This window comes from Callospermophilus lateralis, unplaced genomic scaffold, assembly GCF_048772815.1.
Source record: "Callospermophilus lateralis isolate mCalLat2 unplaced genomic scaffold, mCalLat2.hap1 Scaffold_237, whole genome shotgun sequence".
Classification (NCBI taxonomy): domain Eukaryota; kingdom Metazoa; phylum Chordata; class Mammalia; order Rodentia; family Sciuridae; genus Callospermophilus; species Callospermophilus lateralis.
In genome coordinates this window covers 13,994-86,082 of record NW_027513245.1, presented here as the reverse complement: position 1 = coordinate 86,082, position 72,089 = coordinate 13,994, and the positions used below count along the sequence as shown (strand labels likewise).

General features: G+C 40.5%; 1 pseudogene; it reads left to right on the top strand.

Moving 5' to 3' along the window:
• Positions 1-23,289: 23,289 nt before the first annotated feature.
• Positions 23,290-58,301, top strand: LOC143640419 (E3 ubiquitin-protein ligase Mdm2-like; annotated as a pseudogene).
• Positions 58,302-72,089: the final 13,788 nt, after the last annotated feature.

Here is a 72,089-nt window from a genome sequence, read left to right as displayed (position 1 = left end):
ATCACACCACAACACACCCATGTCTATATATACACAGCCTTCGTGAATGTCACTCCTGCCACAGGGATGAACATTTGTTTTCCAAGATGGCAACGTGCATACATACCTGTCTACATACACACCACACACACCTCTGCCTGCACACCTAGGTACACACATGCACAGGCCTACCTGAGCTCACACCTATGCACTTCATATAAACCTGTGTATAGCTCATGCACACACACACGTGCACACCTTTGTTACAGTACATGCAGAGGTACACGACACACACACCTGTTCTGTGCACACACAGCTGCATGTGCATATGCGGGTGCACACAAATGCACGCCAAGCTACACATCCACATGTGCTGCCTATATGCGAGTCCTCATGCACACATAAAAGCACATGCACTGCGTCCTGAACCTGCTTCAGGCATTTAGCCTAAGAGCAGCTGCACACAAGTCCTCGCACATTTCCAGACCCCATGGCTCCTTCAACGTGGGTGTCACAGGACAATAGTACTCCTGGACACAGGCTCCCACCAGGGGGCCGCATCATGCCCCCATTGACTCATCATCTTGGAAAACCAGTGTTCTTCCCCGAGGCGGGGGTGACATTCAAAGAGGCTGTGTGGACTGCCTGTCACATCAGGAATGCTTCCAGCCTCCTTTGGGTGGACAAGTGTGTACCAACATTTGTCACCAACCACGGCACAAGAAGAACTACAGGAATGTCATGTTCGGCTAGCTTAACTTTCCTGATTCTTGTTCACCCTCAGGTACCAAAGCTTTGCAAACAGCATTGGACCAAATTCTGGACTCAATGAAAGACCTAAAAGTCTGTGATATTCTCCAATGCCATCTTCAAACCAATGTGTCTCCACGCAGCACTGGCCAGCCAGCCGTTGCCCCAGGACAGATGCTGCTCTGCCCCAGATGGCAGGTCCTGCTTCTGTCTGCAAGCCCTGGCCCTCTCCCCCCACCTGTTCCGTGGCCTCTGCAGGCACAGGCAATGTCACCCATCCCTTCTGTCTCAGAGCCCTGCTTCTCAGTATCCGTCATGGTGGCTGCTGGCCACACAAGGAGGACCAATGCTTCTGCCCTCAGTCCTCCTGGTTCTGCTCAGGGGACCACAAACCCCCCTGATGTCCACCAGAAGAACAGCAGTGAGAAAACACTGAACTAACCTGGGGACCGTGCCCCCCGTCCCTGCCCAGCGGCCAGGTAAACTGGAGTATAGCAGGTGCCCTGAGGAGGGCGTGTCCTGGCAGGAACCTTGCCCAGCACCTGGCACAGCAGCCCAGGGATGCTCTCGGAAACTGTCCTGAAGCTGCTGTCCCACAAACAGCTTTCTCCTCACCACAGCTGTGCCAGGTTCTGCATGGGACCCCGAGAACCCCCAGAAGCAGCCGCCTTTACAGCTCTCCCTCTCTGTTCTCTGCAGGCCTGAGAGATGCACAGCCAAGGTTCAGGCAGCAGAACATGACACTCAGTCTGCTCCCCTCACTCTGCATACTCGTGTTGTTTCAGGTGATCTGAACTCAAGACATCAAAGTGCTACTGTACACTTCCTGTGTAAACAGGTTTACGCACACCAGCAAAAAGCACACTGCACAAAATAAACAAGTGAGGGCCAGTGGCCCAGCTGGTCATCTCAGAAGTCACAGGCTGGGCCCTGGGTGGACCACACACAGGGCCCTCACACAGGAGCCACGCACCTGCTGCCCACAGGCTCTGGGATGGTGGGATCTGCTAGACTGGTGTCTACTAGCTGTGCAGGCAACCAGGCCCTCCTCTTGCACCCTGGACCCTAGTCTGGGTTTCCCTGAGCAACCATTTCCCTGGAGATGTGGAGGTAGAGGGTCGGCTGTCTCCAGGCATGGGCTGGAGCCATAAGGACACAGAAGGGGCCTCACAAAGCCATGCAGGCGCAGGGGCCATACCCAGATCCATTCCAGGGAGCCACGCTATGCCCCATTGTGCCCCCGACACTGTTGGGCTAGCCGTGGAGAGGGATGCGGGACCTTCCTGCAGCATTTCCTGTAGCCCAACATAAGTGCACAGATAAGATCTGACCTGCACACTCCATGGGACCCTCAGGACCAGACAGCAGACATGTCCTTCACCCCAAAGTGCCCTGCAGCCCTGGCGGGCACCTGCAATCAGTCTGAGGGGAGGCATGGGCTGGGTTCCTGGTCTGTGCTCTTTCTCATCCTGGTACCAGTGGCATGCCCTGCTGTTACCATGCCAACAGCCTGCTCCCTCTTGCTGCTGTGGCGTCCACTGCATGGATGTGCTGTCCTCCCCTCAGTGGCCAGGGACTCTCTGGCCGGGTTGGCACACTGGAGCTCGGCACACACTGGCTTAGGTGCTCACTGCTCCTGGATGAGCACCTCACAGACTTGCTGGGCATGCCCCCGCTGCCTACTTCCAAGTCCTTCCCATTCTGGAGTGGCCACCAGTGCTGACCATTCTTACCTCACCTGTGTGCATCCCTCTCCTCAGGACTACAATGACTGGCCCAGGGTGTAAATGCAATGGGGGCTGAATAAATGCTCGCTGAACCTCCACACAGCCACCTGACCAACTTTGTGCATGATGAAGCCCACAGGAGGCCCAGGAAAGAGTAAAGGACCATTCCATCCATACACGGAATTTAGTAAATCCCCAACTGGAATAAACTAAGATGCAAGAAGAGAGCTACAGATGGCCACACCATCACAGAAGTACTCTGAAGTTCTAGAAAAGTCTGACAATTAATCTTCCCAGATGTCTCAGGTGTGCCGTGACCATAACTCAAGCTGTTACCCAACACACAGGAGGCCTGACCCCAGGACAGGGCCACAAGCCAAGCACCAAGCACAGTGCCGAGGGCCAGGAGCTGCCTGTCCACAAGACGTGGCCTCGGGGCTGCAGCTGCAGCTGTGGAACCATGCTGGAGGCAGAGTCTGCACCTGGGAGGTCGCAGGGTGGCACTTCCTTGGGACACTCGGGGGAAGGTCCTTCCTCATTCTTCCAGCTCTGGGCCATGCAGCCCTTTGCTCAGTCCAGCTTCAGGCCTCTTTCTCCTCCTTTACAGCCTCCCTCTGCCTCCCTCTGGGGAGGACACTGTCCTTGGGTTTAGGGCCCACCCTGATAATTCAGGATGACCTCATCTCCAGGTCCTTTATTACATGTGCAAAGAGCCTCTTTCCAAACCTGGTCACACACTCAGGCTCCAGGTGCCACACCTCTGGGGGGTTGACGCCTGTGCAGCAGCTGACAGGCCCTGGGGATCTACAGAGCCTCAGGCTTGAAGGCGGCAGAGTCCCCTGAGCACCCTCTGCTCATGGGCTCGACCTCTCTGGGCAGCAACACAGCTGTCCTGTCTGTGCTGCCTGTCACCAGCCTCACACACTCCTGACTCTTCCCATCTGCTCCCTGCCTTTCAAACTCCCCATCCCACCCCAGGATCTACAAGGCCAGTGTGTCCTGAGCCATCTGTGGCACACCTTGAAAAGGCAGCAGCAAGGCCAAGGACACTGTCCTCCCAACACATGGTGCCTCCAAGTGCCCATCAGGAGCAGTACCACGGTCAGTGCCAGGGACACTGTGGAGGACCCAGCCAGCCCACCTACTGGTGGGGTCACAGAGGGGTGCCTTCCCCCACCCCAGGAAGAGCAGAGTTAAAGGTAAGGAGAGAAGTGGGCAGGGGCTGCAGCCAACTCACCCCTCTTTTGGATCCTCCCAGGGAGAGGCCCTTCTCGGCTATACTGTGGGGAAAATGATTTAAACCAAAATTGAGTGACTGGAATCTGTCTAAGGTATTCAGGAACATGAATCAGTGTGATCTGGATCATGTCTCCAGGCTCTGCTGTGATGTATAAAACACAAGCAGACCAGAGCCCTCAGCCTTCAGAGCAAGTGAAGACACTGTCAGGTTGATGAAAGTGACTTAGGAACAAAGCACCAAGCAGCAAAAGAAACATCAATCAGGCCCACGGAACCACCTGTCAATCAGCAGGGTCTCCTGGCCAATCCTGGATCTCAGCCAGTTCCCCCGACCAACTTCATTGGGACAAATGACTCTAAAAATCTCCTTTCCTGTCCCAAGTCCTTCCCTTCCTGCCGTAAGCCCCATAAAATGCCAGTCTGGTCAAGCCCCCTCACGGTTTCTCCTCAGACCTCTTCCTATCTGCTCTGTCGGTCTGAGAGTTCCACCCAGGGTGGGGGGAATCTCAATAAAGCCTTGCTCAGTGGCCTTTTAAAACCTGCCTCCTTTTGGTTGCTGCTGTTGCCTGACCTTACAGACACTACCACCTCCTGCGCTCAGGACACAGGGCTTGGGCACAGGGGCTTGGCATGAAGGAGGTCAGAGGGCCTCAGAAGCCTTGGTGGACCCAACTGATCTGCTCCTAGGCAGGTTGGGCTTGGGTGACCACAGCTCAGGAGGGGAAGAGGCCCAGCAGGGTGGGGAGGTAAAGACCTCCAGTCAGCACCTGGACCAGAGAAGACCCCCATCAAGAACCAGCAGCTCTGACAGACATTTTGAGGTCACCAGGGACTCTGACCCCTTAGTAAAACACCGGTCATCCCCATAGAGCAGGAGAATGTAGAAGAGGTGCGCTCCCTACGGGGACTCTCAGCAGGACACTGTGTGGGGACAGAGGAGAGGCCTCCAGGGCCGAGTGCCACTTCTCACACTGAGTCTAAACACTGACTGGACATCAAAGCTTTCTTCAAGTTCTTTAAAAGCACCACTGCCTCCGAGCAGGCGATTCCAAGAGGGATAGGCTCTGGGGAGATGAAGCCTGGCAATATGAGAGCAGACCCGGAAACAAGATCTGGGGACCTTCCCCAAAGCAGGGGGAACAGTCTCCAGGCAGGATGGCCTTGGGCTCACTGGACAGCTGTGGACAAGCTGCCCTGAAGGGTAGGCTATGCCTCTGGAATGTTCTGTCAGAAAGGACAGCAGGGTAATGGCCTTCACTTGTGGGAAGCAAGTAACTTGTAGTCTCCCCTTGAAAGCACTTGGGAAATGATGACCGTACTGACCTGTCTGAAGTTTGCCACCTCCCACCCATGGCTCAACCCTGACCAGGTGCCTAGACAGAGCACTGCAGCACGGGGTACCTGCAAATCCGCTGTGCTTCCTCCTGGGTGACGACAATGTCGGTGACACCCCGGCCACACTTCCTGGGGGTACAGCCTAGAGGGAAATAGGCAGGGTGAGGAGATGGCTGCTAAAGCCACTGTCCCGGGACAATGGCTGGCAAGGCCCCTCTAGAGACCCAGGGTGGCCCGTGTGGCCAACGTACCGCTTAAAGGGGAACTTCTGATGAGCAACATGCGGCTCAGTGAAGCACACCCTGCCCACAGCCTCAGCTCTGTCCATGCACGTCCTGGGCTTCCAGTGACCCTGTGATGGACAGGTTGACCAGCCCCAGGAGGCCATTTGTGTTCCCAGACTCACACCACCTGCGTTCCTCAGCTACGCTGACCACATGGCTGAGCACTCAGGCTCCCTCAGGAGGCCCTCCAAGACACCAGGCAGAACTCCTAATTCTAGCCATGCCCTTCCTCAGGGCCCTGACAATTCCCACCAAGTCCCTCTGCCTCTCCCTGTCCTGGTGACCTGTAGAGCTGAGAGGGAGGCGATTGAGAACTCAGGGGAGCCAGGGTGAACAGAGGTCAGGTGGTGGATGGGACCAGGGCAGACAGGGGCCAGGGAGGTAGGTAGGGCCCAGGTAGATGGCAACCAGAAAGGTAGATGGGGACAGGGTTGTGGTGGACAGGGCTGGGGTGAACAGGGACAGGGCAGTGGTAGATGGGGCCAGGATGCAGAAGTGCGTCAGATGTGAGCCCAACAGGTAATCAGTCCTGTGTTCTGGCACCAAAAGGCAGGGCCACGCCCTGGACCAAGGTGAGCAACCTAAGGATACATCAGGCTGGCTACAATTTGCTTTTTATCCCTTTTTCCTTCTTCCTACTCAGAAAGTGAACCTAGAACCTGGAAATGGAGCCATCATCCAGGAACCACATAAATAAGTAAAGGCCATACACCCAGCACCAGCACCAGGCTCGGGCCCGTGGGGCCTTCCTCTGCCCTTCATGTAAGAAGAGCAGATTCTTATTTCAACCTGTAAGGGGTGTCTGAACCCAGGGGCACTGGGTGGACAGACCCACATCCCCAGCCCTTTTTATTTTGAGACAGGATCTTGTTAAGTTGCCGAGGGTTTCACTAAATTGCTGAAGCTGGCCTCAAACTTGCAATCTTCCTGTCTCAGCTTCCTGAGATTATAGATGTGCCATTTCTGGCCCCATGAACTTTTAAAATTTAAAAGTATGGCTAGGTGCAGTGGTACCAGGTACTTGGGAGGCTGAGGTGGGAGGATCACGAGTTCAAGGCCAGCCTTAGCAACTTAGCGAGACCCTGTCAGAAAATACAGATAACAAGGGTGGGCGTGTGGCTCAGTGGTAGAGCACCCCTGGTTCAACCCCTAGTGCTGGGAGCGGGGTGCCATATACACACACAGTGCTGGGGCACTTGCCTGGCTTGTGACCTGGGTTCAATCCCCAGCACACAAAACAAAATCATTGTTGAAACTGGGATGTCAGAGGGAGGAGTGCTAAGATTCAGAGCAACAGTGACGGGGGACCGTAACTCTACTGACCTCAGTGGTCATTTCACTGACCTTCTTCCACGGCCACACCTGCCTCCTCTCATCCCATTGGGTGGCAGGAGCTCGGGTTCATGTGCATTTCAATGGACCCCTTTGTAGGAGAACTTGGCAATCTTTTCTTGGTCCTAGTCCAAGGCATTGAATTAAAAAAACAAAGCAAAAAAAGCTAGTTTTTCCAGGCACAGTGGCACTGCCTATAACCCCAGTGACTCAGGAGGCTGAGGCAGGGGGTTGTCGGGAGCTGCCATGGATGCAGCCATCTTTAAGCCCTGAAGTCCCAGGGCACTGACCAATTATTGTTTCAGTCTGGCAATAATTAATAGAGCCTGGTAGATAACTCGGGTGTCACCCCAGCGTGGACAGCAAGGTTTGGCTCCAGGAGTAGGCGTCACCCACAGGGGACGAGCTACACTCACCTGTTCCTTTTTAATCCTACCCCTTTGCCCTTTTTGGGATAGAATGTTCCATGGAACCTCCCCTTATGTGTCCCCTATATAGGAATAAAGAATTCTGGCGGCTCACTCTTTCCACAGAGCCTCAAGGTCGCAGAGCCGTCTCTGGATTATTGAAAAAGGAATTTCTGTGTGTTTGTGTGCTTTCTTTGCCATTTTCTTGAGTTATTGGAATATTCAGATTTTGTGAACCCAGCATTAGGTCCCCAGCTATGGCAGATGGCGACAGAGGATCACAGGTTGGAGGCCAGCCTCAGTAACTCAGTGAGACTTTGTCTCCAAACAGAAAATGAAAAGGGCTGGGATGTGGCTCAGTGGGGGAGTGTGTCTGAGTTCAAAGTGTCCCTGAGTTCAATCTCCAGTACTGCAAAAATATTGTAATAAAAATATCTAATTCTGTCCTAAAAAACTAGTCTCGAGTGCTAGGTTTTAAAAACTGAGAACACATCTGGGTGGCAGAGAATGTTCAGGAACATGCAACAGTCAGAGAAGTGGCAGGCCCTGGTGTGGGCCAGCCCTGTAAGACGTGTGCTCTCCAGGGTGCTGACTGGCCCACAGCAGTAGGCCTGGATATGCCGGGGTTCCTCTGGGCCTCGCGCCTCTCCAGCCTCTCACCTGTGCTGGCTGCCCTTTCAGTGCTGGGTTGGGGCTGGGTGGTGTGCTGGGAGGGCCCTCTGCCAGTGGCCTTCTTGTTACCACAGCTTCTGTGTATTTTCTGGCTCAACTTTCTCTTCCCCACCTTGCCATGTCTGTGACTTCACCACAGGCACCACTGGAACAACCAGGCCAGGGACACTGCCTCTGCTCCCAGGCCAGGCAGTTCCAGCTGAACAAGAGGGACAGTCATCTGCTGCCTGGCAGCTTGTAGCTTGAGCCACTATTGTCCAGCAATGGCCATGAAACAATTTGCACAGAGGCCTATGGCTCTCAGAACTGCCGTTGGGCTGGGGACACCATACCTTCAAACCTCCTGTGGCCATCATAGTCTTCAGAGCAGGGCACCTCAATGAACATGCCTGCCAGGACCTCACCACGATGGGCCAGGACCTCGGTGACACCATCCTCGGTCCCCAGGCTGCTCCAGAGCAGGAAGGCAGCCAGCACGAGGCCAGCCCCCAGGCCCATGATCCTTAGCCACGTGTCCCTTGGCGTCTCCTGCGGAGATCCTTTTTGTTCCTGGGAACAGAAAACACAATCACTATCACCGGACCACAGTTGCATATGCTGGGAGTGCAGACAGGGGCAGAGAACATGTCATATGGCTGTGTCCAGGCTGGCCTCTGGTCAAAAAGGGCCCATCCCAACAAACAGATGGAAACATGTTCAACAGCTCTTGCAATCAGGGAAATGCAAACCAAAACCAAACTGAGATTCCATCTCACTCCAGTCAGAATGACAAAAACCAAGAATAAAATAATAAATTCTGAACAACAATAAATGCTGGTGAGGTTGGGGGGAGAAGGAACACTCGTGTACTGCCAGTGGGACTGCAAACTAGTACAACCACTCTGGGGTGGTTGGGACACTCCTCAAAACACTAGGGACAGAGCCACCACATGATCCAGTAACCCACTCCTTGGTATCTTTCTAAAAGATCTAAAACTGGCATACTATAGCGACAGACCCACCCCAATGTTTATAGAAGCACAATTCACAATAGCTAAATTATGGTATCAACCCAGAGGCCCATCAATAGATGAATGGATTACAAAACTGTGGTATGTATACACAATAGCATTCTATTTGTCATTAAAAAAGGTCAATGTTTTCACTCGTGTGCAGAAGCAAGAGTAAAATAAAAGGAAAGGGAGAGGGAGGGATAGACTATCATAAATATAAAAGGAAGATCAGTACTGAAGAAGGAAATCAAGAGGTAGAGAGGAGGGATGGGGTAGGGGAGGCAATGCAGAATGAGTTCTTAAAAACTCATGACATAGGCTGGGGCTGGGGCTCACTGGTAGAGAGCTTGCCTAGCATCTGTGACTCACTGGGTTAGATTCTTAGCACCACATATAAATAAAATAAAAGTCCACTGACAACTAAATTTTTTTTTAAAAAATACTGTCATGTGCATATGTAAATACATCACAGGAAATTTACCTTTATGCACAGGTGGAAAGCACAGAACAAATATAAATTAGCTGGGCACAGTGGCACATGCATGTAATCCCAGTAGCTCAGGAGGCTGAGGCAGGAGGATCTCAAGTTGAAAGCCAGCCTCAGCAACTTAGAGAGGCCCTAAGCAACTTGGTGAGACCCTGTCTCAAAAATAAATAAATAAAAAAGGGCTGTGGATGTGGCTTAGTGGTTAAGTGACCCTGTGTTTAAACTCTGGTACCTTATATATATATAACTTAACCCTAACCCTATACCCTATGTACACACACACACACACACACACACACACACACACACACATAAATAGATGAGAGAAAGGAAGTCTAGTAGAGCAGAGGAAGGAGAAGAGGGGAGGGAGGAAGAATAGGAAAGAAAAGGGGAATCATGAACTAAAATCAAATTCCATGCATGTATTACTTTGTGGGGATGAACACAATTACTATGTAAAACTATAAAGCTCTAAAAATTAAAAATAGAAAGATGGCCCATCAATCCTGAGCTGCTCTGGGCACTTGCCCAGGGTCAGGGAAGCCGGAGATGGGAATGGGAGGAAGCCCACCACGCCCCACCCCTAAAGAAGCAGCTGGGGCTGTGTATGGCCCCTGACCATCTGACCAGGCAGGACTGACCCTGTTTGGTGATGGGAGAGAAGATGGAGTGACCCCAAGTGGCACCCCTGGCCCACCCACAGAGCCCAGTGGGAGGGAGCACCCTGGAATGGGAGTCTCCAGTCTCCACAGCTGGCCAGGAGCACAGGGCACAGCACAAAGATCTGCCAAAAAGAAGCCATCCAACAGTCCAGGGCTGACCATGGGGTTCAAGCAGTGCCAAGGTTGTATGCCAAGGTTGTGTGCGTGTGTGACAGCCTTCATGGGCCAAGGCCTGGACAGACAGTGGGCAGGAGGGACAGCACTTGCTGCTACAGGTACACCTGTTCCTGAAGAGGAGGGGCCTTCCATGTTCCCTCTTCCGGCTCTTCACAGTGTCACGTGAATGACTCGTGGATTCCAGTGAGAAGAGTTCCAAGGTGGAACAGCAAAGTGAGTTGTGGGTACACAGGGTCATTTTAGAAAGGGCCACAGGTTCCTCCAGGGGTGTCTTCGGGGCTCATGAAGATTCCCCCATCCATGAGAACTGCCTCTGGATACCTGGCCTCTGCTGATTAGACCAGGATGGACAGCTGACCCCAGCCAGGCCCATATGTCTCTGCCCCTGGAACTCTGTGCCTGGGAGGGCGACAGCCAGGCCATCCAACAGCAGGCAGCTGGATGCTTAGGCTGCAGACTCAGCAGAAGGGACCAAGTCACCCCAGGTGCAAGACAGACAGCTAGGAAGGAAGGGAGAGGCAAGGAAGCTAGGTCTGAACGCACCACCACCCTGGGGTCTCCTGCTTGGGGTGAGGTGACTCAAGGTGCACCCCAGGGACCCTGCACAACATAGGAGTTTTCAGTCTAGGTGTCCGTGTGGTGCTGGGTCAACACCGCAGGGCTGGTATTCAGAATGTTCTTAATAATTTAAGCAAGATATTAACAAGACTGTATGATTTGAGTTTATGAAAGTACAGGTACAACAGCATCCATGACCCTAGAAATTTTGCCCCTATAGGAATGTAACAGTGGTCCACGGTATGCTTTGAATATAACCCTTACTGCTGTGCTCTCCCTGTGCCTCTCTAATAATCTCAGGAGAAACAGGATTACCTTTCTTCCCCAACCTAGAAAAAATTATCTGTCCCTGAGTACACAGCCACCATAAGGAACAAGTTATCCAGACTTTGGGGATGGTACCAGAAGATCTCAGAAATGACTATCTCCCAAATTAACAAGTGAATTACAGCTCCAACACAGAACAGCTGGAATGTAGCCTTTGAACCACCTCTTTAATTCTCCCCCTCCGGTTCAAGATAATGGGCAGAATTACAGCTTCTGGGAGAGGAGTCCCCAGAAACAAATCAATAAACCTTCATTTTCCTTTTTCTCAAAACTATGTCATCATTATTGAATTGGCATCAGGAACAAGGAGCAAGATTTCAGCAACAGGCACATTATAAGAAAATGTGTATTGCTGGGGCATCCGTTGCTTCTTGAAAATGGCAAGGTAGAGAAAAGTGTATTGTATTCTATATTTGTAAAAGGACATGTAAAAGCCAGGCATTCCTGCAGCCCAGCTACTTTGGTGACTGAGGCAGGAGGGTGGCTCCATTCTAGGGGTAACAACCCTGTCTCAAAAAAAAGGACATGAAAAGATTGCAAATATGATCCAGGCATGGTGGCACACACCTGTAATCTCAGAAGCTCCAGAGCCTGCAGGAGGATCACAAGTATAAAGCCAGCCTCAGCAACAGAGAGGTGCTAAGCAACTCAGTGAGACCCTGTCTCTAAATAAAAAGTACAAAATAGGGCTGAGGATGTGGCTCAGTGCCCCTGAGAGAAATCCCCTGTACCAAAAAAAAAGGGGGGGGGGATAGTATTCTACCATAGGGTTTCTTGTCATTGAAGGAATTAAAATATGCTCTTCTGTCTGTCAGGTACTTAGGCCAAAGTAACTCCATTTTGAAAATCAGCACCTGCCACCCATGCAGGCATGACCTTCCCGTTAAGGCCCACCCTGAAAGAGTCCCTAACTACCAAAACCACAGCAAAGATGCCACATAATAATCACAGGACGAGATAGGTTATTTTTAAACTACTCTTTTATACTTGACTATGTAGTTGAGAAGTTTTTTCTGGCAGGCTGCTGCACCTTGCAGAAGGGTGGCCTAGCAGATATTCCCTGTCAACAAACCTTTGCTTGAACTCAGAGATGTGTCCTTCGTGGATATTTGTGCCAGCTACCCTAACACTGGCATGTTGACCATTTGAATTAAAGGCTCTTGAAAAATGACAAAATCCAAATGCATTGTAGCTCAGTCTGTTTCTGTTTTTTTTTTTCACCTGTGATTTCCCAGCCACGGAGGCTCTGGAAAATAGGAGGAAGTAAACAGGAGGACATGATAGACACTGAAGGTAGACACAAACAGAAAAGTGCCCACTCCCAAGGTAACTCAAGGCCTGTGCCACTTGGTTCAAACCAGGATGAGAGTTCTTCCTTTCCATTGCTGTGTGTTCAAGCCCAAATGCTGAACTCTAATGATCTAGAAATCACTTTTCTTAGAAAAAGTGGCTTGTTATTTTTAAATGCTGAATATGAAGAGAAGACCTGTAACACTGAAAAAGTTCTTCTTGTCCAGAGCCGTTCCTGATGGGGCTGCTAGCAAAGACCCATGCTCCCACAAGTGCTGTTGGTGGTAGCAGAGCTGCCTTGCCTCTGCCATGTCCTGTCCCTGTGTAAAGAACCTGGCCCTGAAGCCACATTCCCACTGTGCTTCCGTGTTCCTCCCGGGTCACTGCCTTGGCGGTGGGTGCTGGTGGGTGAGGGAGCTGTGAACCTGCAAGGCACTTGCAAGGCTTCTCCTGTGCACAGGTCTTATCCAGAATGCTTGGGGCCAGGGAGTTTCATATTTTAGGCTTTTTCAGTTTGGGGACATGTGAATACACACCACAAGATCTCCTGGGGAAAGGAGATCACAGTTCATCCTATCCCTACACACCTGCACACAGCCCCAAAGCGAAGCTGTGTAGTACTTGGGGAGCTTCTGTTTGGCCACGGCGGAGCCCCTGGCCCAGAGTGGGGTCTTGTCATGCTGATGCTCAACAGTCTCACATTCTTATGCATTTTGGGTTCTGGATTTTTGTACTGGGGTGTCTGAGCCTGGGCTAGCTGTGGCTTTTGCTGGTGTTGTTTCTCTTGATCCACAGTCTTGGAATGTCTGTCTCCTGCCGGTGTAAGAGGGTTAACGTGGTGGGCAGACATTGGCTTCTCTGTCTTTGGATGTTGAGAACAGATGTTTGACTTTCAGAGGAGTTGAGAGGAAGATTGGTTATCAGCTACACCTGGTGACAAACACCATTGCAAGTTTTCTTTGGTTGTTAAAATATACTAAGTTAGCGGGGCACCATGGCCCACGTCTGTGATCCCAGCAGTTCCAGAGTGTGAGGCAGGTGGATCGTGAGTTCAAAGCCAGCCTCAGCAACTCAGCAAGTCCCTGTCTCAAAAAATAAAAAGGGCTGGGGATGTGGCTTAGTGGTTGAGTGCCCCTAGGTTCAGTCCCTTCTACCCTGTCCCCCAAATAAATGTACTAATTCTCAACAAATACATGTATTTATACACAATCACACCAAACACAGCTTGCCCCTTTGTGCTTCCCATGAGAAAACTCAGGTCCACAGGGGCCAGAGGCCTTAATTCCATCCTGTGACCAGTTAAAATTTTGAATGGTCTCTGAGATTGTTTGTGCAGTAATATTTGATATGTGTTTGCTTTCCTAGCTGTCTTTGACAAATCAGAATTTTAGGCCATGGGTAGCAGTTCTAAGTGTAAGATTAATTGGGGGGGGGGCAGTTAGGAATGATCTTTGAATAGCCCCCAATTTTATTTTGAGTTATTATCACTTTGAAAATTTGTAGAAGTTTAAAAGTGTAAATGCATGGAATGTTTATTGATCAGTGACTTTGATCCCATTTGGCTTCTGGTATTCCTGGGTCAGGCCACAGTGGGGAGCTTCCCTTGGAGTCTCCTCTGGTAGGCCTATAGCTGGGATCTTCTGAAGTAGAAGGATGGACTCAAGTTGAGGGGGGTTTTTCCTGTGCGTCTGTGTCATGACTGTGCTTGTGGACGTACTTTACAAACAACGCAAGTGTCTGTTACTAGAAAAGTGACAGTAGTGATGGTGCCAAGCTTTTGCCGGTTTGTTGAATACTCTGTATCAGATCAGTGCACTTCAGATGGCATGGCAGATTCTATAAGCTAACTCTGGCAACATGGTATTGTGAAGGGGTGACTCAGGTCTGTTTCTCTGAACAGGGAAAACTATCAGTGAGGTCTTGGCTCTGCCTGGGAGAGGCTGGGTGGTGGCAGAAGTGGGCCTCGGTTTTCTACCCTGGGAGTTGGAGGTGGGGAATGGCATCTCTCTGTGCTGCAGGCCTCACCCTGACCCAGTGCCAGCCTGCCTGCCTGCCTGCAGCTCAGGAGCTTCATGAGCTGTGCCCCCCACTCCATCTGAGAGGTCGAACCCAGGGCCAAGTCTGCGCTGAGCCGTGCTTACAGGGAGGGCTGCTCCCCCAGCACAGGACTCTTGCTCTGCAGGAGCTGCTCCCCCAGGTTTCTGCTTCGCAGGGCCAAAAACTAGGGCACATTTTTATTTCTCAGCAAAGAATTATATGAATTCTACGTATTTTTTTTTTATGTTTCATAGAATTCAATTTGCCACAGTCTCTCTCTGAACCATTATTTCATCAAAGACCCGCTTTCCCAGGAAGAACCACGCAAAGGCTCCTTCTGGAGGATAGACCCAGCCTCTGAGAGCAAACTGATAGAGCAGGCTTTTAGGAAAAGACAGCCTAGGGGTGTGCCTTGCTTTAGAACCCCTCTGGGACCACTCTCGTCTAGGTAAGGAAAAGGCACCTCAGACCTCACCTGTGGTCCTAAACTCCTTCAGTGGACTGGGAACGTCCTCTTCTGAACACGAAGGAACTTCCAGGTGCATTTTGATTGAATGCTGGGATGGGGATTTGGAAAAGTGTTGGATGCTCTGCCCTGCCGTTCCTCAGGCTCCTGCACCTCAGCAACGAGGCAGCCGGCTTGTGAGGCCTTGCTTTCCTTTGGCATGTGGACGGTTCTCTAAAACTACCCTTTAGCTGCTTAAACTCAAGATTGTTTATTTGCCTGATTTTAAACCACCGATTTTTAGCTTCATTAATAATCTTGTTTTTAAGCCCCCCCCACCAAGAAAAACACACATGAAGTGTAAGTCTTAAAGCCCCCAGCTTGCCCACTGTCTGACTGCACAGGAGCTGCTTCAGAGGCAGCAGCCCCAGGCCCAGGGTGATGCTGCCCCAGGTGCCTGAGCCTCCCTGAGCACACAGCTCAGCTCACCAGAGTCAGACTCATGGAACTGCAGTTAGTGGGCAGAAGACAAAGGATACTGTTTTGCAAAGTGAACTCATTAAGAAAACAGTCCCTTTCCATGAGGGATCACTGTAAAGGATGCTATCTTGTTTTGGTGACTCAGGAGTGCCCCAGCCTCTCCCAACCATGCAGGATTGCTATCTGCTCACTCAAGTGGTGCCCAGACCCCTGAGAGCCTGTCACGTGAAGGTTCGCCAGCCCCCCTGGAGCTTGAGCTCAGCACCTCAGCCCAAACTCGCCGTCATCCAGGAGGCCCAGTTTGCCCAGAGCGCACCAGGTGAGTGCACTTCGGGGGAAGGGTAGTCAAATGCCCAGGCCAGCAGAGAGGATGCTGCCAAACTCACCATTGAGGCCACTCTGCCTCATGCTTTCTGCTAGGTACCTGAGTGTTAGGTTGTAGGCTTTGAAAATTCTAATAACAGTGGGAGTGTTTAAGAAAGCCAGCAGAGGTTCTTTAAATGGTACTGTATATAGGTTCATGAACTAATTTAGAATTCACCTGTTTCTCAGAGAGTTGCTTTGTCATTCAGAACTCCATAAAATGATTCCACCCCCACCAAAAGCGCCATGTAGGTTGAACATACTAGAGGCTGATTGGAATCTGAAACATGTCCACTTAGTAGGTGAGCACAGCTTTAGTACAGGGATAAAAAGTAGTGGATTTAACTTAAGAGATTTGAGAGCAAATATGTGTAATAAACTGATTTAGAAAGTAAAAATGATATAGTCTATATTTGGTAAACTTAGAATCACTTTTCTTCCTTAATGAAAATGTTTTTAGAAACATCAAAGAACTTCTTAAAATATGTCTAGTTGTGTCATTAAAATGCCCAAGTGCGTTTCTGTCCCTGTTGCTTTGCTCTTCTTCAGTTAGAACTAAAAATGGTGTTAGACTAACTTGTCCTCACTCCCACCAGGGTGAAGATTTGCTGAAGTGGCAGGCGGTATTCGAGGAAGTCCCTGAGTTACTAACTGAGGCAGAGAAGAAAGAGTGGGTGGACAAACTAAGTGAGGCTTTGCTCAGCTCCGATGCCTTCTTCCCTTTCAGGGATAATGTTGACAGAGCTAAAAGGGTAAGTAGGAATTGTGCATTTGCATAGGATTGAGCATCATGTAGATATGATTTCCAAAGTCGTGCTTCTGATTTTTAAATTTCTTGGAGTTACATATCCAAGCTGTGGCTATATGATATAAACCAGTACTACCTAGAGGATTATTTGACTTCTTCATTTGGTGTGTGGATCATCCAAATGCTGTTCTTTGGCCTGTATGAATGAGGTTTCATTGGCTTACGCTCTGTGGAGGGGGATTTTGATTTTTGCATAAACTGGTTTTGAAAATCAATACCAATTTTATCTTCAGAGTGGTGTGGCATACATTGCAGCCCCTTCTGGTTCCGCTGCTGACAAGGTTGTGATTGAGGCTTGCGATGAACTGGGAATCCTCTTGGCTCATACGGATCTTCGACTTTTCCATCACTGATTGTGTCACACCTCGGTGGTGTGCTCGTGTGTAAGGGAATAATTTTCAAAGTGTGAAACTTTGAAAATACCTTTTTAGAAAATAAAACATTTTAATGATTAGATCTGTGGTTTTAGAGGGTTGGGTTTTATTTACCTGAAATCTACTCTAACACTGGCACTTTACGCATGGGGGTTTTTGTGCAGAGCACAGGAGCATCCCTACCTGTTGGAGCTTGGCTCATCCACAGCGTTCCCTAAATGAAACAAATCTGCCAGTGAGCCACAGAGGCTGAGCATGTGAGCAGATGACACCATCCTTGCTCCTCAAGCTACCCTGGGGGGTTCCTCTCAGGCACAGGTTTTTTGTTGTTGTTGTTGTTTTAGTGTTTATTTTTTAGTTGTAGTCAGACACAGTACCTTTATTTTTTTATTATGTGGTGCTGAGGATGGAACCCAGGGCCTCACACATACTAGATGAGCATTCTCCCACTGAGCCACAACCCCAGTCCTCAGACATGGGTTTTTATCATATCACATCCTAGGAATTGTGCAAAAATCAAATGAGATAATTTAACAAGACCTTACAAAGTCAAATGTTCAAAGTACTAGGATGAATCATATGGAATTGATGAAATTTCATTTGCAAAAATACTGGTTTCATATACTATAACCAAACTAAAAAATATTTAATTCAAGATAATTGTGTAAATAACCGATCATATATTCAAAAATATTTACATTTTACTTTCCAGGTACTAACATATTCTAAGGGTCAATTTATATGATTATTATATAGTAAAATTGAAAGCAGACTTAAGATACCCTAGAGATAAGAGTGCAGAAATATACACTAGGTCCATTTTTGCCTGGATAACTGTACTCCCACCTGTCCTTGACCCTTGTCCCCCCATCCATGCCAATTTGCACAAATGCCTTTTATCCAATATGAGAGTTTTGATCTTTTATCATGGCCCAGTTACATTTATTGTTGCTACCAATATGTCTGACCTGTGAATTTATTTCTGCTATTACAGTTGTTTTTTCTATTTAATGTGTTCTGTCTTTGCTGAAATTCATTTGGACCTATGAAGATGTTGTGATTTATTACAGAGAATTTCCAAGATAAAAGAGCTGATATTATCACCACTTCTTCAAAGTAGTTATTTCTGCTTCTTTTCCCTTCCCCAAGCACCTTTTTGGTGTCCTCTGGACTGAGATTTCCTGCCCCAGTGAGCACTCAGGGATGCAAGGCATGAGAGCAAACCCTGGGTTGAGTCTTTGGTCAATCCTGGACTGCAATTTGGAGGTGCTCTTCTTCTGTCCTCCTCAAAATAAAGACTCAGTCTTGTCATTAATGTTGACATTTACAGTTTACAATGTACTCCTTACAACATCCGTCCTGTTTAATACTCAGAAAATCCTTGGGAAGTAGTACTTATTACCTTTTCAATTTCACAAAAGAAGATTGAAAGTGAGTTGTTAAATGGCTTTCCCAAGATCAAATAGCTAGGTGATGACCAAGGCTGGGGAATGAGCTAAAGAAAGTGTAGTTCCTGAATCCTCCTCAGTCCTTAGAATTATGGAAGTAAAGCTATCAGGAAATGCTGACCCAATTAAATTATATATTTCCACTTAAGGGCAATTCAATCAGATGAGTGTTGTTAATTCTTATTCCTTCCTTCACCCCACTATCCAGTTTACCCTCACTCAGGAACTGGCTTCATATGTCACTCACATGTGGAAGCCAGAATCCAGTAAGTGACCCAAAATACCTCCCTTTTTCTCACCCACTATATCTAGCTAGTTACCAAATCTCCTTGACTTACCCTCCTGAATCTCTCTTAAATCTATGTACCCCTTGCCACGCACAGTGGTACATGCCTGTTATCCCAGATTCTCAGGAGGATGAGGCACAAGGATGATTAATTCAAAGCCAGCCTCTAGCAATTTAGTGAGGTGTCCTGTCTCTAAATAAAATATAAGAAAGGGCTAGAGATATGGCTCAGTTGTTAAGTGCTTCTGGGTTCAACTCCCAGTACCATCCCCTCTCTCCATTCATCAACCTGGTCCTACCCACCACTGCCTCACATCTCTGGCCTTCAGTGGCTCCTGACTAGGTATCCCATAGTCAACCTTGCTTTTTCCACATTTTTGATTCAGCAGCAGCCATAATGATCTTAATTAAATCAAAATCTGACCACCGAATTTCTCTCAAAACCTTCCTTGACTTGCCATTGCACAAGGAATAAAGTCCAAAATCTTTCACTGCTGCTTGGAAGGCTAGGGGGCGGGGTCCAGATCCCTCTAGCCACCCTCCAGCTTTATATCAAGGTGCTGGCTTTCTTCCCTCACCTCATGATGACTGTGTCTCATGCCTCAGGATTCCTGCTCCCTCTCACCTATGCTATCTCACAAGCTCAGCTCTTCCCCACCTGTCTCCTCCACCCTCCTCCTCTATATCCAGGCAGCTCTGTATCCTTACTCTTTCCACCAGGAAGACACTTTCTGACTACCAGCATCCACCAGTAAATGGACATCATATAAAAATGCTGCTAGTGCCATTCCCCCAGTTTCAGAAATAAATTAGGCCCAGGGTGGGCAATGGCATGCTCAGAGCCATAGAGCAAGGAGGTAACATCACACACTGGCCTATTTGGGCTCTGCCTTCCCACTGCCATGTAACCTCATAGTTAGCCTCTCATTTCTTTGTAGTAAGATAAATGAAATAAACATACCCCAAACCACTGAAGTACTCAAATGAGGCTTGAGGCCAAGTATTGTTTCCATAGTATGTACTCTGGTGTACATATAGGATTTATTGAAAATCCCAGCTCCAAAGGCAGAGACTGGGCTGGCAGGCTGTTCCAGCCAGCTTTGTTGCTCCATGAATGGTAACCCCCACTGTGACTAAGGTGACATTCCTCCATGTGACTTCCAGGGACAGACCCCTTCAAGATGATACAGAAAGACCCTTTGAAAAGGTCAGGTGGAACAGAAAGTATACTGAATTAAAATCCATGAAGCCCAAATCATTACATCTTACATAACAATAAGAGGCAAGCAATTTTTGTGAGCACTTACTCTGTGGTGTTGCTAAGTGCCTTGTGTCCTCTCTTTCATTGAGTCCTCCCAGTTACCCAGATGGTTGGTTACTACTAATGGCCCCATTTTACAGACAAGGAAACTGATGAATGGAGCAAACAAATAATTCACCCCCAAAGACACTGAACCAGAAAGGACCTTAAGAAAGTTTCTGGTGGCTGGACAGTGGCCTGAGAAGGTTCATGGGTTCTAGACATTCACAAACTGGGAAACTTGGGTTTCCTATAGCAGCTTGATTGATTGATTTGTACAATGGACACTGCCAAACCCAATCCTGGTCAGGATGATATTGAAATGGATTGTAAATAAGTATGTTCTTCTGGTGGAAAAAGAAAAGAGACAGAGTATTGTGGAATTGTTATTAAGAAATGGTGACTGCTAAGAATTCATAGATCAAATTGTGTACTATGTGTCTTTGTGTGTGTGTGTGTGTGTGTGTGTGTGTGTGTGTTGTGCACCTGCACACATGCTGAATATCTCTTACTCTCACTACTCTAGCATCATTCCAATTCCTCACAGGATCATCTTACTTTCTTAATGCTAAGGCCTGAGAGATCAACAGCCCCTCTGTTTCCTAAGCACCAGCCCAGTCTTATTCTAGAAGTTTGGGGAGAGAGAGAGAGAGAGAGAGAGAGAGAGAGAGAGAGAGAGAGAGAGAGAGAACAAACCCAGAGTAGCTCTAAAATGCTGAGCATGGCTGGGTGCAGGGTGGGGTATGTGGTTGCATTATATCTGTTTTCTTCATAAGGAAAGAACACAAAATGCCAAATCCAATCTCTGTTCTCTGTCGAAATCTGACCTAATTCCGCAAGTGAAATAAATATATTTAGGTGTCTTGTTGCTGCCACCCACCCCCCAAAAAAACCTTACCTTCAAGTTTCTTTTTTCCTTAAAGAATAAAGCCCAGAATTGAATATGGACACCTGAGCATTCTGGAGTTCCCAGCTGTAGAGACAGCTGTTTCAACTAAGCAGCAAGCATCCTGCCTGGATTTGGTTCCCAGAAAAATAAAACAGGCTTCTGGAGAACTCAAGAAGTGAGAGAGGGTGAGGGACCCTCCTGATGAGGAAGTTCACAGAGGGCACAGAGACTCTGGTGGTCTTTCCTGAAAACCACAACTTCTGGCAGCAAGAGGCTGAAAGACACTCAACTGGTTAACAGGCCACACACAGCAAATAAATGACACAGCATGAGGACAATGCATGAACATAGAGAAGCACATGCAGAGTGACACCAGATGGAGGAGGCAGCCTGGGTCGGGCTGGGTATTCATTACTTCTCACTCATACTGGGGTTATCAGATATGCTAGTACCTCAAGGGGCCCCATTGGAGGGCATCTCCTTTGAGTGTTGAGGGTCTCTGAATCCACCTCCTGCTCTCAGAAGCTATAAAAGATCATTACCTTAGCCCTGGTGTGACCCTGGGAAGTCATTAAAAGGGAACCAAGGGAGTGTCAGTTTGTTAGATGTGGCAGATGGGAGCTCCCTCTATACTAAATTGTGGTGAGGAAACTGGCAGAAAGAAGTGCTGACATGGAAATGGAGATGGAACTTGAAAAGAGAGTAAAGAGATGAAAAAAGTTCTCTGATTCCCCCACACTTCCCTTTACCACCTTCCACCCACAGATCACCTGCCCCAGCCCAGACCTGTCAGAAACACTATTTTGAGCTTTTTCCACCACTGTGACAAAAAGACCTGGCAAGAGCAACTTTAGAGGAGGAAAAGTTTATTTGGTATTCAGGGTTTCATAGTTTCAGTCCATAGATGGCCAATTCCATTATTCTGGGCCCAAAATTGGGCAAAACATCATGGTGGAAGGATTGCCAGAGGAAAAACAGCTCAGGACATGGCACTAGGAAGCAAAGACAGCTAAAATGACCAAGAACAAAATATAAACCCCAAAAGCATGCTACCCATGACTCACCTTCTCTAACTAAACCCTTCCTATCTACAGTTACCTCCCAGTTAATACCCAGCAGAGGATTAAGGCACCAATTTGGTTAAGGATTTCATAACCCAATCAGTACACTTCTGAATCTTCTTGCATTGTCTCACGCATGAGGTTTTGGGGGACACCTCAACTCTAAACCATAACACACATGGACACAGTTACCCACAGACACATCCCACTGTGTACACAATTGCATATGCCTCAACTGAACCACAGCATCTCCAGCCCTTGGTACCCTAGCCACACCTGAGATTGCTGAGCAAGGGGAATCCATAACTTGGAAATTTCCAGTGTTTTAAAGAGAAAAAGTGGGACCTGAGAATAATTAGAGGCTAAATCTAAAATGATTAACATGCAAGTTTCAAAACTTAGACTCCAGAGTGGGGCTGATCCAATTTCAAATCCTCCCTCCACCACTCTTGCCTGAGTAGTCTTGAACAAAGATCTGAATTTCTCTCTGGCTTTGGTTTACCTGTCTATTGAGGAGTTTTTATGAGGATCAAAAGAGAAAAATATGCATGTTAAGAGCATAAATGCAATAAGTATTGTCATATTTACTCTTTGGGGCTTTTCTTCTTCAATCAGCAAGCATTCATTGATCAAAGACCATTCTTATGTTTTTCCATCTGGATTTCAAAGGCCATACTTATGTTTTTTTTTCATCCGAGTTTCAGATGGTCTGTGGGGCACAAACACCTTCCAAAGTTTTGAGTGGACCTGTGTCTTGGTGTTAATCATATTTTTAATATGGCCAAGTCTATATTTTTTAACTTGAAACAAACTAATAATTATAAAAATGGTCATACATGTTGGTTGGCATCTGTTCTTCCTGGATCCATGGAAAGGTGGCCTTCTTCTTCTGGCGGGCTTGTGGTAGGAGTTTGTGGAATGGCTGGAATGAGGAGTTCAAGGAGCCATGCCAACTGAGGTCCTGAGCTGTGCATGGAAAGTTTTCAAAACATACACACCTGAAAGCCAGATGACAAGTTGAAATGACAGCTTCTGTGGTGGGACAAAGATAAGAAAGATCCTGTGATTCTTCACATTTGCTTTCTGATTGTTCCTGATTTCCCCAAGGAGACCCTTGGATTGCTTAGAATGTCTATTTTTAGGTGAAACTGGAAAGCTTAAAGCTAACCAGGGAGCTCTCCCCTTGAGGACGAAGGCTGCATTTCTAGGTTGACTTCAAAGCTCCAAGTGTCTTGAGCTAGATTTGACAATTTATCTGCATTTCCACTTTCATTTAGAAGATAGTGTGGGATGGTCCCCTTCAATCTTTTATCTTTCTCTTCTGCATTCTGTGCCCTTGTTTCTTCTCTTCAGCTCTGAAAATCCCAGATCCTGTCTGCTGGTGGTCAAGATGCCCAGAAAAGAGCCCACATTGATTACACATCATCTCTAGACACATGTCCCAGACTCTTCTCCCTGGCCTGCCTGACCTGTGGCTCAGGGACATGTCCCACTGCTCTTCTGATGTCTGCTATCAGCTCTTGCTTACTCAGAGAACAAATAGGGAGACAGACACATGAAATCATTCCACTGATGGCCACATGGCAATGAAAAGGTGAGGCAGACTTGACCTCAGACACAGTAATAGCTGAAACCTCTCTATTCAGGTCTTTCCAGCTCCTCTCTCAGTAAAGCTGAATTCTGGCCCCTCCTTGGCTCAATAAGTTTTGAGATCTTCAGGAAGGACCTTTGAATGCTAGACACATTGGAAGATTGTATGTTCAGGGTTCAGTAGGTCCACCGTAATGTCAGCTCTGTTCACGTTTTCAAACATAAAGCTATGAGTCTGGGGCTTCTGATGAATGAGCAGGTCTTCAAGTCACCTGTTATCATTTTGGACCTGATTCAAGGGGGAACTGAAGAATAGAGACATAATTCTCTAGGTCAATGGATGGTCCTTGGTGGACCTAAGCTATGACAGTTCCCTGAAAGTGTTCAGGGGAATTGCCTATTCCGAGAGGTCCTAAGAGGCTTTCCATGTACCTGAATACCATTTTCACTGGAGATGCAACCCCCAAGACTATCCAGATGACAACCCCTGGGTATTCCCACCAAAGCTGTTGATCTGTCCTAGCAGTCAACACTCAGCAAAGAGCAGCTGCTGGCAGTGGGTGAGGCTACAGGTCCCAGGTTTGTGCCTTAACATGCCCAAGATAATGGGCAGGAAGCTAACTCTGTATCCCAAGCCTATGGCCTGGCCCCCATGCCCCCAAGCTGAGACCCTGCCATGAAAAGTAGAAAGTTTGGCACTCAGGATAGCCAGAATCAAAATGAACTGCTCAGAGAGATAGAACCCATGCTGAACTTTCTTATCAGCAGAAGCAAATGGGTCAAAAAAAAGGCACCTGCCAAGGTGGAGACAAAAGACACAGGGATCCACGTAGACAGTTAAGCCCCCAGGTGCACATGAGTATGTTTGCATGTATTTGTGTGTGTGCACTCCCTGAGACTCACCATTGCAACTGAGAACCAGCCTGAGCTATCCCACACACCTAAATATACACTCCCATGTGACAACCCTTCAACCCTGAAAAGGATAATTTTAAAATGTGCATGGACCTAGGCTGTATCTCTCTCCACAAGACCCAAGCCCATCAATTATCACTGCATGGTAACCCCTGTTTTCCCACTTCAATCCCATGTAATCCTCGAGGACCCCTGTAAGGTGGTATTTTTTTGTGTTCCACACTTCACATGTGCCAAGACTAAGGCTAGAGGAGAACCACCCTTCCTGAGTTCATCCAGCAAGTTAAAGGTACATGTGCATCTTGCATTCAGGCCTGTGGCCCATGCCAAGGCCAAGGGAAGAGAGAAATGGTCTGAGCCCTTGACCAAGCTTGACTGCCTTTGACCTTGACCCAGCCAAAGACCAGGAAGAATTGTAGGAGGAGAGAGGAGTCAAATGAAAGAACTGATCCAAATTCCCACAAGCTGCTGTCTTGATTAGATTAAGTGAGAGTTGAGGTGAGAACTTAAAGGACAGGGACCAGCACCTCTGTGTTGACCATACTGGCACTTTCTGGTTCTCTTGAGGGGAGAGTTATCAACATAATGGGAGAAGCTGTCCTCTTCTCCAGGAGAAATCAGCTGGATGAGGTGGTTCTAGAAGGGTCAGAAGATGATGAATAGAAGTTTCTGTCTGTTCTTCTATTCTTAGAGTATGTCAGCCACTAGCCCTACAGACACTATGCTGCCATACTTTCCATCTGTATTATCTTCTGTTTGCTCTCTGCAGATGTTTTCTGCTCAATGCTACTGATGATCCTCCAGAAGGAATGGCATGTTCAATAGCATACTTGTAAGCCACAGAGAGAAAATATTGTTCTTCATTGGACAGTGGCTCATTGAGCTCTGTCTCATTCTTTGTGGCCAGGGCAACATCTTTGGAGGGCTCCCCCTGATCAGCCAGTTGGGCTCTCTGCACCAGTTGCTCAGAGTCCTCCATCTTCACTGTATGGTTCCAACTGGAGGAAAAATACCAAGGTGTTCTGCATGTTTTGTAGGGAGGCTATGGTGTTTCTGGAGCCCAGGTGCAGAGGGACCTACCCACAAAGCAAGCAACTGAGACAGTGGTGGCAGGGGTATGGGGCCCTTTATTTTAGCAACATCTTTCATGTCATAGGAAACATTCAACCCTTTTGTTCTGTTCCTGGCTTATTTCTTAGAATGCTCTTCCAGGGTGGTTCTCATTGTACTGGATTGGAAAGGGTGGGGGTAGGCAATGTAGCCAACAATATCATGAAGGTGCAGGCCAGGGTCAAGGGAGTAAGGGCATACTGACCTGTCACTGCTGCCATGCCTCCTGCAGGGAAAATGGAAATAAGGGCAAAGCTAAAGTTTCAGACTCAAGTGCTATCCGATAATGTGTGTATATTTGTAAACTACCATTAGCATAAATTTGGAACAATAACATTGGTGCTTTCTCCAAACTCTTATTAAATGTGGACCAATATTGTTGACCAAGAGGTATATATCACTAGCTAAGCACACTTAAGTGGCAAGATGCTGTGGTGTTTTCAGAGCTGCATGTAGCTATTTGGATTCAGAACATACTGAACCCTGCAAGAGAAAATAGACTCAGCTTCTGCACTCTGCTGGAATACCAGTGGGCAGAGCCTGGTGTTAAGAGCTGCTTGACTGCAGAGGCCTTCTGCTTACATGGACCTCAACAACCAGTAAAAGTGGGAAACTCTCCTGACCCTGTGAGTACCTTTTAGTGATATATGGGCACTTTTCATATGTATCAATATAAAAGAGATTTGTTGATATGGGAGGTTAAATAAGTTTTAAAAGTGATGCCAGAATCCACTTATTATTAAATACCAAATAATCTTATAGTAGAATTTAGGATAGGTTGCATGCTTGAAACTAGAATATGGATCCCTTGGTTTGGTATTTTCTTTTCTCTGAAAAAAAAAAAAACATATTTGAAAGGGCCACATCATTAACACAATCTAAGAAAGCTAAGAAATTCAGAATTTAGACATTTATCTCACTCTTAGAACAAAGTATTGATCAATAAGGGGGAGAGTTTGCTGTAGTACCTATTATGGGTTTGGGGGAGGAAATACTTTGGAGTCAGATTTGGTTTTGAAGTAGGGAGATAACCCAGAGGAAATTGCAGTTACCCAAAGAAGAATATGGGTACAAATACTAAAACAAAAATAGTTGATATATGTTCTAGAAATCTTATTTCTGTAACTGGCTAGTAGACTGGTTGAGCATATGGACACAAAGGATGAATTAGGAATAATTGAATTTATTAATCAATTGAGTAAGATTTCAGAGAAGCAGTTTGGTAATTACTTCAGAGAAAACTTTGAGATTTTTATTTTGATGTTTCTTGTTTGAGGGGACTAAATAGGCAGTCTAATGTTTGTGAAAAAAAATCAAGTAGTGTTGGATCAAATGGCATAAATGTTGAAGAATCAGCAGTGAAATGACATGGAAAGTTAAATAAATTTAAAGATTGGTTAACAAAATAGCATGAAAAAAGAAAGTAACACAGACTGGAACCTAGCCTCATGTAGGTCAAGTGTTGGCTATAGGAAGAAACAGTAAGAGATAAGTGGAAAATAAGTTTGAAGAAAACAGAAAATTTTCATATCTGGACAGTCAGCTAATGTTTCTAGGAGGATAAGATTGCCATTTAATTTTATACTTCTGAACAAACAGATGTTTCTATTTGATTTGGAAATAAGGGGATTATTTTTGATTCTGAAACAAGATAATAATGAAATAAGATAAGGATGAAATAAGATAATAAAGAAATAAATAATAATGGGTTCTTTGGCAACACTATCAGTTTTAATTCTTCTGAGTACTACCTGGGTTACGTAGCCTACAGACACCATTTATCTGTGGCTTATTTATTTCATTTGTTATAGGTTCCTTGAGTTGAAGGAAGTATTTTCACTCTGAAATGACAGAATATTTAATGCAATGTCTGTAAGTGTTGAGTTTCATGATACTTTAATTCTAAGAGAACCACCATGTGCACACCACCTATGTTGCTTCCACTTTAGAGAAACATTCTATGTGACTTCCGAATCAATAACTCTCCCTTGCCATGACCAGTGTAGCCAAACTAGAAAGTTCCTGTGACAGGCAATGGGAGATTGGAAGAATAAAGACTCACATACTCAGATTGTGAAAATAACAGCTGGGATTGTGTGGAGTGCTGCTCTTGGATAGAGAAGCAGATCTAAAGAATTATGCCAGCAATCTTTATTATATATATATATATCTCATTAATTAGATTAAAGACTACACAAGTATTATTCATTGTATTTATGAAAGTTTCAGAGTTAGAAACATTATGCAGCTTATACCTCAGTTACATTCTGCAGTTGAAATATGCAATGTTAGGAGCATTGTGTATCTCTCAAGAAAGTCCATTGTTTAAAGTTACTATTATGTGGGCAGGTTCAAGAGCAACAGAGGTGGTAGAAAATTATGGTTGTCTTTGCTTAAATAAATTTCTTCATTCCCAGGAGCTCTGTGACTGAGAGCAAGGTTGAGGCTGATAAGACTCTAGCACAGAGCCTCCACTTGAAGGGCATTACCATAGCAACTGGGCATCCTACACCTTTGTACAGAAACTTTCCATGCTTGCACCAAGCATGCCACAGCCAAAAAGTCATCAGGGACCCTCTTCTTAGACATTGATCTCTCAATCACTGTCACCATTCTCCACACTCCTCTTCCTAGGGAAATGTTTTTTTTTTTTTTCTTTTGCTTTTGTCTGTGCTTCATGGTTGCCATTAAGTACTTTTCTCTGCTTCTCCACTTACTTGGAACTTATTCTCTTTATCTTTTCATTTCAAAATTATATTTCTGCTCTTTATGCAATTTTATTTTTTCAAACTTCCTTCCAGCATGTTGAAGCTGAGCCATTAAAAAATTATTAGTGGGAACAAAGGATTAACTAGCATACAAAGCTAGATGATGAATTAGACTGCATTTGTGAATAAGTGAATAAACTAATCAATGAAAATATGGGTGTGGGGGTTAACCTTCAGACTCCCAGAAAATGCTTAAAATCACTCACTTGTCCTTTTGATAATATTAATTCTGCATATCCAAGAGCAATGTAGATATTTCCATCTTCTAAGGTCTTCTTTGACTTCTTTTTTTGGGGTTCTGTAGTTTTGATTGTATAGATCTTTCACCTCTTTCATTAAGTTGATTCCCGAGTTTTTTTTTAGGTTATTGTAAATGTGGTAATTTTCCTCATTTCTTCTCAGAGTAAAAAAACACACACTACACAGATTTAATGCAATTCTGACCAAAATCTCAATGACATTTCTCATAGAAATAGAAAAAGCAATCATGAAATTCTTTGGAAAAATAAGAGACCCAGAATAGCTAAAGCAATCCTTATCAGGAAGAGTGAAGCAGGTATCATAACTATACCAGAACTTAAACTATACTACAGAGCAATAGTAACAAAAACACAAGGTATTGGCACCAAAACAGACTGGTAGATCAATGGTACAGAATAGAGGACACATAGACAAACCCACAAAATTACAATTATATTAGACAAAGGTGCCAAAACATGCACTGGTGAAAAGATAGTCTCTTTAACAAATAGGGCTGGGAAAACTGGAAATCCATATGCAACAAAATGAAAGTAAACTCTTATCTCTCACCATGCAGAAAACTCAAAGTGGATCAAAAACCTAGAAATGAAACAAGAGACTCTGCATCTAATAGAAGGAAAAGTAGGCCCTAAACTTATCATGTGGGATTGTGCCCCAACTTTCCTTAATAAGACTCCTATAGAGCAAGAATTAAAAACAAGAATTGATAAATGGGATGGAATCAAACTAAAGAGATTCTTCGCACAAAAGAAACAATCTGTGAGGTGAACAGAGAGCCTAAATCCTGGGAGCAAATATTTTCCCCTAAAAGATCAGATCACTAGGGGCTGGGGATGTGGCTCAAGTGGTAGCGCGCTCGCCTGGCATGCATGCAGCCTGGGTTCGATTCTCAGCACCATGTACAGACAAAGATGTTGTGTCTGCCGATAACTGAAAAATAAATATTAAAAAATTCTCTCTCTCTCCTCTCTCACTCTCTCTTTAAAAAGAAAAGATCAGATCACTAATCTCTAGGGTATATAAAGAACTAGAAAAGCTAAGCACCAAAAAACAAATAACCCAATCAATAAATGGGCCAGAGACCTGAACAGACACTTCTCAAAAGAGGATATACAATCAATCAACAAATATATGAAAAAATGTTCATCATATCTAGCAATTAAAGAAATGAAAATCAAAACTACTTTAAGCTACCATCTCACTCCAGTCACAATGGCAGCTATTTTGAAGACAAACAACAGTAAGTGTTGGCGAGTATGTGGGGAAAAATGTATACCCATACATTACTGGTGGGACTGCAAATTGGTGCAGCCAATATGGAAAGCAGTGTGGGGATTCCTTGGAAATCTGGGAATGGGACCACCATTTGACTGAGCTATCTCTCTCCTCGGTCTATACCCATAAGACTTAAAGACAGGATACCACAGGGACACAGCCACATCAATGTTTATAGAAGCACAATTCACAATAGCTAAACTCTGGAGTCAACCTATATGCCCTTCAGTAGATGAATGGATTAAAAATGTGGCACATATGCACAATGGAATTTTACTCAGCAATAAAAAAGAATAAAATCATGGCATTTTCAGGTAAATGGATGGTGCTGGAGAAGATAATGCTGTGTGAAGTTAACACATCCCAAAATACAAATGCTGAATGTTTTCTCTGATATAAGGAGGCTGAGTCATAGTGGAGTAGGGAGGGGGAGCATGGGAGAAATAGATGAACTCTAGACAGAACAGAGGGGTGGGAGGGAAAGGGAGGGGGCAGGGAGTTAGCAAGACTGGTGGAATGTGATAGACATTATTATCCAAAGTACATGTATGAAGACAAGAACTGGTGTCAACATATTTATATACAACCAGAGATATGAAAAATCTGCTGTATATGTGTAATGATAATTGCAATGCATTCTGATGTCATTTATTTTTTTTGAATCACTGTCCTTACTTTTGTACACAGGTGTAGGATCTATGTACTTATAGAATACCAAAGGTGAAAAAACTGCTATCAGTATCTGGGCACTCTTTCTCAGCTGCCTACACTGTAATGAGAAACAGGCAGTAGTGCTCCCAAAGACAGGTACCTAACCTTGCTGAAACTGTATATATTGCTTAGGTGACAAAAATAAATGCAATTAATTTTCTGTAATAGTTTTTTTCAGCTTGTCTTCTGTATGCTCAGTACCTTGAGGTTAATGTGAAGTGAAGAAGACCTTTTTTAACCATTAACAATTTATTTGTGTCCTATAGTCTCTTTTGGATATCTAGGTATCTTTTAAAGATATTGCCTTTTATATTTGCTGCATCTTCTCCTGCTGCTTAGAATGAAGTCTGGCTATTAATTGAGAGGCAGGAAATATCTTATATATGCTCATAGATATGAAGTAGATGGAAATCTTGGAACCAGGCCTAAGTATATTGAATGGAGTTCTTTGCTGCTATAGGTATCACATCTGTTCTGGTCACAGAACCACTCAAGTCATGCATGGTTTTTGGGAATGATATGCTTGGAGAAAGTGAATACTGGGCTTGAATCATTCCATCTGCCTGTTTATTCTACTTCTGGGCCTCTAGTAATGTACCTGCTTTCTAAGCACCTCCATTTGAGCTCAAGAGAAGTCACAAAAGTGTCTGGACCGCTCACATGCTACATACGAGAACATAGACATACAGAGCATAGCAGATGTGCATCCAGATGATCTTTCTAGTCCATCTTTGTCAGAACAGCATCATCTTCCAAGCAAACACTGCAGAATAGGAGCAGAAACTGTACTGGGGCTCCATTTCTCTGAAATTTTGCTAACACATCAATGTCAGAAGCCTTTTTTTAATCTTGCCTACATCCTTTCACAGTCTGTCAGCTTAGAAAGACTATTTTCTTTTCCTCTCTAAAAGTACCTTTCACAAATTTTATATTCCCATTTCCAAGGGACAAGAAGTGCCATGACTCAGCTGTAGATGGGAAGCAAGAAGAGAAAGCTGCTTTCATGTGATAGCACACAACAAAGGGATATTTACAAATTATTATATTTACAAAAATCATTAGATTTATACCCTATAATCAATATGATATAAAATCCAATGCTCTTTTTACTATTGGAATTCTAAAGTAGAATGTGCTATTTCATGAAGCAATATATATCCATTTAATAAATAAAAACTTTTGAAATAGCAAGCCAATAAAATACTGATGGCTTTGAATAAGGCAAAATACTCTTTTACTAAATGGAAGTAGCACAAAAATCAAATACTGAAAACAGACTTAAAAACTAATAACAGTATTTTTTAGCTTCTGAACAGTAGTGTTGCATGTCATCCCAGAGTGTCTTTTGCAGTAGAGCATCACTTGACTGTCATTCAGGCACTTCAAATGCACAACACACACACACACACACACACACACACACACACACACACTCAGAGAAACATAGTTCTAAGTAATCATTCTCTGTGACTTTAACACTTGACTTTTCTTAGAGCAGCCCCATTTTAGTCAGCTGAATAGAGGCTGCAAGTTTTATCTGAGTTCTATGTGTGGTAATCATTAAAAAAAGGTTTGTTGGGAAGTAGCTCTATATTAGAATGCTTGCTTAGCATACATGAAGTCCTGGGTTCAATTCCCAGCACTGCAAGGGAGAAAGAAAAGGTTGATCAAGTAACTTTTTGTACTGTTTATACATTTACTGAAGTAATTAACTACATACTGACCAAGAAAATAATCTTAAGGATTTATCTACTGACTATCCCTTAAGTTTGAGACTTGAAAAGAATAGGGAAAAAAAGAACTAGTACCTCCTAAGTCTTACATAATAGATGCAGTGCTGCTGCATCAATCAATAGACACTTAGGTTTTTTACATTTTTATCTGTCATGAATAGTGTTCCAATGGGACATGGGCCTACAAATGTCTCTTGGATATACTGATTTTATTTCCTTTGTATTTGAATTCAGTACTAGAAATGCTGGATCATATATAGGTTCATTTTTTAAAATATTTATTTTTAGTTGTAGTTGAATATAATACCTTTATTTTATTTATTTTTATATGGTGCTGAGGTTCACATTCAGGGCCTTACACATGCTAGGTGAGCACTCTACCCTCTGAGCCACAACCCTAGGCCATGATTTTAATTTTTTTGAAGAATTCCCATACTGTTTTACACAATGAACATATTGATTTACATTTCTGTCAGCAAAATGCAAGGGTCCCCTTTTCTCCACATCCTTCCCAGCATTTGTTATCTTTAAATATGTTGACAATAACCATTGAAGCTAGAGTGAAGTGAGATCTCATTGTGGCTTTAATTTTCATTTCCCTAATAATTAGTAATATTGATCATGTTTCCTATACCTCTGAACAATCTGTATGTCTTTAGAAGTATGTCTACTTAGATCTATTGCACATTTTTAAATCAGGTCATTTGTTCTTTGCTATTGCATTGTTTGCATTCTATATATATTCAGGCTGTTAACCAATTATCAGATAATATAGTTTACAAATATGTCCTCCCATTCTGTAGGTTGTCTCTTCATTCTTTCAATTTTTATCAATCTTGTGCAGGAGCTTTTCAGTTTGTCTTCTCTTTTTCCCCGTGCCGTTGTTTTTTCTTTTTTTCCCATAATATCCTAGACCATTCTAATGTTCTGAAGAATTTTCTATGTTTTGGGCGCCGCAATTTTAACTCTAATCTGAGTAAACACATCCGCAAAATGTCTCTTTAAACTTTCTTTCCTTTCATTTAGGCAATACTGCTCTATGTCTGTATATGCCAGTATCATTAAAATAGTATACTGTACAAGTTTGTTTTGTAAATGTCATTAGAAATATACAATGAACACAAATAAACACATTCAACAGTATTTTGTATTTTTGCTTTGATACTGGTAAGGAATTTGAAATTCTTCCTTCTTGAATTAAGCTTTTGATTGTTTAAAAAAATCCCTTAATGGTTTTCATCGCAGATCCAACATTCTGTAAATTCTTCTCTCCATTTTATATATTGTTTGCCTCATCCTTGTGCACTTTTTAATGAAAACAAAGAGCCAGTCAAGGAAAGAAATCCTGACAAAATGAAACTCCAGTGCAGCTGCCTTCTACTATTCTTCAACCTAATGTTTACTAGCTGTTTGGTTTTGTTATGAATTATTATTTTATAGAGATTAAAAATTCTCACAAGGCATCACCTCTCAAAGCATATTCTGCTGGGTGAAATATGATAATAAATGGGGGACAGAAGGAATAAGTAGGAAAATGATAGCCAGAGAATACAAAAGGGAAATGAGGAAAATGTGATATTGAATTCCTTCAATGTCTTAAGAATCCATGACTCAGGAAGAACCCTGAACAGAAATCTAATTATCCAAGTGTTGGACAAAGTTAATTAATTTGCAAATATATTTTATCTTGTAGTGACAGCCATGTGTGCTCTGGGCAATGAGGAAAAAGGAGGCTGAAAAAGGAGGCTCAAGCATGAAGAAATGGCAGGCTCACAAAACATGACTCTAACCCTAAAAAATTGAGGTGACACCAGCTCATTACATCTCCTCCCAAAGAAATTCTCATAATAGGGTGCTGTTTTGATTAAGGTAGTGAAGGGGGCACTTGGCAATGCACTCAAAATACTGCTTCTATTTACTCTGCTGTGTACTTAAGTTTTTTCCAAATGAATTGTGCCTGCAGGGAGAAGGGCCCTTCTGGCTTTTGTTATCAGCCCAAATAGGGTGGCAGATTGTTTACTTTTCTTTCTTAAGTCCTCTGGTCACTGTGTTCCTTGCCTTAATCTCCAGTATTTTATGTTTAATTCACTCACAATGAGGAGGGATCTTAATTTACTTCATTCAGTGACTTGCACTTGCAAGATTCTAGCACAAGGTGCAGTAGAGACTCTAGGGTTCTTGCTTGGGCCATTTCTATATACAGATATCTAGTAATAAAGATACATTCCTCTTATTCAAATCACTTCACATGGCTATATACTTTTACATCACTGTCAGAATAATTATGAATTCAAAACTGTAGTAACAGGGAGAAGAGCAATAAAAGCCTACATTCAAAGTGGAGTCAGGCCATGCTTTATTCTCAACTTCTCCAATTATCTGCCTTTGCAAGAGTGAATTTTTTGGTCTAATTTGTTGAGTCAGCAACTTCTCATCTTTTGGAACACAAAAGAAAAAGTGGTTATTAGCGTAGTGAGCAAGAAGGAAATAACTAAAGATAACTTGAAGATAAAGTTGGATATTTATTACAAGAAAAGTTTATGAGTGCCTTTGTAGACCATATGATAAAGTCTGACATGTAGTCTAGGTATAATAGGAGGGCATTGAAAGTGTTTACAGAGAAGAATTAAATGACTTATGTTTTTTAAAATAATATTATAGCTACCATGCACACATTGGATGGAGGAGAAGAAATGGTAGAATTATGGTTGGTGTTTTAGGTGTGTAAAATAAAGTGTGTATTGAAAAGTTTGGCTGATGGAATACTTTTACTGGAGGTAGAAAGATTAGACCATGCTAAGAAATCAATAATATAGAAAATTACTTTAAAATAAGAGCAGATCAGAATATATTTCAGGCTTATTTTGAGCAACTGAGTGGTCATAGGCACCAGATTATTCATCCATCTTTGAGCTTGGGTCTTACATACTCTTCATAGTTTATATTTAACGTATGAGTGAGATTACCTCCACAAAGTTTCCATTTGGTGCTATGAAAAAAGTGGCAGCTTGGGAGGCTGAGAAAGGAGGATCATGAGTTCAAAGCCACCTCATCAACTGTGAGGTGCTAAGCAACTCAGTGAGACCCTGTCTCTACATAAAATACAAAATAGGACTGGGGATGTGACTCAGTGGTTGAATGTTCCTGAGTTCAATCCCGGCTATCACTCCTCCTCACCCAAAAAAGGAGACTATCAACAAAAACAGTATTACCCAAAGAATGTCTTCACTAAAATGGAGCCAGAAAGTCATTAAGAAAAAATGACTATTGATACACTTCTCACATTGCCACCTGGAAATGTGCAAATTTTTGTGCACCTGTACATTTTCACTACAGGCATCTGAAATAGCCAGATAATTACATTGTGTATAGAGGAGGGGGCTGGGGATTGAACCCAGAGGTACTCAAACACAGAGCCACATCCCCACAGCCAGTTTTCTATTTTATTTAGAGACAGGGTCTCAGTGAGTTTCTTAGGGACTATCTAAGTTGCTAAGTTTTGTCTTGACTTGAGGTCTTCCTGCCTCAGTTTCTTGAGTCAGTGGGATTAGAGGCTTGAGCTACCATACCCATATTTATTTGATTCTTTAAGAAAATACCACTATAAACAGGGTTGAGACTGGCTGATGTGCTGTAAAAATTTTGAATGCAGTAGAGTGGTGTTTTGTGTTCTTTTTTGCACCTCAGTGTGGGTAGAAACTAATTCTTGTTCATTATGCCTGAGTCAACAGATGATATGCCCACCTATGAAGACTACTGCCAAGTGGCTCCTGTTTAAAAAGATTCTACCCAGCCTCCCCAGACATGTAGCACCACCGAGACCTGCTTAAAGTGGCATGGATAAAGAGTTCTCAGACTGATAGAATGTCAGTCGGATCTCAGTTTTAGAAGAAGGCCAGGGTGAATGATCAATGAAAGAATAACGAGGCAAAGAGTGAGGACCCATTGATTTCTTTTTTTGTACTGTTGCATATGTTTGATGACACTTTGGATACACCAAGACCCTTACCAGGTGTGTGTGTGTGTGTGTGTGTGTGTGTGTGTGTGTGTGTGTCCCATATCCCCTGAGAATATGGAGGAAAAACCTTTTTTTTTCAGTTTTCACATGAAATGTAGAGCAGTGAGTCACTTGGCAGATGGCTACTGCTTCCATGTTTATATATCAATCTTTAATTTCCCATCCTAAAATAGAAAATAACCAATATCCTTCAGTGAACATGTCCTGTGTAGTGGAAACATTCCCGGTACTCAGACTTCAAATTTATGAATGGATTGTTTCTTGCCTATGGATGGGGAAGACCTCCTATGTCCATGACTTTTTGTATTCCTCCTGAAATTTCACCAGTACCCAGAAGGTGCAGGTGGTTTTGTGTAAAAGTTGTATACCACCTCCAAGCTCTGTGAAATGGTCATCTCTTGGCTTGGTGAAGGGAATACTGAACATCACTTCTGAAACTTATAAATCACTGTGGAAGGTAAGGCTTTCAGAGTAGAACCCTGCCTGGATGGTTAGAAATCCAAATAGGATGAGCAGTAGGAGTCTTTACCATAGCCTTGGTCCTGTGGAGAAGTTTATGAGGGGCTATGGTCTTCCCTATGTTTCTGGCCCCAGGGACCTCTTATGAAAACCCAGGAAAAAGTTTCAAAATTTGAATAGAGTATGTAGATTGCATCTGGTAAGATTCCTGACATTCATGTAGCAAAAACAGGGACACTTTGAGTGCAATAAGGTTCTTTTGTACCTGAGGGAGCTAGGATATATGTGATTGGGTTTATTCTTGAGTCAAATACACATAAAGAACTTACCATTGGCAGACACTTGGCCTATAATTTGGGAATTAGCACAGTCATAACTCTAAGCCCACCTTACTTTCCATTGTTCTCAAGAAGTGAGTCAGGAGCACAGTCTTTAGCAGATGAGGTAAACAGGATGTTTAACTTGACACAATCCTAGATTTCTCTAAGTACAGAACCTTCCAACCAAATTTTGAAGAGAAGTACATACAAAGAAGAAAATGAGTGTAATTTGTTCCATAAAGGAGGACTCCTGTTTTAAGTGTGGGTATTTGTGTGATTGTTATAATGGATGTCTGAATAAACCTCAGGCTCCACCCTTGTGTGAATCTGATCAGTGGTCTGAGTTCTGGGGCTTACTTCATAGAAGAATCACAGTGATTTGTGTTGAGATTTTGGGTACTCAAGCATCAGAGGTGTCTTTGGGAACCTAGACCTAGGCCCAGTGTGGATTTCTCCACAACATTACAAGTCTCAGCCAGGATTTCACACAATTTTCTCTGTAGAGCTTTGTTAGCCGAAGTTAAGAGCCTGAAACACACATGTGCCTTACATTTTAGAATCATTTTCCCTGCTGCTGCACTCTTTAGAAAGTCCACCTGCGTGAGGTCTCAGAAGAAATATGGCTATATCTCTATCCAGAATTTTTTTAAATCTGTAGGAACATGAACAACTGGAGCTCTTTAGGAATTCCTTGTTTCTCTCCACGACTGAATCAGAGATAAACTTCAGTGGCCAGAACTCATTAAAATACTGGAGAATAGAGATACCAGTGAGTTTGAGCCTTCTGATGGTGGGGCCTAGGGAAGATGACTATAGGTGTGTGCAGAGAAATCATTGCCAATGCCACCAGAATCTCTTTTTTTATTCCAAATCACATGGTACTGACATCACGCAGCCCGTGGACCCTAGTATGGGAAGGCATCTTTTTATGGGGAGTGGCGTGGGAATATGTTCAGAGTCAGGTTTCAACTCAGAATTTTGGAGAGGCTAAATGAGTTTTCTCCTGAGGCCTTGAATCACCTTCCAGGATAGAACTGCTTCCAGCACTATGTCATAGTTTACCTCTTGTATTTCTTGCAGCATAATACCAAATTTCCTGTGATTGAGCAATAACAGCCATGAAACCTGGAGGATGGCTCAATAGCTTTACAATCCACACAGGGAGACTTTTGGCCACCAGTGGCCACATTTCACCTCCAAGAAGAGGATTCAGCTTAGCTTCTGCAAGCATGTCCAAGGGTATTAAACAATGTCTTCCAGTTCACATAGATGGACATCCACTGCAATTTTCTCACTCCAAAGAGAGTCAACATTCTTGGAAGCCACATATATTTCAGGCACCAAAAGGTTAGAAGCATTGGTGAAGAAACTTATAGGTCATCACACTTCCATGAGTGCTAGAACATTCTTCCCTTGACCCTATTTTTATAGTCCTCTATGCCACCTGCAGCATTGTGAGCTCCTGATTATTACCAATGCCAGATAACTCATCAGATATCCTTCCTCTTCTGTCTATAATTGTCTATTTTAATTTTTGTGATGGGAATTATATCATATTATTTAGGATGGTATTTGTAAGTATTTTGGGGCAACATATATTTGCAGGTACATTCTGTGAATTTTCATATTTCTTAATCTACATATTTAATCTAACTGTAAATCAAACCTTACTCAATATTTACTACTATCCCTAATATTAATGCTAAATCTAAATCTAATAAAAAGTAAATGTAATTAGAATAGTCTGTGGTTTTATATGTATTTTGACTTGCATTTTCAATTATCAATGGTATATGCTATATGACTTGTCATATATACATTATCAAACATATCCACGAATCCCCAACTTTTAGAAAGGTATAATTACATGAATCACATTGCAATCAACCCTGTTTCAGAACATGTATTTTTAAATCAATATGTAATGTTGTATAGACGGTTACATGTATGTTCTTATGAATACGTGGATTTTAGAATATAAAAATTAATTCCCTAAACAGAACACTAACCCTAAATGATATCTGAACTGAAAATTCAACTTAAAGTGACCTCTATAGATAAACAAAGTTTTACATAAAGTATGTAGATTTAAATTAATATTTGTGTGTATTGTGAATTATATATTTTATTATCAATTTTATATTTGCACATATATTACTAAATATCATGTATATGATATATTCTTACATCCCCAAATTACAAAATATTTAATGCATGAGTCACATTATACTCTTATTTCAGTCTGTACATTTACATTTATATGGATTTTCATACAATGTTTACAAGTACATTTTCAGGAATTCATATTTTCAGATGTATGTATTGATTACCTCAACCTACATTAACTCCATTCAATATAGAATACTAACCCTAAAATTACCACTTAACTATACCTAATTTAAGATGAATGCCTGTATATTCCTATGAGATGTTATTTGTATATTCATTTATATTTTCAATAATCAATGGTGTATAGAGGTATAACTTAGTTCATATTCATTACATGTCATATCCATTCATCCTCTAGTTAAAAAACTTTTATTCATATTGTTCACATTATACCATTTCCATTTCAGAATATATTTATTCATATCTGTTTTCATACACATTTTCAAATGATCTTTCTAATAAACATACATACTTTTCAATGTACATATTCATTCCCTAAGCCTGACCCTAACCATCTCAATATATAATACTAACTCTAATTTTACTGCTATACCTATACCAAGTTTGACACAACTGTGTGTATATGAATGTTAGATTCCATGTGTATTTTAAAATATAATTTCAAACTTCCACGTTAACTTTGCATAAAGTTATTATGTTTTCATTATATACTATATTTATGCATCATCAAGATAAAAATGTGTATTCACAAAACTCACAGTATACATTTTTCTATTCATAAACATTATAGGTTTTCATAAACATTTTCACAAGTACTATGCAATAAGTACTCATGTTACTTAACATACATATTTATTTCCTAAAACTAACATTACTGAATACAAAATTTAATACTAACCCTGACCTTACATTTATACCTAAGCCTTATTTTTTAAAAAGCATGTATTATTATGAACATCTGTGTATACACTGACAATTACATTACATTTTCAATAGTATTTTTGCATACATATTTTTGTTGTCTTTTTAAATAGTTTTTAGTTGTCAATGGACCTTTATTTTGTTTATTTATGTGTGGTGCTGAGAATCAAACCCAGTGCCTCACACATGCTAGGCAAGCATTCTGACACTGAGCAACAACCCCAGGCCCTGCATACATATTTTATGAGTCCATAAAGTTATGTATTCATACTTAAATTAAAAGTATTTGGAATCATATGACTCACATTATACTATTTATATCTCAGAACATAAATATTTATATTATTTTTATGCATATTTACATAAGTACATTCCTATGAATATTTATGTTTGCTGACACTCACATTCACTATTTAACACAAACCCTATTGCCAAAAAAAAATGATAATACTAATCCTAAACTCAGTCTTATTCTTAAATCTAAAGTAACATGAAAGGCTACATACTATACATATTTAAGAGTATTTTGACTTATACATTCAATTACCAATGGTATACTTGCAAATGTTATCATATATTCATTTATATGAAACATCCATGCACTCTGGAGGTAAAAAGTATGTATTCAAATTATGAACCCTATGCTCAGAACTTATATATTTCAGAACTTATATATTTATATATGTTTTGGAACTTATATACTTATGTATGTTTTCATATATATTTTCATGCATCCTTATGATTATTCATGTTTCCCAGTACCAATATTTACTGACTAAACCTACTCTTAATCATTAAATCAAAATTTTATGTTGAACCTTCTTCTTCATAATGCCATAGTGTCCCAGAGATTTCAATATGTTGTATCAGTGTTCCCATTTATCTCAAAGAATTTTTATTTCTCTCCTTGAAATTTTTGCAACCCATTGTTCATTCAGTAGCATATTATTTAGTCTCCAGACGTTGGAGTCACTTTTTTTAAAATTTTATCAATGATATCTAGTTTCATTCCACTATTATCTGATAGAATGCAGGGTAGTGTCTCTACTTTTTTGTATTTGCTAAGAGTTGCTTTATGGAACAATATATGGTCTCTTTTAGAGAAGGATCCATGTGCTACTGAGAAGAAAGCATATTTTCTTATTGAAGGATGAAATATTCTATGGATTTCAGTTAATTCTAAGTTATTAATTGTGTTATTGAGTTCTATAGTTTTTTCTTCAGGTTTGTTTGAAAGATCTATCCAGTGGTTAAAGAGGTGTGTTAAATCACCTAAAATTATTATGTTGTGGCCAATTTGACTCGGGAACTTGAGAAGAGTTTGTTTAATGAACATAGCTGAACCATTGTTGGGGGCATATATATTTATGATTGCTATGTCTTGTTGGTGTATGGTTTCCTTGAGCAGTATGTAATGTCCTTTTTTATCCCTTTTAATTAACTTTAGCTTGAAGTCCTTTTTATTTGATATAAATATGGAAACCCCTGCTTGCTTCTGTAGTCTATAAAAAGAGGAGGTTATTCCTATAATAAGAAAATGATAGGAATTTTATGTTTTACTCCCAAAAAGGGAGGACACAAGAGAAGGATGGAGAAGGTGAGGGGAGAAAAGCTGAAGAGTAGGTGAAGTAAGGATACAGGCAGAATTCTTGTGTGGAAGTTTATAGAAGGACATCTTAAAAATACAAACACTTGTTCAATTCAAAACTGTTTACATTTGATTGATTTAAGCTCTACTATAAATTCTGGTTTTAGTGAGTTCTATCATCTCTATGAGTTCTGGTTGCTAACTTGTTTTATATCCTACCTGGACTACCATGAGGGGAGACAGAAATGTGTGCTGGAAGTATGAGAGACCACAAGAACATCTTAGAAATATTCATATTTCCTGATGTATATATTCATTCCTTTACATTAACCCTAAACCCTTCAGTATTTATTATTAACCCTAATGTGACTATTGTAACTGTACCTAATTTAACATAAGTGCATGTATATTCAAATAAGATGTGATATGTTCTTTGACTTATATTTTCAATTAGGAATGGTTTATTTATTAGTGTTTAAATTGGTATATATTCACTTTATTATATATCCACTCTCCCCAAGTGAAAAAAATATATTCATATGATTCACCCTATTTAATTTTCTGTTTTATAACACATATATCCATGTGTTTTCATACATGTTTTCACATGTACATTCTTATATATATACATATTTGATACACATATTCTTTTAGTAAGCCTAACTCTAACCAACTCAATATATAATATTAACACCAATATTACCACTATTCCTACAACTAGTTTGACATAAATGCATATTTATAAATATAAGATTCCATGTGTATTTTAAAATATAATTTCAAACCTAATGTTCAATTTGCTTAAAACATATTGTATATTCATTTCCTTCACTTATGAAATAAATTTTGAACTGTATACTCAAATACAGGGACAGATTATGCTTCTAAATTCTGGCACTTTATTAGAAATTAGAAATGTTTCTCTCTCTCTCTCTCTCTCTATATATATATATATATATATATATATATATATAAATATAAATATAGATATAGATAGATAGATAGATAGATATATTCATGTGCATGTGTGTGTTTGTGTGTATATATAATTTAGATTTCTATTTTGGGTATATTAAGGTTATCTGTATCTGTAGATATAGATATACTTGGTTTTTAATTGTGTTTTTTTTTTCTTTTTACGTTGGTAGAATTTTTGCTGATTTGTCTATGATTAAAGACATTAATCCAATCATTCTCTAGACCAACTATTTATTGACTGATTTTCAAAGTTTTACTCAATGTCAAAAATGACAACTTTTATGGAGAATTTGTATCTATTGGATACCTGTGACTCTTACACTTCACATGTACTATTGTTTAAGTCACTGGTTTTCAAAACATTTTTACCTAATAAACCCCTTAGTTTCTCTTTCAAAGATTTTTTTTCTTGGCTCTATTAGAAAAGATACTAGCTCACTAGTTCTGAAATTCAATCCTGACATTTTAGACATGCATTATCAGATGACAGTGACAGGGTTATTTTGAAAACCACTGAGGTCACTTATTGCTATGATTTGATTGTGTGCCTCTTAAATCAGTTGCAACACAATCCCCTTTGTGGTGGTATTGAGAAGTTACAACTTTGGGGGAAGTGATAATGCCATGACAGATTTACAGTGAAAAGGTTAACACCTTATGAAAATGCTCTAAACAATGACCTTGGACCTTCATTTCTCTTCTGCTCTTCTGACTTGTAAAGACAGTGTTCAAGAAACATCCTGGAACCAGAGAATAGGGCCTTCAGCAGACACTGAACCTGCTTGCATGTTGATCTTGGGGTTTCAAGCATTTAGAACTATGAAGAAATAAATTTCTTTTGAAAATTACACAGTCTCAGGTGGTTTGTTATAGCAGAACTAACCAAGTAAGATTACACTATACTACCCCTCACAATAGGGATAAGAAAGAAATTGAAATAAAAATGGAGAAGAAAATGATGTTATGATGGATGAGCTCAGGCATTAGAAATTCTATGTAGCATTTCCAGTACTGCATTACCTTTCTCCTTAAAATAATTTTTCATGAATTGCTTGTAATGTTTGTGTCCTCAAATAAAAAGTTTTTCTGTGTGTGTTCTTCAATTTACAAGACTGATTGATCATACAGATTGAATTGCTTAGTGTACTGTGATCATAAAAGTGAACAGATTCATTGATTAATTGTCCAAATTATTTCTTTGCATGCTTTCTATAGAGATAAATGAAAGAATTTTATTTCAATTTTCAATAATTTACAATTTTGTTTTTGTCATAAATCTGTTTTTTTTGTCTAATTGGAAAGTTTCTGTCATTTTTTCTACATGAGTTGTATGATGCAGAAGTATCAGTTTTCAAACTATTTTAGCAATAAAATTGGTTTTTTTAATATTAGTTGTTCAAAACATTACAAAGCTCTTGACATATCATATTTCATACATTTCATTCAAGTGGATTATGAACTCCCATTTTTACCCCATGTACATATTGCAGATTCATGTCAGTTACACATCCACTTTTTTACATACTGCCATACTAGTGTCTGTTGTATTCTGCTGTCTTTCCTGTCCTCTAATATCCCCCTCCCCTTCTCCCCTCCCATCTTCTCTCTCTAACCCATCTACTGTAATTCATTTTTCCTCTCTTTTTTTTAGCAATAAAATTGTGAGTTGGCAGAGTTTTACTATGATGCCATGTGAGTTGGCAGAGTTTGAAAGAGTGAAGGCAAAAAGAGGAGAATTTCTATAGTAACAAGGCTAGCAATAAAGGAATCACAGTGTCATTGACTACAAACCATATGGCTACTTTACTCCAAACCACAACTAAATTTTAATCAGTGAAATTCTCCTTTAAGAGAAATCCTCAAAATTGTTGTCTTTCAGGTGGAATAAAGTCCAAAAGAAAAAGGAAAGTTAATGGTCTTAATAAATTTCATTATCTTACCTGATTTGAAAGTTTACAGAAGTAGATCTCAAGGCTGTGAACTGAAGGTCCAGGCAATTGAGTGTCTCCAATGCTTAAGCTTTGCATTTTTCATGGTAAGGGAAGACATCAATCTCCCATTCCACTGGCCCAAGTAAATATATGACTGTGGCTAACAGGATGGAATTAAATACACTTTCTACCTTGTGAAATAGCATATTTATTACAGTATAATCACCTACTAATATATATTTGTTTTAAAAAATAAAAATTAAAGTAAAAAAGAAAAGCTACCATGGCTTGTTTTGCTTGTCCAAGTGTTCAGGTTATGATTTTTGTGAGCATTAAGCATGTTTAAGAAATATAGCAGAGTTGTTATCTTGGTACTCTGTCTATAATGACTAAAATGTTTAAATAATATGAAGGTAGGGACTACACAGTTAACTCTAGAACCAGGAATCACTGTTCTGAGTTAAGTCTACAGGGACCACCTCAGAAATGGAAATTCATTGTCCTAAGATAAAAAAGTCACCAGGAATTATTTTCTATGTTGGAAACAGATATAAGTTTAAGTGTTTGAAGAAGTTTGAATACATTTACTATTATTTATTTTTTTGTTTTAATTAACTGTCTAGTATAAGATTATATAAATATTATATTTTTATGAGTATCATAGGTGATATTTATTGAATCAAAACAATGTTTTGGAGCCTGCACTAGAAGATTTCTACTTCTTATATCATTACATCCTCATGGTATCCTCATAATAATTACTAAAATCTATTCAATTAATGAGCAATCCGAGGCACAGTGATGGGAGGCAACCTGCTCAAGGTAGTCTTCATAAAAAGTAGTGGAGAAAATTTTCAGATAAGAATCTGCTGATTTATGCAGGCTTGCTACATCACTTATTAGACATGACTTCAGCACTTTTTAATATAAATGCAATTTGGTTTTTCTTTCTGTGAAAAAGAATAACAGTGACTTGACATCATGAAACAGTTTTTAAATTAAATATTATTTGCCAATTGCAGCCCTAAGAAATTAATATTCATATCTTGATACCTGGTATAAATTGAAAACTGAAAATGTTCACTGGATTTTCCAATAGTTTTCTTTTTCTACAAAATTAACAACAATTCATTCATTACACAATTAGAAGGAAGAAGGGGAATAGCTAGGATGGTGGAGGGAGACCCTTATCATTATACAAAATACATGTATGATGATGTAAATTTGTTGTCAGCATACCTTATATACAAACAGAGATATGATAAATGGTGGTATAAAGATATATTAAGAATTGAATGCAAAAAATAAGAGAGCTCATGTGTATTGAAATAATTTGGTGTAAACATACTTTATATACAGACTTACAAAAATTATGCTGTGAATAGATAATAATGAATGTAATGCACTCCATTATTGTCATGTATATAAGAAAGAAAAAAAAAACAAATTGAAAGTAATCCTTCAATTGTGAAATGTAATCAATAAAAATCATTAGCAGATAACAAAAAAAAAATCTCATGGTGATTACATCATCTTTCCTTTTTGGGGATATTGTTTGCTGCCTATGGCAAAATACAAGTATAGATTTTGAGATTTGTGAAATAATTTATTCCAATATAATCCATTTCAAAAAATTAGAAAATTAAGTGATTTACATGATATATGTGCATTTCAAGTAAGTTTTTATCATGAGGTTGTATAATTTTCATATTTTTGTTATATGAATTTCACATACTTTAAAAGTACACATGCTTCATTTAATATAAGCATTATAAAATGTGAAAATTTTTAAAAATGTTTATCTGTTAAGGAATTAGTTAACTCTTTATAATTTCTCATTTTATTTGATTCTGCAAGTTATCTCTGACATATACTTTCAATTTTCTAAGAGAAAATTGTTTTCACTTTATAACTTTTAAATGTTTAATGAGAATTTTAAAATTTAATACTCTATATTAATAATGATGATCTAACCTTTGAAAAATTGTTTATAAATTGGTCTTTCTTTTACAAAAGGTTTTATATTTGAATCATTAATATGCTCATTTGAGAGTAATTTATTCAGGAAGGCTTTTAGATGTTAACTTCATTTCTATGTAACTACAAATATTTTGTTAAGTAGGGATATTTGTAATTATCTCTCCCAAGTAGTGCACATATATTTTTCAAGTGATATAAAAGGAAGCTTAACTTCAAAGTGAAATACACAAACTTGAGAGTTACCATTACCTAGTTATCTGATCTTGTCCATGTGTCTTTAACTCATTAAGTCTCAGTTCAATCATTTTAATATGATGGGTACTAACACAGTCCTAGATGGTATAGACCATTACATACCTACATTATAATTTAGCCATTACTGTACATGAAGTCCATCATTAATGAAAACAATATGATTTCTAATGTTAAATCCACAGAGCCACATATGACTCTAGGATTTAACATTATAACAATCAGTATAGACCTTATAATGAGACAAATAATTAGCCCTGTGAAATTAAAGACAGAAAACTTAAAAAGGCTCTCATCATTTATACAATGATGAAAGACAGATACTTTACTGCCATTAAGGAGAAGAAATGATATTCTTTTCAAAGAAAGCTGCTAAAACAATGGAATATATGCATAACAAGAAAGTCATGGTATCATTTCCTGGTAAGACATAATAAATCATTCATTGGTAAAAAAAATAATTTTAATATAAAAGAAAAATATAAGATATGCAAAAACTTTTACAAGAAAGGGATTTATACAATTTATATAGTGGTGGGTGACTGTAATACCAGCTACTTGGTAAGAAAAGTAAGAAGAATTGCAAGATAAAGTTCATCTTCAGGGCTGGGGCTGTAACTCAGTTGGTAGAGCACTTGTCTAGCATGTGTAAGGCACTGGGTTTGATCCTCAGCACCACATAAAAATAAATAAATAAAATAAAGTTATTGTGTCTTTCTACAACTAAAAATATTTTTAAATGCTTAAGCATTATAGTGAGATACTTAAAATAAACTCTAGAAAGGACGCAATTGTAGCTGAGTAGTATGGCAAGCCTTTCTTTAATCATCCAAAATAAAATAATAATAATAATAATAATAATAATAACAATAATAAATACATGAATATGGTTGTTTGTTTTCAAGTTATATAATGTTTCCATAACAAAACAGGGAAATATTAAATTGTAACTTATAGTTATGATATGATACCATTAAATGGTACCAACTGAAGTAACAAATTAGGAAAAACTAACTGCCTCACATATGACAAAATGTATGCCTCACATATGAAAAAAGAGAGAAGGAAACTAGGGCAAGAGAATCCCAAGTTTAAAGCTAGCCTTAGCAATTCATTCAGGCCATAAGCAAATTAGAGACATTGCCTTAAAATTTAAAAATAAATGAAATAAAAAGAGGAGGGGATGTTACACAGTAGTTACGCATCCCTGATTTTAAAACTGGGTACCAAAAAAGTAAATAATAATTAAAAGAATGTCAAAAACTGAGACTCCAAGGAAGAGAACATAAAAGCTATATATACATAGTAGAATATTCCTATAATACTAGCAGCTTGGGATACTCAGGAAGAAGAATTGTGAGTTCAAATACAGTCTCAGAAATTTAGTGAATACCTAAGCAATTAAGTGAGATTGTGAGTCAAATGAAAATATTTAAAGAGATCTAGGATATTTTTCAGTGGTTAAGTGCCTCAGGATTGAATTCCCAGAACCAAAAAAAAAAAAAAAGAAACAGATTTCAATATACATCTTTCAAAAGGAAACATAAGTGTTAAATAATCATAAGATATCTCAATAGCGTTAGAAATTAGGAAATGACAAATAAAATAATAACTGTGAGACAAAATTAAATAGTATGAGTAAACACATGAAACAAATTTTCATGAACTAAAGATGAAGTAAAAATTGTTATTTCTTCGAAGAAACTGGCTATTGAAAATACATGCTTATTCCCCAACAGAAGAATATGCTTATAAAAATTACTGCACATCTTAACCATGATGACATATAAAGATATGACAGTATTGGTCCAAACAGATAAAACTCAAAACATGAAGAAAAGGCAATGTACATTGAGAAAGATATAAGAATAAAGTGAGGAAAATGATTTCCAGAACCCATTTTATCATAATATATCCAGTTTGACAAATATGTAAATCGTCAAATAGTTTTATGTAGAAGTCACATATATATAATATTTTGCATGCATGCATATTTAAAAATATTTAGAGTTTGAGAAAATAAATATATACATATAAAAGACTTGATTATACTCACTATTGTGTACATGATAAAACTTATCATTACCAAGATGTAAAATTCCCCCTAAATCTCAAGCATCACCTCATTAAAATGTTAGCATATTTTACTTTTATGGAAGAAGTGACCAGAGAAAAATTCTAAAATTTATCTGGAATGTTATATGTTATACATAAAATTAGCACTCAAATTCTGAATTAAAAGAACTTATTTTTCAATAATAAAAACCAAAGAATCATAATATAAAACAATATCCATAAATGAATGTATATGTCTGTAAAACTCAATGTTTATTTAATAAAAATTGAAAAGCCAACATAAATCTAAACACCTTAAGAAACTCACCACATGTGAAAGAATGACATGGCCAAACCTAAAGGAAAATCAACTACAGGGCAGAATTTACTGGTATAGTTTTTGTATACAATATGCAAGGCACTGGGTTCAAATTTCAGCACAATAATAAAAGGCATATTTTAAGTGAGGGCAATATTGGGAATATAAAAGAATAGGAGATACTGACTCTCTCGCCATCCATGGATACATTGAATGAAATATTGTTTCAAGTTCCTCTGAGGCAAAGTAAAAAAATGAGTTGAAAGATTTATATAAATTGAACAGCAGGGAAAATACCTGCCACTTGATGATTTTAAAAAGCTAGGGTAAACTTGGGCCTCAGTTCAGCCTTAGGCATTGTACTATGTAATTGGAACAGAATTACCAACAGCCAGTGTCACCCTGAAAAGAGAAAGTTTGGGACCATATATATAACACAATACCTCTAAATAGTTTTTGTGCTTACAGCTTAATTTTGCTTGTGCTGAAGAAGGATCTTGACATTTATAAGTGCTAAGAACACAGAAAAAGTGATAGTTATCTACATCCATGCAAGGGCATCCATGTGCTTAAACCCTGAGATCAGGAGAAAGAAGTTAATCACAAAATATTTGGTTTATGCATTTGTGTGTGTTCAACACACAAAGAGCTCCAATCTCCAGCTTTCCCTTCTAAAAATTCCATGACTGCCAATTTTTCCAAGGAGAAAAACGATTTCTTCACTGACCATCTAATCTTTTAACATGTTCCACTCAATGGACAAAAAAAATATTTTCCTCATATATAACAAAACACTCTGAAAAAAAAATATATAAGGCTTAGGCAGGAGGACCACAAATAGAAAGACATTTCAAGCCCTCAAAGTTCTGGGAGGAAAGCTTACTGATCATATGCAAATATCTACTAGATCAAAACCCGAGGCCTTCTATTGGTTTGTAAGCATGTCTATGGGCTGCTAAAACCCAACCAGTAGTTCAGAGAAGAGGTTAGAAAGCACACATATCTGTTAATTCCCAGAAAAGATTTTCTACACACTCTCTCTGTGGCCACTTGACAGATTGGACTCTACAATCTTCTAACATGAATTTGATGCACTAGCCAAACAGTGGACACTTGTATACTGAACACCACTATTAGAGTAGCTTATGCCACCAGGCATGGTTGCACATGCCTGTAATCCAAACAGTTTGGGAAGTTGAGGCAGGAGAACCTGCAGTTCAAAGCCAGCCTCAAGAAAAGTGAGGCACTAAGCAACTCAGTGAGACCCTGTCTCTAAATAAAATACAAATTAGGGCTGGGAATGTGGCTCAGTGGTTTAGTGCATCTGAGTTCAATCCCCAGTGCCTACACTAAAAAGGAGAACAGTTTTGTCAATAATTTAAAAATAAAAATGAGTCAAGAAACTGTGGATATAGAAAAAAAGAAATCCTTGTACACTGTTTGTAAAAATGTAAATTTAGAAAACTCATTTGGGAAAATCATGTAGACTCGTTGAACTATTTAAAACAAAGCTAACACATAACATGATTACATTAATTCTGGGTAGAATTTCAAGAAGTTAGAAAAGGAAGTCAAAGAAATGACTGCATGTCCATTATCACATAGCAGTATTTTCAGTAGTCAAAAAAAAAATGATAGACTTAAGTGAAGGGTGTTTCAAGAGATTTCTTTCAGCTCCAGGGCATCCAATTACTCACCAGATAATCTGAACACCATATTTCACACTACTTACTTTTGTCAGAAGAGGACACAGAGACACAAATAGGCTATACACTCCAAAACTATGTGGACATGATAGCTATGGATACATCAGAAACCCCTGACTAAGGAGAAAGTATGAGAGTTACATGAGTGAAAAGAGGACATATCATCTTGTAAAGTCCACAAGAGGAAATCACAACTCAAAGACAATCAAGTAAGGTATCTGTTTCTATGAAAGACAAAGAGAGGAAAAGAATAAGTATTTCATTACAAAGTGTCAGTGACACTTTTTTTTTCTGTCATATTAAACAAAAACTGGAGGATAAAAATTCCATAACACTGCCACCTAGTGCTTGGGTTGTGGCTCAGAGTTAGAACACTCACCTAGCATGTTTGAGGAACTGGGTTTGATCCTCAGCACAACATAAAAAATGAAATAAAAATATTGTGTCCACTTATATCTAAAAAAAATTAAAAAACAACAATGTCAACTAGTGTTGGAAAAAATAGTTACAAAATAATTTGTTCATCTGAAATATGTGAAACAACTTATTATGTTGTGGAATAATAAATTTGGCATTGGGAAAATGAACAGGAAAATGAAATTATAGGATTATATTTTGAAACCTTTAAAAAATAAAACTGAAGAAAAAAGTCCAGCATTCTGAATTTGAGGTCCTTCTTCTCAGATATATAGAAAGCTCAGGATGAAAAAGCAACTTAGTCACCTGTATACCAGCAACACTTTTATGAAGAGAAAAGAAAATCACATCTGAATTCAGAATACTCTCATGATAATATGGCATTAAGTAATACACAATCTGAGGAGATGCCAGGCTTCCAGAACAAAGCTGTCCATGTAGGCTTCAGGCCATGCCTGAAGACACCATGATTAGATAGGACAGAATGTTCAGGATTCAGCTGTTGATGTATTCCCCACAGGATTTGACATAGAAGACTTAGGAATAATCTTCTCCATAGAAATGTTCATTTTTTTTATATTCTGGAGACTATGCTGGGAAGTTCCCATCTACCAAAATCACTTTCAGGCATAGCAATTGCTGTGTAAAACTTCTTCCAAATGGTCTTCCTTTCCAGTGTACAGATACAGTCTCAAAACTCTACACAGTCACTATTTTCTGTCTTTCAGTGTGCTTTGCACTTCCCCTAAATATTTTTTTTATTATTTGTGTGGCAGCAGAACCTGGGTTTTCCAGGCTTTGAGGAGGATGCCTAGAAATGGATCTCAAAGAATTGAAAGCTTCAGAAATAAAAACTTGATCAGATAGTGTAAGCCATGCTTTTCATATGCGTCATATAATGAATTGAAACATTCTCACCCAAAAGTGCCTGATTGGAATGTCCCTGCCATCTGAGTCTGAATCCACTGAACAGATTCAAAGTGGCAATAGATTGCATCAACTTCAGCAATCAATGAGGCCATCCATAATGAGTCAAGATAGGTGCATTTACTTTACTTTTCTTATTAGGTGATTAGAAATGAGTACAGGCAAGGTTGCCCTTTCTGTGCTTATTCAAACTTTAAACTCCATAAATTACAGTTTAAACCATAAATTTCCACCTCTATAGTGTCATGCTAAGGTACATACTCAATTATCCACACCTTCTGTGGCATACATAAGGTCATACTATATTGTACCCATTTGTTTTATAGAACCTTTCATATTATAATAATTTATAAGTATCACTTTCTCACTAATTTGTCAGAAATGCAAGACAATGTCAAATGTATATTTGCATCTTTTATGTTCAGCCTATTTTCTTGCTTATATGACATGCTTTTTTGTGTGCATTGAATACATAAATTTACTTTTTTTTACAGATGTTGATGAATCTTTATCTTGTTCATTTATTTATAAGTGGTGCTGAGAATTTAACCCAGTGACTCACATATGCTAGGTTATTTTTTATCATTGAAATAATAAAGACATTTGAAACTAATACTTTGATTGACATCATATTGCCCCTCTAAAATACTCCCCTGCTATTTTTAAATTTCAAAATCTATTCTGAATACTTTTCATATCAGACTCTTGCTCTGCAAAATCTTGGGTTTCCCAGCCAATTCCAATTTTTCATTATCAGCCAGTTCATTTACCTCCTCTTTCTATGCTGTCTTCAGTATCCTTGGTCCCTCAGCTGCTCTGCTAGAACATATTAAGTTCCCATCCCTCATGACATGATGCTTCCAAACCTATTCCAAATGCAGTTTACTATTTGTGATGCTAAACTAATGAGAAGAAATTTTAATTCCTTCATAATTACATTCATTATATAAACACATTCTTTGATATATACACATTTTTGAGTTAGTTGTTTTTTGAAACTTTAAAAGCCTGTAAAATTGTATTTTATAATCTGTAAAATGAAATTTGTTTTGACATAATATTTCACTCCTGATTGTAATCTTATTCTATAACTTTATATCCCTTTATGTAAATTACATCATTTTCAGTGCTGATGTGGACATTCATATTCAATGTCTTTGATTTCACATAATTAAAGGAACTTTTCTTTGTTTGCTATCATATTTTTCCTGTAATGAAACAGGCTTATTTTATATATCTCTTTCAAGTTTGGCATTACTCAATTTCAGGTAATTCATATAAGTCACAATTATGAAAATTAAAATTTAAATATCCAGCAGAAATAATGTGGTATTCAAAATAAGAATTAAATTATTTAATTATAAAGAGTTTAAGGTTAAAGTATTTCATAATGTTCTATTTTGTGTTTAGTGATGAGCATGCAAGTATATTGTTATTCATTAAACTATTTTGTATATGCCTTTTTAATAATACATGTCTCTAAATACATTTATCTAGAAACACCACCTAAATTTTGTACAAATGCTTAACAGCTTATGAAAAAAAAATATTTCAAAATGCATAAGATACAAGTTGATCTTAAGAATATTAAAATAATGCACAACTCAAAATTATAGCCATTCTTGTATGAATAGGATTATGACAAATTAATAGCATTAAGATTATCAAGCTATAAAGTCTTATATTGCAGTATTATTCAAATGTAGATAAATATAAAACATTAATTTGTGTAAAATATGCAAGCATTTCTAACTAGAACCAATAAATGTCTTGAACTAATTGCCTCGTTTTAAATCATTATACAATCATGTATGAATATATGCAAAATTTGAATTTTTTAATTACCTTTTAATGGAAAGAGTAGCTATAGCATCTTCATATTTTTATTTATTTATTTATGTTTTTGTTCTTCAATCCGTTTATGTCTAAAGGAGGGCAGAATTCATTTGAAAAAAATTCTACCTCAGGGAAGGCAGTTTCAACCTTATAAGAATTTCAGAAAAGGTTAATGTGGTACTGTGTGGTTTATTAAACCAAAACCCCCAATATTCTACTTCTTAATTAAAGGAATGTTCTAAATAGGACATTTATTTTATCTTCTCTTCAGCAATACCCAATGGGCCTGATTTGTCAGCCTAATGGTTAGATAATAGATTTCTATAATCCTGCTCTCTGTGTGCCTTCATGGTCAAGGAAAATTTATTTTTCTTCTGAAACCAGTGTCCTTACTTTGAAACAAAATGTTTGTATATCCTCACTAACTCACATAGAAGTAGAACATTAATTTAGAGGGCAGTTGGACATTCATAAATGCATCTATTAAAAACTAGCTGGAAACTTCTTGAAGGCACAGTTGTGTGATTCATCTCTGGCACTTCATTACAACTTCCTTGTCAATAGATGTAACTATTAAAATATTTATTTTAACTCAACCAATTGATGATAGAGCTAACTGGTTTACTCCAGCATACAAATACACACACACACACACACCATCTTATTTTAAACTTTTAACTTTTAGGTTGCATACACAAGATGATTTGCCTTGGTTTATTCCTGTCGTAATGCTATTATAGTTTGGATCTGGAATATCCCCCAAAGTCTCATGTATCAAAATCTTGGTCCTCAGTGCAGAAATGTTCAGAGATGAGACATTTGGGAAGTGATTGGATAACAAGAGTCTAACTTCATCATCTCCATTGATGGTATCATAACTGAATGTATTGTTGGGAGGTGGTGGAAACTGTGGGGGATGGAAACTAGTTGAGAGACCAGATCTTTGGAATTGTGCCCTGCCCCAGGATCTCCTTTCATCCTTTATGTTGATTTTCCCAGGTATTTTGTCACAGTGATAAAAAGCTGACTAATAAATATGCCATAATCATTTTTAGAGGTGGTCTTATTTAAAGAGTGTAATAAGAAGAATAATAAGCCCCAAAATGTCTAATTCCTCGACATATTTTCCATGCATACATTATCTTACATGGAAAGGGAATTTTGCAGATATAATTCAGAATATGGATCTTGAGATGTAAAGAGTATCCTAGATTAACTTGGACTGAGTCTAGTTACATGAGTCCTTAAAAGCAGGGAATTGTTCCTATGAAGGTCAGAGGGATATGACAAGATGGAAAGGGGGAAACATTTCAAGCACAGTATGGTCAACTTCTGTTTGCTGGTTTCAAGATGGAGGACAAGGACCAAGTTAAAGAATGTATATAGCTGGGAACAACCTTCTGCTCACAGCCACAAAGGACTAAATCCTACCAATAATGCAAGTGAGCAAGGAAATGAATCCTTCCTTAGAACCTCTAAACAGGAAAACACACCCTTAGAGCAAGTTGGATTTTAGCCTGGTGAAATTTTACAAAATCACAAAACTGTGAAGTAATAAATTCATTTCAGATGTCAAATTGGTGGTAATTTATTATAGCAGCAGGAGAAAACTAATACAGATATTTTAATATGGTGACTCCAGTTGGGAAGCTACATCAGGGCCAATGAACAGGAAACCTGTAGAGGGGAAGCCAAAATCATAAAGTCCCTTCAATTTAAGAGTCAGAAAAGTGCAGAGTGTACAGAATGGCAGCCTCTCCATCCTCTTTAGCATTTTTCTTGATTCCCTTAAGGTCTTGGAGAATGGGAGCATGTGTTATACACAGCAAGATATTAGGAGGGCTAGTTTATGTCATTAGAGACTGAAAATTTACTTTCATCTCTTCAGAAGAACTGGCTTAAAAATGCATACAGAAATGACAATGTTGGTATTTTTTAGAGAATCATAATACAGTTGAATGAATATGAGTTATATGAAAGAAGAAAGCACTTAAGTGTTTAAAAATGAAGCTGATTCAGCTGCTTCAGATTTCCACTGATTGAGCGCAGACTTCTGCAATTGCCTCTGCAGCTGTTTCAGGCTTCAGTGCTACTCTTTTAACTTGACATTCTGGAAATTAGTTACTTTAGTTTTAAACAGCTGACTTACTGTTAATCAATAAAATACATCTCTTTAAGAATAATTTCTCTCCTCAGAAAAAGAAAGTACATCAGTAACATAAACATACAAGCTGCAAGCTGAGTGTCAAAGTCTTTGCTGCTGTTAAACCTCCAAGGTCCTGAAGAAGGGCTCTTCCTTGCCTGACAGATGGGTCACAAGGAAGAATCCATGTGGAGACAGGTTCAATTATGACTTTGATGGAGAAGAGGAATACTTTGGGGACAATGTAAAAATGGCCAGAAATCGAGAAAGCCATCTCCCAAACATCAGAGTTCTCCAGAGTGGTCCCCAGACCACAGTATCTAGTAGGAATCATTATAACAGAAAATTATTGAATCTCCTCCAGGCTTGATCAAAAATTCTGGGGGTGGAACTCCAAACTCTACACTGTTACAAAAATCCACAGGTGATCCAGATGTCTGCTAATGTTTGAGAAATAGTGACCTAACACAACCTCTCTGGTCACTTTCTAAATTTTCTTATTAGCTTCTCTAAAGTTTTTTTTAATTCTTAGATGCCTCCAGAAATTAAACAGAGGCTGTTCTTACTAGGTTACTACCCCTCAACCTAATTTATTTTAGGGTACTGTGTATGAATGAGTTCTCACTATATCCAATAAGGTTCTTAATATGTCAAGTGCCCAATAAATGGAAAATAATTAAAATTGATGATACAGTAAGAACTTGTTTAATGAGTGGGAGTTCAAAGAAGAAGAAAAAGAATTCAATCTATTTGGTTTCAAATTTATTTTGTTTGCTGTCTACTTTTGAGCAAATTCATTTGCTTGCTACCAGCAAAATATTGTCATGAAATATATTTTGAAAACATGGATTCTTATTCCTTTTCCCTGCATTTTTACATAGTTATATCCAACACTTATTTATTTTCCTAAGAGATCCTTTCTCACTTTTGTCTATCGTGGTCACGATATGTGGCAAATTTTATGTACTGATCCAGTCCATTGTGCAATACAAGCATATCTGTTTCTACTGATGGTGCTGTAAGCACCTCACAGATTCCAGCTTCGGAACAAGAGACCCTGGTTTGACCAAAGCCATTGCTTTTGAAGTTGTTAAAGTCTGTTGATGAACAAAAAGACACTTACACCATGAAAGAGAACCATCAGATGCCAGCACATTAGTGAGTGAGAACAGGTGTCACCTTGAAGGTGGGAGTGTATCAGGAGGGCCTTATGCTAGAACTACAGGGAGAGAAGACTTCATCTTCCTGTTTGGTTTCTAGACCAACTACCTCATCTAAAAGGAGAGCAATTTGTGAGACAGAAGAAAATTTATATGAATTATCTGGTGAATGACAAAAGCACCACAAATCTGATAGTATTTTCCTTTCCTTTGATGAAAGCATGGCTCTGTGTGTAGAAAGGGAAATATGTTGTGAAGGAATCAGTAGAAGTGAATCAGTAGTGATTCCATCAAATATGAATATTGAAGATGGTGTGAGTGAACATTCCAGTGATTGGTTGGATCAGGATTCAGTTTCAGATCAATTTAGTGTAGAATTTGAAGTTGAATCTCTTGATTCAGAGGATTATAGCCTTAGTGAAGAAGGACAAGAACTCTCAGATGAAGATGATGTGGTGAATTGAGTTACTGTGTATCAGGCAGGGGAAAGTGATACAGATTCATTTGAAGAAGATCCTGAAATTTCCTTAGCTGACTATTGGAAGTGTACTTCATGCAATGAAATGAATCCTCCCTTTCCACCACAATGCAATAGATGTTGGACCCTTCATGAGAACTGGCTTCCTGAATATAAAGGGGGAATTTCTGTGACATCCAAACTAGAAAGCTCAACACAGGCAGAAGAAGGCTTGGATATGCTGGAGAAAAAACAAAAAAACTACAGCAAATGATTCCAAAGAATCATGTATTGAGGAAAATGATAAGACCACACAAGCTTCCCAGTCACAAGAAAGTGAGAACTATTCTCAACTATCAACTTCAAATAGCATTAGTTATCACAGTCAAGAAGATGTCAAAGAGTATGAGAAGGAAGAAACACAAGACAAAGAAAAAGGTGTGAAAACTGATTTTCTCCTTAATGTCATTGATCCATGTGTGATTTACCAAGGTTGACCTAAAAATGTTTATGGTAAATCAGGATATCTTATGTCATGCTTCACATGTGCAAAGAAGCTAAAGAAAAGGAATAAGTCCTGTCCAGTATGCAGACAACCAATTCAAATGATTGTGTTAACTTATTTCAACTAGCTGCCATGTCATAAAAATAGGATTATATATTTCTAGTTATAACCCTAAATATTTTGACCCTATGGATTTTATTTTTACTGACATTTATAAGGGAAAGAAACTCAAACTTTCTTCCTCTAGATTTCTTTGTAATATAATTTACCTACCTTGGCAGGAAAAGTAGGTAATACGTATTCCCTTCTAGGAAAGATTCCCTTCTGTTTATATTTTATATATGGGTTTTAATAAAATTTACATTGAATATATAGCTCATTTTTTACCCTCACCCCTAATTTTAAATAATTTCAACTCTCTTAAGTGAGAAGTACCTAATTTTCTTTTTCTTTAACATAAGGCATTTAAGTGTTACTTAGCACTTTTCATGTAAGGAGAAAAATATGTATAAGAAATATAATATTTATGTTTTAGATACTCTGTGTTGGATGTGGTGATCCACACCTGTAATTACAGTAACTGAGACTGAAGCAGGAGGATTGAAAGTTCAAGGCCAGCCTCACCAACTTAGAAAGATTCTGTTTCAAAATTAAAAATAAAAAGGCTGCGGATGTAGCTCAGTGTTTAAGTACCTGTGTTCAGTCCCTGGCACCAAAAAATAATTTTAGATACTCTAAAAGTTTCTGATCTTTTTCATAAGTTCTTTCATAAGTTGAGAGTTATATTTTGTGCTATGTAAATAAAAATGAATTTATTCTACAGCCTCTGTTATATGTAGTAAGGGGTATGTAGAAATGAGGTCAGTAAAATGTGGAATTGTCCTGAGAAAATTGTATTGTTTTCTATAAACTGAAAAGTGATTCTAAGACAATTTGAAATAAGTTTTTGGTCTAGGTTATATGGTTCTTAATAGTTTCCTAAGTTTCAGAATTTGGTTTAAGTCTTGTTTTAGAAACCAGTGAATTCAGGAGTTTGATAAACAACTGTTTATTAAAACTAACTGGAAAGGTTGTAAAAAATAACTTTTGGAATCTATTTTATATATTTTAACTTAGTTATTCGTGAATAGCTCTGTTAACTTCTTTGGGTATCAGGAGATCTGGTCTTCACCAAAGGCTTTAGAAAGACTAAATATCTACTCTGCTCTTTGTCTCTGCCTCTTAACAGAGAATATTTAGCTTGTGTTCTTTCCCAGGGGCAAAAAGGGGGCAGATACACTCTTAAGGTTCATCAATATTTGCAATGCAGACTGAGTTAGAAAGAAAATAATAAATGGAGCTGTTTGCACCTCTGTTTTCCATTAAAGCTCTCTTCTTCCACCAAAACAAAACATCTTCTTGCAGGGAAGCACCATAAAAAAACAAGGCCTCAATTTGAAGTCAGAAGTAGATTCATATCCCAATTCTACCATCACCAAGCTATGTGATCTCAGGAAAGCACCTAATCTCACAGTTGTAAAAGTGATATAATACTTTACCTCTGGAGGTTTATAAAAAGTTTGAATAAAATAAAATACATTATGCTCTGGAAAATGTGTATAATTGAATGTATTTACCATCTCTTCTAATAGTAAGAAGTTAGTGGATTCCAAAAGGTGATATAGTCATAAAAACTAATAGTCTGAGGAAGACAGGATTTTTTTTTAAATAATACATATTTTATTCAATTAAAGGGTTCTCAATAGGGAAATTTTACAGTGGCTCACACAGGTGATGCCAGCAGCTAGGGAGGAGGATGCAGGAGGATCTCAAGGTCAAGTCTAATCTTACCAAATTGGCAAGACCCTCAGAAACTCAGCAAGAACTTGTTGTTTTTGTCATTGTTGTTCTTTTTAGTTATACATGATGATAGAGTATAATTTGACTTATTTATTTATTTTTTAATTTTTTAAATTTTTTTTATTGGTTGTTCAAAACATTACAAAGCTCATGATATATCATCTTTCATACATTTGACTCAATTGGGTTATGAATTCTCATTTTTACCCCAAATATAAATTGCAGAATCACATTGGTTACACACTCATATTTTTACATAATGGCATATTAGTGACTGTTGTATTCCGCTACCTTTCCTATCCCCTACTATCCCCCTACCCCTCCCCTCCAATCTTCCCTCTCTACCTCATCTGCTGTTGTTCAATTCTCTCCCTCCCCCCCCCCTTTCTCCTCACAACCTCTTATATGTAATTTTGTGTAACATTGAGGGTCTCCTACCATTTCCATATGCTTTCCCTTCTCTCTCCCTTTCTCTCCCCCCACTAGTCTTTGTTTAATGTTAAGACAGGATTTTTTTAAAGAAACAATGGACCTGGATTAGTTCCAAACCAAATTGTTTCTGTTGTAGAGAAGGTGATGTTTATAAACTTGAGAAGCTGTGACATGTGAACAGGGTGACTGCATAAAATTGAAATGAGCTATATGTGGGAATAGTGTGCTGGAATTTGAAACACAACAGTGAAGGTGTGAAATTATTTGTTCTTTAATATATTGATAGTGGCCATTTGTATTCTCTCATTCTCTCTCTTCCTTCTATGGACCCTAGGCCCCCCATGCTGAAGATCTCCACAATCTCAAGGCATGTTTGTCCAGAATGAACCATGACATCCTGTCAATGAGGACTCTAAGATAGAGTGAAAGAGAAGGCCCATGTCTACCACCAGGAAGTGTGCCATGTCCTCGGAGAGGAAATCTGTTAATGCCATCTGTCAGTGAACAGGAACAGGCTATGCTCTGTAACAGCAACCCGTGTCTCTCCAGGCCTTGAAACTGCCCAAGCCACTTCAGCTTTCTGCATTACTACTAACTGCCATTAAGGCCACTTGTGGACCCAGGCTGATAGACAGAAGGCCACATTTCAAGGTGACCACACGTGAAGGAAAGAAAGAACTTGAATGTCTCCCCTCTGGCAGCCCAGAGGTGATAATGCCCTCAACTACCCTCATAAGAATGGCTGTGGAAGCCACTTACTTTCAGGGAGGATACAATATATGATCCAGTGAGCCCCAGAGGGAGGAGAACCAGGGGAATGTGGTCCCCTTTCCCAGAGACCAGAGACAGCAGAGTACAGCAGAGAACAGCTCAGTGACTCAGAGGAAACCATGGGAAGAAGAGAGGGATGTGGGCTGTCCTCTTGACTGATGATGTGGCCTGAGGTTGCGACAAGGGCAGTTCCTCTTTCTGGGCTTCCTAATAGGATTCTGGGATTTTGTCTATTCAGATGCTTCAGTTAATTCCAGTTTTGGGATCTGTTATGGAGAACAGGACTCAGTCTCTGCCTCCCTGAGTCTGCATGGGGCAGGAGTATGCTCATGGCTTCCATCCCAATGTGCTGAGGGCCACGATTCTCTCCAGTCATGCTTCAAAATGGCCCTGAAATAATCACAAAGTGACACTGAAATTACTGTAAACATTGTGAGATTGTATCATAACATTCTGTAACTGGGCCCTCCATACTCAAGGCTATCTCAAAGCACAGAAGAAAGAGGAGAAACATGTTGTGACATCCAGGAGCCCAAAATGAGCATAGGTAAGAGTAAACACCACCATGTAGAAAGCCAAGGGTGGCTTGACATTGGCCCAAATCTTTCAGATGTAACTTATAGGTGGTTAGGAGGAGCACAATCATGCAAATGAGGGCTAACAGCCCCTGGGTGACCTTTCCCTGGCCTGGGAAGCTCCTGTGTCAGCAAAAATCAAACGAAGATGGATGGCTGACTCCTTTGGCCCTATATCATTAAACAACAGCATGATCATAGAGAAAGATAAGCAGAGTGGCCACATGTAGGAGTTGGGCTTCAGGTGTGTGACTTGTGGAGAACTGGAGAAAAGCATCCATGACAGCTGGCATCTCTGAAATCCTTCCATGCAGGAAAGGATCAAGGTGAGTCACAGCCCAGCGCTGCCCTTGCAGGCTGAGGAGGGAGTGGGGACAGGACCCAACTTCAGAGTGGTCGCAGAGGGCACCAATCTTTACATTCCAGTCAATATTATTCTAAGGTTTAGTCCTGGCCTTGTCATTCTCCCAAAGACAGTCACTGCATGTTGTAATGTCCACCTCTGTGAATTTATCTGCTCTGCTTTGAAATAAAACAACCTTTTCCCATTAGCTAAACAGTAGTAGCCAATACTAAGGGGTCTAAGGGATCAGAGTCTCAACCAAGTCAAGAACCTTGCCACAATAGTCAGCACCCAGTGCCTACAGACACAAAATTAGGCTGCTACTTGCCAAAGGCAGGAGGTCAGGAAAGCCAAGTATACAAAGAGCCTTTGGGCTGGAGTTCTCCCTTTCTTCATTATAAAGTTGTTGGGTCTCCCTTTAAGAATGCATGCATCTTAGGGAAGTTAATTGAACTCTCAGCAAAAAAAAAAAAAAAAAAAAATAGAACTTTTCATAAACAAAATTGCTTTCAGCTTTGCACATAAACTCCCACAAAGCTCATCTCTGGGTCTTTCTGATGGCTCCACACTCCAGATGCACCTGGGGTCACTACTCAGACCATGGCTCTGTTCCCAGGGAGTGCTGTACTGAAGGTATCATCCAATCTTGGGCAACATGAGAGTGCGCTCATCACTGTCACACAGCTTTAGAAACAAGATCTCAAAATAGCCTGAGCTCAGTAATGTGGGCTGCATAGACAGAGGTGCCTAGGAACAGGAAGCCCAGGATACTTCACCACCCTCTCCTCAGCTGCATAAAAAATAGGTACCTAGGAACACAAAGCCTAGGGTCCTGCACCACTCATCCTCGGGTGCTTCTCCATGGGCTGCTCTGTGTTCTTTAAACCTCCTCATCATATCCTATGTGGTTGCTGACATCCTCATCTCACTAAAGGGCATATGAGTCTCAGGTGATTCAATGTTTTCATCAGGTCCTACAGGTAGAGGCTTCTAGAGCAGAGATCTGGATCCAGGCAAGTTTGTCTTTGCTCTCTGAAATCATCTGTGCCATGAGGACTGCACACCTGATAAGGAAGACCTCGCTCCTGTTCTGACACCTGGCCAAAGCACAGGCACAGGATTGCATGTGCTCGCACACCAGAAATCCTTCCTGGGACGGTCACCTGCCAGGCCTCCTCAGGCCACCAATAAATGACAGGCCACTGAAGAAATGAAGCCATGGCCCTGGGTCTTGAAAGCCACGTTTGCTAGTTGCATTTTGTTATTCAATTTGCTTATAAAGGTACCAGGAGTGATTCCAAGTCTACCCTTCCCTGTTTTACACCCTTCAAAACCCCTGAGTTAAGCAAAACAATGAGAAACGTATAGGATCTGGATAAAAACCTAGAGCCACGTATTATGGGAAATGGCTTACATAGAAGAAGGAATAGAAGCACATGCACTGGGAACACAGTCCTCCCAGGTGTCTCACTGGAAGTAGAAGGAACCCCTTGCTCACCTTCCCAGGTGTCTTCACCCCATGCAGCTCATGGGCAACAGCACACAGGAGCGATTCCAACTTCCCACAACCCAAAGCTGAGAAAGCCTCATTTTCTATCTGAACTCAACCAATGCACTGTAGATTGTTGTTCAAATTTAGGTCACCTAGCCTGACTTCCTCACAAAGAGGAATGGAAAATCTTGGGTAATAATGGAGTCACCCAACTGTGCTCACTCCTGCTCAAATTCCTTTACACTAATTATGCACCTGGGTAATGCACACATAAAAAGGGAACTCCTTTGCACTTGAACAAATTAGTAAAATTCTGGATGCTTTGCAGTGATACCTAATTCTCCTTTTAAAGAATCTTAAATATAGGACTGAAAGTTGGGACTGGGGTGGTGGCTCAGCGGTTGAGTGGTCACCTAGCATGTGCAAGGCCCTGAGTTCCAACCTCAGCACCACATAAATAAAAGTTTTGTGTCCAACTATGACTAGAAAATAAAAATAAATTTTAAAAAATGTAAAAAAGAAAGTAAAGCAACAAGCATTGTATTGTACTACAGTTTAAAGAGATGCCCTTCAGCAGCAGTTGACATTCGGGTATGACAAACTCACTGAGCTCCACCTTCTGGGGCTTGTGCTATTTGCCAGCCTGAGTGTACTGACCATCCTAAGGAGGACAGGCATGGCCACAGGGAGCAGGTGGTCTGCTCTGCCTCAGTCTCTCCTTTGGGATTTTGTGGTCATTACCTTCCAACTCTTCCCAGCCCCCCACTCTGCTGTGTCTTCCACATGGGATCATGTCTCCCTGAACCAGAAGTAGAACTGAACCATTTACAGAAGTTCATCAGCTGCAGGAGAGCAACACTCAGCGTGGTTACCACGGGGCTGGTACAGCTGGGGATTACTCCTAATACCCAACACTTCACAGAGAGTGCCTCAGAAGATCACCCCAGACAGGCAGGTCCCTCTGTGATAGGTCTGGAAGAATATATGCCTCTTCTCTGAGATCATTAATAAGAAGCCCAGTGTCTGGAGAAGCCCTATGGTGCCTAGGCTTCTATTAGCAATGCCTTTGGTAGTTTGAAGTATTCTAGGCAAAAATATCATCCTGGGCCTAGCACACTCTTGGGAGACAAGAAGACCTTTCAATAACTTACCAAGCCACTTTCCTCACCTTTAAAATGAGTGTAAGGATTTCTAATGAATAAGAACTAGGTAAATCAGCCATTAGATGTGAGGAAGTCAAGCAAGTGCACACTGCCTATAAATAGCAGTTCCTGTCCTCTGTAGTCTCACCCCTCCAAACCCAGGACATGGAGACATAGCAACATCATTCTACTATGGGCAGATATTGTTCAACTCCTGGGCATTTGCACACATCAATCCTCCATTCAGGAGATTTAGGGAACTCCCACATTCCAGGCACCCTGTAGATGGCTCCAGTTCCCTCAGTGCTATGGGTTACAGATGGTACTCAGGTTTATACCTAATGCTGGGATCTCTCCTCATCTTAGAATGATCCAGAACTCAGCTAAATGTGAAAGGAGTACTAAAAGAGGCAATGATCTTTGTTAAAATGTTTTTTTGATTTAAAAATCCAGTCTTCAGTTTCTACTGAAAATCTATCAGAACAGCTTTTGAGATGCTGCTAGAAGCCCTCATTCCCTCTATACTTCATTCTTAACACCCTAAGTGAGTTCCCACCATTAGAAATTACTTTCCTTTAGTTAAGGAATTGTCCCTATTAAAATGCAAAAATCTAAGTAGCCAAAACACTTGTCACTAATCAACACCTCTCCACCTGTCAGCCCCAGGTCTCTGTGTAGCTGATCTCAGCTCTTTTTAAATCCAGGAACACTGCCTCCTGGAAGGCAGAAACTAGACACCTCCCTAGCCTCTTTCACTCAGATAAAATAGGTGGGAAAGCTGTTTGGTCTGCAGTGTGCTGTAAATGGTTATCTAAAACATGAAAGAAAGTGATGAACACAGATGAAGGACCTAGTGTTGTAAATAGTGAAAGAAAGATCTAGAATGTGCTTCAATCATACGTAGGATTAAGAAGGCTGATGTGAAATTCTTTGTGTTTATATATCAATACAGGCAACTTTCATCTTAGAGGGGTGTGTGGGTGCCAGGGTCTGGTGTTCCCCTGGCTTTTCAGTCAGCTGGGCCAGGGGAGAATATCCTGGAGCCAGCTGAGAAAGAGGAACCCAGGAGAGACTGGCTGGGTGAAGCCTGGGGCCAGGGCTGTCAGAGAGAGTAGAGTGCAGGGCAAGACTGCTTTTCCAGGACAGGCTATTGGTGACATTAGTCAAGAACTGGCCTTCAGAGGCAGAGGTCTTAATCTCAGGACACCTTCACACCAGGGACATGGGAAGGAGAAGCCAAGCCACAGCTACCCAGCATTGAGCTACAGGTGCTGGGGAAACACCTTCCTCCCACATTTGCTACTGGCAACACCTTGGGAGCATGTCTCTCCATGGTCTTGGCTGCTGTCCCCTTCACCCAGCAGGGGCAAAGCACTCATATTCACTGATGCAAGTGTTTTCCAAGTCAGCGGCACTAAACCCCATTATCTCACTTCTTCACACAGTTCAAATCCCCTGAAGGGAATGTTAGCAGAAACAAACATCCCATTCTGCTTCTACCCTTCATGTTAGTATTTACCTTAAGTTGATAAATTTTTATGTATCCATCTTTCACCTCCTGGGTCTAATCTTTTTTTTTTTTTTTTTTTTGAAAAAAAAGAGGAATAGGAGGAGAAGGAGAGAAAGAAGAGAGACAAAAATCTAAGTTTCAGGGGCTGGGATTGTGGCTCAGTGTTACAGAGCTTGCTTAGCACATGTAAGGCCCTGGATTTGATCATCAGCACCACATAAAAATAAATAAATAAAGGTACTGTATCCAGTTACAACTAAGAAATAAATATTTTTTAAAAAAAAGTTTCAGTTTTTGCAAGATAGAACAGTGTGGGTGTGGAGGCCGAAGGGTTTGCCTCCAGACCAGCAGGGTGCAGGCAGAGTAGATATTGGCCTTTGAAGGCAAGCTTTCTAGAGAGGGGCAGTCCTCAGTGGTGCAGCCCCACCTGTGAGCCAGGATAGGAAGTCAGGCTGAGAAGTCAAGGTCCTTCCTGAGCTTGTGCTCCAAGGTCTGCAGTGTGAGAGGCCCACAGGGAGGCAGGCACCTCCTGTTGAGTTATGGAGTCTGAAGACGAAAGCAGGTCTTGTGCTGAGCCTCCAGGCCTCTGCCTGCACAGTGGTCTCCACCCAGAGCTGAGGATGGAAACACAGGAGGGGTGTGAACACCAAGCAGGCTCCCCAAGGTCTCCAGCAGACTTCCAATCATGAACAAGAACCTCTCTGGCTGACAGCTCTCCTCAAGAAGCACATGTGAGCAAACTCTTGCCCCAGGCACCATCTGCTGAGATGGAAAAGTAGCTTGCACAGGCTGCCTCCTAGCAGAGCCACCAAACACACACATGGCACTAGGCACATTCCACCACAGGGTACACCAGGCTGTGCGGGCAGCTCGCATTTCTGCTGGCAAGTGCCCACAGAGGGGTTCTGTCTCAGCCCAAGTAAACACAAAATTTGGGGGGATAATTTTGTTTATTCTTGAAATCTTTTGTGCCTCCCACTTTCTTTAAAGGACCATTTCCACTGTATTCATATGTGAAGTCTGAGACAAGAAGCCAGGTTTACTGTGGTGTCAATACAGAAAAAGAAAATAAACCCAGTTTTCTGTTGTTTAACCAGAGGGATCCCATCATACCCATTATGGTAGTAGAGGTGCTACCCCACAGAATGGGGCATGCTGCACCTACAAAGGAGTGAGAGACATTGAAGATACCCACCGCATGGCAGTGAGTAAGAGCACTTCTACAGGTTTTGGGTTTGTTCAGAAGCAGAATCCTAACTTTTCTCAACAGCAAGGCTTCCCAAAGTGGTATCCCAGCAGGGCAGGAGCTCGAGCAGAGATGGACTGGTCAGATGACTGCAAAAGGTGGGCAGTGGACTCCTCTGGCCAGAAGCACCTCCATACATCAGGCTCCAAGACCTGCTCTCAGTACCATGAATACAAGCTATAATGGGTTTCTGTCACCTTGCCAGTGATAAGAACAAGCAGCACTTCATGGAGCCCACAGGAGCAGTCACAGGATGACAAGCACTATTCCAATGTAGTGAGGATGATAACTGATTTTGGAATAAAACTAGATGCTTATGAATCAAGTCCACAGAAAAAGTTGTTAAATTCCTGAGAAATAAGCAGTCCATCCTTTGGATAAAATAGGTGGAAAAGGTGCATAAGACACACTGTGTGTATATGTTGTTCCTGCAAGTTCCCAGAGAGCATGAGCAAAGACTGTCAGGATGTTCCACAAACCAAGCCAAAAGTGGCTATGCCAGAATCATTAGCATTTTTATACTAAAATATGACATTAAGAAAAACCATTATAGGGTTGGGGTTGTAGCTCAGTGGCAAAGTACTTGCCTGGCATGTGTGAGGCCCTGGGTTCAATTCTCAGCACCACATACAAATATATAAAATAAAGGTCCATCAACAACTAAAAAAAGAAAACAAAAGAAAAGAAAAGCCGTCTCCCTGCTTTCTTCCTAAGGAAAGTGGCCAAGTGCATAGAGAAATATTAATGACTCTGAGGTAGAATACTTGTGAGACTTTCCTTAATTTAAAAATTTCCCTCTTATAGATTTTGGAGTCAAGTTATAAAAAATATCAGTGTTAGGCCTAAAGGATACCTGCACGATGGATGAGGCATCCCAGCTGAGGGGAGACACACTGGCCTTCACCACCCATCTCTCTGTGGAGGGGTGTGCTCAGTGTGGGGAAAAAGAGTTTGATCATACACTTCATGAAATGGCTCAACCTGAGCATATGTTCAAGCAATAATACTGCAATATTTACAGAACACAGCCAAAAGCAAACTGATAGACAAGCTGTGCTCAGAGGAAATGGTTCAGTTGAAGTTGAATGCTTTCTGGGGCTGGATTAGTCAGGCAAGGTTAATACTTAAGGCAGAGATAAAAGAGAAGGCAGCCTCAGTTTTCTCATGTATACAAGGGGAAAATGGTGTTACTGTGAAAGTTTTTCCTGCAGGTTAGATGACTCAGCTCAGATCTCTCCATCTCCTGCTGTGTTTACCACATCCTCAGAGCCCAGAATGGAGTTGTGAAAACTCTGGTAATTTGCAAGTGGGGCTCACCCTCAGGTGCACGGAGAGGCAATCGTGGCCCCAGGAGACATGGCTCCTCCACCCAGGCAGTCAGCATCCCAGAGGAGAGGAGCAAGAGGCTGGGCAGGGAGGCCTGGCACCACCCTGCAGATCTCTGAAAACCTCAAAAGTGGAAGCCAACACAGTTCCATAGGAGGTTGGACTAGCAAATGTTACAGCAGACCAGTGAGCTCCCCACCACCATAGTCCATGTGGGAAAGGATGCTTTGTAGCGAGTTCCCCTCACCACCATAGTCCACGTGGGAAAGGACACTTTGCCATGAGTTCCCCATCACCATACTCCATATGGGGGAAGACCCTTTGTGAGGTACTGTGTTCAACCAAAGAGCAGCCCTCCTGCTTCACTACAGAATTGTCATGCCACTGTTCACATGCCTGCTGCTGGAGGGACCACTTCTGTGAGGACCCACAGTGGTATTTCTCACAGCCCATAGAACTGTGGCCTGCCTTACCCAGACTGCACCTTGCTCTCTAACCACCTGGCAATTTCTGCTGCTTGATGGTTGTGATTTATCCACCTGGTTCTCATGGCTGGAGCCTTAATTAGATAATTCCATGCTGCAGTGTGGGGTCCCTTCCTAGGCCCCATCAACACTGCCATTAAGTGATGCTCATGATAAACATGTCTAAATAGAGTTGCTTCTCTCAGATTCACTGAGCAGGAACATGTTTTCTTTTTGTTGGAATAGAAAATTATACTAATTTTTTTTTATTTATAAAGGGTTGTAGCCAGCTCTGAATAGAGTCCTTGGACTAGTTCTACCTTTGAGACAGAATAGAATTTTGGGATGTCTAGACTAAATTGGGCAGGATGTCCTGCACAATGGCTCCATAATTTTCAAAAATTTCAGATAATTCTTTTAAGAAAAGAAAAAGATCAATACCAAATGCTATTGCAGATTACAGTGATCTTTTGTCTAACTTGTGAAAAGTTGGAGACCCGCAACATGAGAATCTACGTGTGCATGCTCATTAAGAGATTCAGGCAAGCCTGGCAGCCAGGGTCAAAGATGGAGCCATGCATGAAGTGTCAGATTTTGTGCTGGAACATGGGACAGGCAATTTTAGAAACAACAGCTTATAAAGTAATGAAAACCCATGAAGGAATAAGCTCTTACAAGCAGCCCTGTAATTGGACAAGCTGCCATGGTGTGTAGGTATGTTGGGTTGTTGGTTTCCTTTGCAAGGTGGTGCTAGTATCTGAGGACAGCAGACATGGTCCCTGGAGAGGTCTGTGGGCATCCTTTCTCTTCACCTTGGTAATGATTCCTGATTACCTCTATGTGGCTGCTTGCCTGAATCTAGGTGTTATTTAACATAAAATAATTACTTAGCCCTCTGCAGAAGGCTGATTTAGATACTAAAATAAAATACTGTTCTAAGTATGGCAGCTTAGTGTACATTTGCAAACACTGCCTAAAATGTCATTATGTTGTAGTAGGATTTAAAATATTGAATCATGCAGTGACCTTTCCTTAGAAGGAAGAGGTTTAACCCTGAAGCAAAATTATTGAGAGTTGCCTATATCAATTTAGAGCTTTTTGTACTCCAGCAAATGTAGAATTATTTTTCTCAGATTATGTGGCTCCCAAATTAATGACATCAGGGTAATTTAAAATTGCACATTCTGCCTTCATATTATATTGGTTAAACCTGGATTTCTGCTTCTGTGTCTTCCTTTCACAAGGAGCCATTCAAGGCTCAGTACCCCCAATACAATTCTATGGCAAGTCTTTGAGCTCAGTGAAGCTAGGTACAGAGGACTAGAACAAATGGAAAAGCAAATTAATATTTAAAATACAGTAAGCACATCTAACTGCAGGCTCCCTGTTGACTTACAAGTAGATCAGCAAGTCGCAGAAATTAGAGGCTAACTAAGCTCATGCAGAAAGGCTGTGTTTCTTTGCTTTTCCAAGCCTGTGCACAGAGATGAGATTCAGGTGTGGCTGGAGTGAAAAAAAAATTCAAATTTCCAAAAGGAGAAAGAGAATTAAAAACAGAGACAACAAAAACTCCTCAAATAATGGCCTTGGTGGTGACAACAACTCTCCCTTAGCAGCCTGGAGTGTTTAATATATTGAAATGGTTCATCTTCCTGCAGTGGACTTTTAATAACTCTGACAGGTGTGAAGCTGTGCTTCATATTTATTCATTTTGTCACTCCCCCTCAATGTATCTACACATCCTGATATGCTTGTCTGGTAAACTTTATGGCCTCAAGAGCCTTGTTATTACCTTCATCAATAACCTGGTGCTCCTGCTCCCACTAATCCCTCATGCCTTCCTGTGCCCTGCTACAGTTAATAAGTGTTTTGCCATGATCAGTGATTCATATGCATGGGCACCTGTTCCCTTCATTCAACTTGCCCTGCTAAAGTAACACGACAAAGACAAATGTGATTTTGACTGGATCTTGTCAAGTAACAAGGAAACCAATCTGGAAAATTCCCCTTAGGGGTCAATTTATACAGACAATCAATTTTTACAACTGGGATTAATCTCTTCTTTCTTCCTTCCTTAGGCATAATACTTGGAAATAAATCCAAATCATATTGAGTATTACATTAACACATTATTACTTTAAAATGATCTAATATTCATGCAAATATCTACAATGAGTGAGTTGTGAGAAACTGCCAATATTATATATTTCCAAAAGTTTAAAAATACACATTTATCACCAGTACTAACTTTTATAGCCTAAGTTTGATTATGCAATACTAACCTTTTATATTAGGATAATAGATATTTTATTTCTGCAATTATTTTAATGTGTAGATTTCAAATGTAATTACATCATTGGTGTCATTGTGTGCATCAACGTATGTACAAGTAGCCTGCCTGTCCCAGTACTTAGATCTGAAGGACTAAAGGACTCTTTTCTCCTAGGTACAGGCATTGAGTGAGCCCATTATAAACCCTTCAGTCCAAATCTTAACACTGAAATCATGCTATTTTTAAAGGAAATGCCATAGTGTAATATATTAGCATTTCTTCATAAAATCATTACATGGAACATGCACAAAGTGGGATGTCAGAATCGAACTTAATAACTTAGTGACTGTAGCAGTTTTAGGTTGGGACTGTATTTCAAAATTCATAAAATACCTCTAGCAATGCTCCTTCAGTACCATGGTCCCATTCTCCTGTGTTTGGGGCTTTGAGTGCCCATGCAATACAGAGATACCTAGGTACCACCCTGCCACTGGCATTGTGAA